This window comes from Sander lucioperca, chromosome 10, assembly GCF_008315115.2.
Source record: "Sander lucioperca isolate FBNREF2018 chromosome 10, SLUC_FBN_1.2, whole genome shotgun sequence".
NCBI classification, from domain to species: Eukaryota; Metazoa; Chordata; class Actinopteri; order Perciformes; family Percidae; genus Sander; species Sander lucioperca.
The window spans coordinates 34652091-34722868 of NC_050182.1; the positions used below are offsets into that span (position 1 = coordinate 34652091).

General features: G+C 39.1%; 6 protein-coding genes across 12 annotated transcripts; 2 read left to right on the top strand and 4 right to left on the bottom strand.

Moving 5' to 3' along the window:
• Positions 1 to 13090: 13090 nt before the first annotated feature.
• Positions 13091 to 23687, bottom strand: trmt11 (tRNA methyltransferase 11 homolog). 4 transcript variants are annotated; one of them, XM_036006317.1, is made up of 13 exons: positions 23668 to 23687; positions 22147 to 22212; positions 21785 to 21858; positions 21533 to 21614; positions 21327 to 21419; positions 21079 to 21213; positions 20594 to 20750; positions 20395 to 20475; positions 20018 to 20182; positions 19746 to 19818; positions 19338 to 19472; positions 15617 to 15737; positions 13091 to 13440 (listed from the first exon to the last, which is right to left on the bottom strand). In XM_036006317.1, exons 3-13 carry the CDS (start codon positions 21805 to 21807, stop codon positions 13300 to 13302), a joined length of 1206 nt encoding a protein of 401 aa, XP_035862210.1. In that variant the 5' UTR covers positions 21808 to 21858; positions 22147 to 22212; positions 23668 to 23687; the 3' UTR covers positions 13091 to 13299. The 4 variants fall into 4 exon arrangements, with proteins under 4 accessions (XP_035862210.1, XP_031134233.1, XP_035862209.1 ...); XM_031278373.2 differs by lacking the exon at positions 23668 to 23687 and adding an exon at positions 23175 to 23310; XM_036006316.1 differs by lacking the exon at positions 23668 to 23687 and adding an exon at positions 23079 to 23097.
• An 89-nt stretch (positions 23688 to 23776) lies between these two features.
• Positions 23777 to 26054, top strand: si:dkey-29b11.3 (actin-binding Rho-activating protein-like). Its single transcript, XM_031278355.2, has 2 exons — positions 23777 to 24002; positions 24392 to 26054. The coding sequence occupies exon 2, from the start codon at positions 24400 to 24402 to the stop codon at positions 24937 to 24939; it is 540 nt and encodes a 179-aa protein (XP_031134215.1). The 5' UTR covers positions 23777 to 24002; positions 24392 to 24399; the 3' UTR covers positions 24940 to 26054.
• A 302-nt stretch (positions 26055 to 26356) lies between these two features.
• On the bottom strand, positions 26357 to 30244 carry hint3 (histidine triad nucleotide binding protein 3). Its single transcript, XM_031278356.2, has 5 exons — positions 30030 to 30244; positions 29315 to 29432; positions 29018 to 29087; positions 28312 to 28438; positions 26357 to 27399 (listed from the first exon to the last, which is right to left on the bottom strand). Exons 1-5 carry the CDS (start codon positions 30159 to 30161, stop codon positions 27352 to 27354), a joined length of 495 nt encoding a protein of 164 aa, XP_031134216.1. The 5' UTR covers positions 30162 to 30244; the 3' UTR covers positions 26357 to 27351.
• Positions 30245 to 32381: 2137 nt separating this feature from the next.
• Positions 32382 to 36709, bottom strand: LOC116035344 (nuclear receptor coactivator 7). Of its 3 annotated transcripts, none has more exons than XM_031278381.2 (7): positions 36569 to 36709; positions 35423 to 35618; positions 34365 to 34517; positions 34066 to 34218; positions 33855 to 33950; positions 33524 to 33597; positions 32382 to 33292 (listed from the first exon to the last, which is right to left on the bottom strand). In XM_031278381.2, the coding sequence occupies exons 1-7, from the start codon at positions 36592 to 36594 to the stop codon at positions 33154 to 33156; spliced, it is 837 nt and encodes a 278-aa protein (XP_031134241.1). In that variant the 5' UTR covers positions 36595 to 36709; the 3' UTR covers positions 32382 to 33153. The 3 variants fall into 3 exon arrangements, with proteins under 3 accessions (XP_031134241.1, XP_031134240.1, XP_031134242.1); XM_031278380.2 differs by having other exon boundaries at positions 36482 to 36579; XM_031278382.2 differs by lacking the exons at positions 35423 to 35618; positions 36569 to 36709 and adding an exon at positions 34865 to 35377.
• Positions 36710 to 58557: 21848 nt separating this feature from the next.
• On the top strand, positions 58558 to 61240 carry LOC116035228 (zymogen granule membrane protein 16). Its single transcript, XM_031278205.2, has 5 exons — positions 58558 to 58656; positions 58811 to 58940; positions 59494 to 59593; positions 59755 to 59844; positions 60499 to 61240. The coding sequence occupies exons 1-5, from the start codon at positions 58608 to 58610 to the stop codon at positions 60631 to 60633; spliced, it is 504 nt and encodes a 167-aa protein (XP_031134065.1). The 5' UTR covers positions 58558 to 58607; the 3' UTR covers positions 60634 to 61240.
• Positions 61241 to 62371: 1131 nt separating this feature from the next.
• On the bottom strand, positions 62372 to 66923 carry cmtm8b (CKLF-like MARVEL transmembrane domain containing 8b). 2 transcript variants are annotated; one of them, XM_036006754.1, is made up of 4 exons: positions 66722 to 66923; positions 64126 to 64281; positions 63901 to 64020; positions 62372 to 62587 (listed from the first exon to the last, which is right to left on the bottom strand). In XM_036006754.1, exons 1-4 carry the CDS (start codon positions 66851 to 66853, stop codon positions 62504 to 62506), a joined length of 492 nt encoding a protein of 163 aa, XP_035862647.1. In that variant the 5' UTR covers positions 66854 to 66923; the 3' UTR covers positions 62372 to 62503. The 2 variants fall into 2 exon arrangements, with proteins under 2 accessions (XP_035862647.1, XP_031134066.1); XM_031278206.2 differs by having other exon boundaries at positions 64108 to 64281; positions 66722 to 66916.
• Between the last annotated feature and the right edge of the window lie 3855 nt (positions 66924 to 70778).

Genomic DNA, 70778 nt, shown 5'->3' on the forward strand with positions numbered 1-70778 from the left:
GTCCATTACCTCGTGGCTTCAAAGCTTTTGCTGTATGATAACAGTCACAGTGTGGATTTTAGAGGGTATTTTATGCCAATTACTGAAGCTATTTCACAAAGCCAACTTAGTTGCCAGGGTGGTCACAGGTGAAAATCAGAACTCACAATAATAGCATTTAATTTAGCTGTGTGCGTGAGATGGGTTTGATTGAACAGGGTTTTATCAAACGTTTTTCATCTTACAGGTAACTCCTACATTCTCATTTTTGAAAACACACTGTAGTCTATGATGGGGGTCCCTGCATGAACAGGACCACGATCCTCTGTGGCTGCTGCTCAAACTTTGCAACAGTTGAAGTGAACCCACTGCTCACCTGTTCAGGATTATCCAAGGTAATAGAGTTAATAGTCCATGTAGGACAAAAACACTTCTGCACATCTGTTTGCATCAACCTAACTAAATTATATGTAAGTTGCTTTTATGAGAATGAGCTGCTCTTCCACTCCCTGACCAGAACCTCACAGGTTTTAATTCCGAATTTCACACTCCACAAAGCAAGATGCAAGCGTAAACAAGGAGTATATGCATGTCGGCAATATTATGGATGAATAATGGGTACTTTTTTGAGTATTTTAAATCAGTAATTTTACTTTGCTACATTTCACACCTGTTCCAGAGTAAAAACAAAAAACACATGAAAAAGACCTGATAAACTGTGTGCGAATGGAACAAAACATAAGGAGCCAAACAGCAGCTGCAGCAGAGAAGAATTAGGTGCTGGTGTGTCCAACTTGCTACAACTTTGGTGATCGCTTAACTTTTTCCTCAAGTGCCATCATCAAGTCAAAAAAATCAGCCTGTCCAATATTTTGGTTTAGGAGCACATTTCTTGAAAACGTATGTATTTCCCATCAGCCTCAGCTGTACTTTTTGTTGATTGCTAAAAAGATGGTGAAAATTAGCTAATCATTATACCCACTTACAGTAGCATCAACATGTTAGCACTGTAACTGTGAGCATGTGGCGGTAGACTTTTTTTTCTTAAACATACCTATAGCCTTTTGGCTAATTCTGGCACATTTTACATTTTCATATGTATTATTAGTGTGCATTGTCCCTGTTAAATAAACCTGAAATAAATAAATTGAGTTTTCTTTTGTTTTTCAAAGGCACAATAAACAGAAAACAGAAAAGTACAAAAATGAAAGGATGTCCATCTCTCTACAAACAACTTCCTACAACTTAATGAAGATAAGACCGAAGTCCTTATTGTTGCTCCGGACACTACAGCTTCCAAGGTTATTCAGCTTTTGGGGTCCTTTTCTTCAGCGGTATAGTCCAAACTGAGAAATCTTGGTGTTATATTTGATCATAACTAGGGCTGTCAATTGATTAAAAAAATTAATCTAATTAATTACATACTCTGTGATTAATTAATCTAAATTAATCGCATACATAATTTTTGCACGGTGCCTTAACCGATACTTTTTAAGAAAGTTAAAAAGAAAAAAAAAGAAGGGTACTAAACAACAGTCGGCAACATTAAAGAAGGCTTGTTTATTGCTAAGGCCATATGGTCAAAATTAAATGATTTAATAATAATGTAATAACTATAACAATAACTTATTTCACTAGTAAATTGCTGTTGAATGAAAAAAACAACCACCAGATGGGAAAAGGGCATTTAACAACAACTTTGAATGCATCACGAGGCTGTAAGTTACCAGTTTCATTGAACGCACCGTCTGTGTTTTTCCGACAAAGGCAGCTGCAGATTGTTAGCTACATCCCGGTGTTGAATCCTCTACGGTGAAATACAGTCAGACTTTACACCGTTTAGCGTTAGCTGTCAGCATTGTAACCGTGTTTAATCCAGCTACTAGCTAGCGGTAGGCTAACGTTAGCTGCTGTTGAGTATAGTGTTAACTAGCGTCACGTGCAGCGATGTTTCTGTTGCCTGTAACGTTTGTTTCAGAGCATCCGAGAGAAGCGCAGACATATCAGTGGCACTGAAATGAGGCGCCGAAATCCGCGTTGCTATTCGGTCCGGTAGATACCGGTCGTTAAGGCACCGGTGCCGTATTAACACCGGATTTCGGTACCCAACCCTATTCAGGAAGAAGATTTTTATAAGTAAATGTTCCAATCAATAATCCAGGCAGCGCATTCTCGTCTCCCTCCTTCATTTTACAGTCCAATGGTGGCTAGAACAGCTCCGGGTCAAACTTCAATATGGAATGGATTTATCTGCGTTGTTTTTTTAACGCGTTATTTTTTCTCAGATTAATTAATCGAAATTAATGCGTTATTTTGACAGCCCTAATCATAACATGTATTTTGATCAACATATCAAATCACTGACCGGCACATGTTTCTTTCAATTAAGAAACATTGCCAAACTTAGAGCTGTTGTTTTGCATTCTGAGCTTGAGATGATCATTCATGGTTTTATATCATCCCTGCTTGATTACTGCAACTCCATTTTCACCTGTCCCAGAAGTCGTCCCAGGACTGTCTACAACTGCTCCAGAACTCTGCTGCAAGGCTGTTGACCAGGTCCAGCAGGATGTCGCACGTCACTCCAATTCTATACTCATTACATTGGCTTCCTATCAAGTTCAGGATCCAATTTAAAGTTCTTGTTCTGATTTATAAAGCTTTGCATGGTCAGGCACCTGTTTATATCTCGGACCTGCTCCATCCGTACACTATTAACGGGTCACTCAGGTCTTCTAACCAGGGATTACTGTAGGTCCCACGCACTCAATTAAAAACTAAAGGTGACCTTTCCTTTGAATCGGTGGCTCCAAATCTGTGGAACGCCCTTCCTATTTTCTTACATTCTGCAGTCTCTGTTGAAGCTTTTAAAAAACAGCTGAAGATGCACTTGTTTAAATTCACTTTTGACTCATGTTTGTAACTTTGGGTTTTAGGTTTTAATCTTTCAATTCTTTTTTCCTTGCTTATTTTCTGTTGGATCTTATTGTATTTTTACAAATGTTTATCATGTGAAGCACTTTGTGACTTTGTCTGTAAAAGGTGCTATATCAAATAAACTTATTATTATTATTATTATTATTATTATTATTACCACCTATATGGTATTATTGTAACGACGGAAGTATGTTAGTTTTTTGCATCTGTGCCTCTTTCACTTTCAAAAAATAGCTTTGACATATACAGAAATGTACTGTATATTCAAACAGATACACTATTGCAACAATTAAGTAGTATCCCTTTACTTGTGCATAGATGTTTAGCAATGATAGAAAAAAATATAAAAAATAATAGTTTGTCCAAATCTGCTAAATTTTGATTTGTTTAATGTCTACCACCATCACTATAATCTCAGCACAAACACTGTTTCCTTGCAGATGTTCTCCAACCCTTTCTGCCTGTTCCTACATCTGCCTTCTGCTGGGCATACCTTCTCAACATTTGTTTGGTGACATCTTAACAGTGGAAAAATGTGCCTCAGTTCTGGGAACATGGCAGTTGGTGGTGATGCCGTTGTGCAAGAGCATTCAGCTATAAAGAGCCAACCCAACAACGGTGCGTTTGGTTCTGCTTGCAGCCTCATAAAAGCGAAGAGCATCTAAAGCTCCCTCTTTGCATCCAAGCCTTAATTCATTCCTTATAATGTAACATTCCCCCCCCCACCACCACCACCACCACCACCACCACCTTGGGGAGTGCTGGCAGCAAATGAGACGTCACCTCCTCGCCTTCTACATGGCATGTCTGTTTTTTATTACAGGTTAAAAGTTTTTCCTCATTTTTTTCCCTCTGAGCTTTCATTACACAAATGGTTCTTTTTTGGAAACAAGTATATGATGATAAATGACCGTTGGAGGTGCACACAGTGTTATACTGCGGGCACATGTACCTTTGATGAGGGGTGGAGGGAGGGAGGAGAGGTAGGAAGCTGGTGAGGTGGAAGAGGGATGAAGTCCTATTTTTCTTCCTTAAAAATTAAGGTTTTCTCAAAACCATTTCAATTAGTCATCAAAAGCTAAATTGGTCAGTTTATTTGACTGAATGAGAGCACATTTCAAGAAAAATGACTTTAATGCTTATATAGTCAGAGAGGAATTTCACACCCAACTCCCTCCCGTTAATGCGACTGTGCTTCGCATGTGATGTTGGTCTAAATGTGTGGAGCAGTGTGGTGTAGAGTTGGACCGATTTGCTTTGTTGCTTGCATTTTTTCAGACAAACCTTAAATATCCGATAACTTGAAAGACAAAAAAAGAGTATGGCTGCCATCAAAAACCATTAAATCCGTTATGCCTCATGAAAGTACCAACCTTTTACAAAGCCTTTGTGTTGACCGCTCAGATCATATAGCCGCTTTTAAAACAGATGCAGCCGCTTCCCAGTATGGTGTGGACCACACTGGGAAACGCCACCAGTGGAAACAGCCACCAACACCTGCCAGTCATGCTCACCATGGCTGCAGGTTGGCAAGCCTCCAATCATCCTTTCTTAACAACAACTCTGTCTGGAAAGTTCTGATGAGGTGCTAAATGTCTCATAAAGGGTGATATAAATTCCTAAAATCAGGACATGACTCCTTCCATACTTCTTTAACAATGTCTTCATCATTTGCCAAGGAATGTGCCCAATTCTAACTGGCAACACAGATGGTCACTACACCCACTTAAATGTTTTTAAACAACTAAACCATCAACGGAATAGTTACTGAGGCTTTCTGAACCATTATACTCTTCAGTTCTGCCTCTCTGCAGGCTCATCGAGAGGTTGGTGAGTAAAAAGTCAAGTTTGTTATTTGTTCACGTAATGGCTATGGTCAACTGCATTGCCAGAATGGTCCACAAAGTACAACTGAGGAAAGCTAATCACCTCCCATTGTTGTTTGCACTGCTGGGTCCTCTGCTTGTGGTAGCCTACAGTATAAGGTAATAGGAGAGCTCAATGGTGGTCCAATTTCAAGATTACATAGATGGACTAAATTTGTTACTTCAGGCGTTTCACCCACTGACACACACACACATGTTCAAGCAAAAAGCAAAAAAAATATTTTATCATACGATCGCTCCGAGAAGCCGTCACAATGATGTGCTTTCAATCTGAACACCCGCCACCTGTTTTTGGAGCTTCATGATGTCTCTCTTAACATCCTGCTGTGTTGCTGGAATCCAGAACCATCTGGCTCAGTTCTCAGAGGAACCATCACAAACTTTGAAGTGTGGAGATGGCTGGAGCCTGCCTACAAAACTATAAGAGAACTCAAAATTAATGTCAGATAAAATGAGAGTGTACAGGTCAAACAAAACTCAAATTCTAAACTGATTTGGTCAAACAGAGTTTGCACAAAATGAAGTGTTTGTAGCCATATGGGAACAAGTTAGCAAGAGAAAAACAGATTTTTGAAGAATATTCAAAGAAAATGACCATTTAATTTCAAACTCAAAACTGCTTTAAACTGTAACACATTGCATATTGTGACAGTATTTTTAAAAGGATCATGGTGAAAGACCAGATGCCTGCAATGCATGGTCCATTGTGTGAAAAGATTTTTTTTTATATAAATCTGCTTTACATGTGGAAAACCCCTGCCACAAAGAATGACCATGTTACACCTTGATTCAAATCAAATCCAAATAAAACAGAGTGGTGGTTTTCAGACTACCGGGGATGGTTGCTGTTTTATGGCAAATGCTGAATCATTGCATGAGTCTGGCAGGTGGGAGTAAAAACGCATCAGAGGGGAAGGAAAACAAGAAGAGTGCAGATTTCAATGGGGGCAGTTGAGAGGAACATTTGCAAGCAAAGAGAGAGATGTTCTGGAAAGCCCCCATGATAAAAATTGTACAGATAGTCAAAATCACACACACATACACACACACACACACACACACACACAGGAATACAAACACAGTCATGGGTGTGCAGACACCTAAACACACTAACATGCTCCTGCATGCACACGCAGAAGCTTACACAAACACATTGTATTTATTTAGATACATAAAACCTCAAAATGTTCAACACAAAGCATGCAAGAATGAAATTAAACACAGCAAGTAAACAAATGAAACCACCTTCCCACCAGCCTCATATTACACACTATAGATTGTAACATGCCATCTACATCAAAGCCCTTTTTTTTGTTTCCAGGTGAATTAGTGAGTCAGGCTTTGTTCATAAGGTTTTCTGTTATTCCCCATCTCATCCACAAGTATCACCGAAGTGTGTAGAACCATGAACTAAAGGAAAATAGAAGAAAACATATGCATTTTATATGTACTAGATATCCCAGCAACCTGGCAGCCTAACAAGCAGGCCCTGAGCCACCAGCAGGGTCTTTTGCGGTCTGCAAATTGTTTATGGTGTTACGGCAGGAAGAGGTAGCAGAGCAACATTGTTTAAAAACAGTAAGAAAAAAAGAACAAAAATAAACTGCATTTCTTGTGGTTTGCATGAGAATGTTGAGTTTTTGTGTTACTGTAATCTGCCCGTAACAGTTAATTGTATATCAACCATTTGAAATGCCTCAAAAATCCTCTTCCTCCTGCCCTGTGCCTGTTGTTGCTTAGTGGGGAAAGTAAACATATTTTAAAACTTGAAGCTTGAAATGCCCGTTATAGATCTGTTTGAAAAGACTAATTATAGACAACTTAGAGAAATTTTACCAGCATTATAGTGTAGTTTTCCTTGCTGCCTTATGATATAAAACCATGTTTGTTACAGCTCTGGGCAGCTCTGAATGCTACATGGATGAAAGTCAGTGTTGGTCCTGGCCTGCGCCAAGCCAAAAAGCTGTAACAACAAGAACAAGCACTAACTCAAATCTACAGGGTTTATTTGGTTTGAGTTCCACACTGTCAGATACTGGCGAGGTCGTTTTTGGCCACACAGCACAGCAGAGAGGAAAATGAAGTTAGAAAGGTTCTTCATCCAAGCACCGTTATATGTGCTGGTTTATCAGATCAGTAAAACTGAATGGAAAAGAACATGATTACGTTGTCTAAATACTGACGACAAGTTTTTATGTAAGGTAGTGGTTATGAGGCTACACAGTGGCCTACTTTTTTTTTATTTAGAGAGCATGAAATATGGTTGAATACAGTATTCAGATTATTTTTCATTTTATTCTGCATGCATTCCCTGATGCAACTCCTTTCTGCATTCAGAATATTGTTTAGTAGTTCAACATTTGCTTTCTTTCCGAATAGTGTATTTCTCTCACCAGCGACTCTAACTCACTAATTAACACATTCTATGTTGTTTTGTTTAATCTGTACAAGAACGAAAATGTAAAAACGAGTCTTGTTGTAACTGTAAGGTTGTCAAGCAACCAGCAGAGACTCCAGGAAGTTACTGCGCCAACCACAAGAACTGTCCAGCACATTACCAGTCTGTAGCACCACAAACTGTTGTTTTAACATTTCGGTTTTTGTATCAAGTAAACAAACAAGATATAACATGTTGATTAGTGAGCTTAATAGACGCTGGGAGGTGGACCTTTGGACAAAGCCAGGCTTGCAGTTTTACACTGTTTCTAGTCTTTATGCTAAGCTAAGTTAGCTTCATTTAATGTACAGATGTGAGTGGTATTCATCTTCTCATCTAACTCTCTAAAAGGCAACAATTAAGCAAATTTTCCAAAATGTTGAACTTTTCCTTTAATGTCAAGTTTGATGACAGAACTCAAATATCACTGGGAATCACTAGACAGTTCAACGAGGAGGGACAGGTGTGAGTGTGGTAGCCAGGAGGCACCTCACAAATTCACCAAGCAGTCATAGGGGTGTGATAGTCTCCGCGGGTCCCAGAGGAGAAAACATTTGAGCATCATGCGTGTATCCTGGCCCTGACTAACGCACACCCCCATGGATAACACATTCCACTCAGCTAAACAGCCGTGAGAGCGGTCGGTGGGATCAGCAAAGTACATATCTACGCAGCCTTGTTCACGGACACACAACTGCCTGCAGTACACTGACACACACACAGACACACACACACACACACACACACACACACACACACACACACACATACAAACACAGAGCCCCTACACCTCAATCAAACCCTCTCAAGAGGCACTGAGGTGCATCACTGAAATTCAAACCCAGCACAGACCAGCACTCTTCACTGCTCAGAGGCAGAGCAGTTCATCCTGAAAGATGTAATTTCTCAGGGACAGGGAAGATGTGGGGGATGCAGGGGCTGTGAAAAGTGGGCTGAGGTGGGAGAAATAAAGAGGGGACTTCAGGAATAAAAAGAAATGGAGGAATGGGCATCTGTTGTGTGGAAGAAAAAGTTCTCTCAGGTCCAATTCAGTGGCTGGTTCAGATGAGTTTTATTTACTGCGCAGTGGAAACAGAAGTTCACAAGAAGCAGTAGGATTCTCTCTGGCCAGAATGAGTCTAATCTCTAATCTAACAAGGGTTTAACACAAGGTAACAGGAAACAACAGATTAAACAAAAGCTGAGAGGACATTCAACTCACAAATCTGTTTGAGTAGATTTGCCTAGACTCAATACTGTCAGCTTCAACATATCAAAATTAATTTTTGTTGGAGCCAACCTGGGCTCTAAAAAAAAGGTCTCACTCACAGTAACCAAAGTAAAATGCTTTGTTTTAACACTATAAGCTAGAGAAAGACAGACACTAAATGTTTTTTGATCAGGTAAAATACTAAGTACTTAATCAGTGAACAGGAAAGAGGATATTAGGAAAAATGAGACTAAAACTGTTAGGTAATTCATTTTCTTTTGCACATACAGTGTGAAAGACATAGGTCAATAATGCAGAAGGGAGGTTCTAGAAACTGCAAACTACTGTAGATACAGTATATCATGTAAACTAAAGCACAGAGGATATTGATATTTCCTTTGGTGGTGTTCTTCCTGTGTTTAGATATTTCCTTTGGCAGCTCCAGTTTCCTCCCACTTTGCAAATAGGCTACATAAAAGTCTGGTGAGACTGGAGACTCAAATTTGCTCATTAGTGTGAATGTCAGCGTGAGGGCCATGCCTTCAGTCCAATGCATGCTGGGTTAGGCTCCCAGTATCCCTTAACAGGAAGCTAACGAAAATGTATGAATGGATGAATAATGCCCTCACTACATCCTCAATGGTGTCATATATAAGGCCCAGTTAGAGGCATTAGTGCTTTATGATCCTTGCAAGAGTGGAAAAGGAAATATGTCACTACCACCATATTTGCCATGTGTGTGTGTGTGTGTGTGTGTGTGTGTGTGTGTGTGTGTGTGTGTGTGTGTGTGTGTGTGTGTACCCACTTGGCAATTAAGAGTCATTAAAAAAGGGCGTAAGGGAGCCATCCAGCGGTTTCTTGTTATTAATGAAGAACAGCACTGACAACTGCAAGAACCCACACATACACACAAACACTATAAACACAAAATAAAGCACATATGCACACATCCAAATACAACCTTTGACTGTTTGTCTTTGGCATTTGCTTCCTGCTGCTCTCTGCCACAAACACTGTTTTTCTTCTTTTTCTTTTCGGTCGTATTAAGTGTGATGACTCCATAAACACACTGAAATACATGCACACACAGACAAACATGTAATTTTACTAAATCAACATTGCATGTGTGAAGTGCTCTGGAGAACTTAAGGGTCATTCGCGAGAAAAATAACAGGAAAACATGGAGCTGCACAAACCACAAACTGGGATGTCTGGGGATTTGTTTAAAGTAAAGCCAAGTGGCTGTAGCTTAGTTTCCCTAAGCTTTACTCTCTGTGATAAAAACCTTGCATGATGATACAACAGTCAAATATGGTCATTGTAAATGGATAGGTGAAAAAGGATGAGGAAGTTGTGTGACAAGCCGTTCAGTCACCCCCTTTACTTCCTGGGCCAACAACCCTCACCACTTCCAGACGAGTATCTTTAAAGAGGATGTTGTGTGTTTGGAGCTGCTCTGCACTTTCTCAACCACAGCTCTATCACTTCAAAAGCTTAGCCCCTGAACTGTTTGTTTACAAGCTGAACAGCATTGATTGTATGGCAAACAGTCTGTAGGCTGGAGTACAGTACACACAGGAACTCTGGGGGACTCACTGTACTTTAAATGCCAAGTCTGCTCAAGGCTGTCATCTAGTGGCACTCAATTTAATGATGCTGGAAAAAGATGCACCAGATTTATATCGTTGATTATTTAAAAAAAAAAAAAAAAAATGGGAAAGCCTATAATCTCAAAATATTCTACTCTCCTCTCTTCTCTGACTGCTCGCTCTTCATTCCTCGTCTTCCTGTTCTACTTTACTCTGAGCATGGTTTGAGTTTCACACAGCTGTGTGAGGTGGGACTCCTGTGGTGATTTGTGGCATTATAATGGCTCTTGTTCTGCTGTGCTTCTCCTCCCAGACATAGAGATAACAGCTCTCACCTTACCTCGATCAACAACTGAGGAGCTGCGGTGGGCTTCCCGGGGTCGATGAGAGCAGCGGGGTGACCTGAGGGCGGGGGCGGCAAGGCGAGAATGGGGTCGAGAACTTGCAGGTGTCCAAACTCCCCTGGCTATGGACAGGTGTACTGCACCTGTGCCACATATGTTCAGACAGTCAATCACGTGTGTGTGTGTGTGTGTGTGTGTGTGTGTGTGAGTGAAGCTCAGACACTCCTGCATGCCAGCTGTGCGCTATGAAGTCTCTCTCTCTCTCTCGCCTTCACACACTTACCACCCTTCCTAAACAGCCCCACACACCCACACAGACAGACATGCGTGCTCACACACACACACACACACACACACACACACACACACACACACACACACACACACACACACACACACACAGCCTTCACATACAATCTCCCTGTGACAGACACCAGGTGCCCTACACACTTCTGTGTGAATGGATCAATGTGCTAGCCAGTGGTACGGGTCAATAATTATAACTTTCCATCAGATCTGATGGGAACATCTTGATAGATGGGGTTGCCTTCTTCTACAAGTGGTTAAAGGAATAGTTCAATATTTTGGGAAATTCTTGCAGTTAGTTGAGAAGATTGATACCACTTATGAAGAAGAGTGGTATTGATCCTCTCATCTCATTCTGGACAAGAAAGCGAATTATCTAATTTCCCAAAATGTCTTGTGCTTCAATCTGAAAACAAATGAGATGGACATTTAGCAACTTAAGCGATTTTGCAAAGTGCAGGGAATTTCACTGGTGCTCTTCTTAAAGGAGTTGTTTTTAAGGCTAGTGGTGGGTTTAGGTTAAAGTTATAAATTGGTTGTGTGTGTGTGTGTGTGTGTGTGTGTGTGTGTGTGTGTGTGTATGTGTGTGTGTCCTACGGTTCTGTACCAGCTGATTCAGCAGTCCAAAGGTCACTTTCAGACAGAGGGGAGTTTAATCAGGAGCCATTGTTCCAAAACAGCAGCGCTCTCCTCCTACAGGGAGTTCCCCTTTGAGGAAAAAGAGAGGTCTGTAGATGACAGAAGAGAGAGGAGGAAAGGGCAGAGGTGAGGCAGGTGAGGAGGTGAAGAGGAGGCTGGGAGAGCTGGTGGAGGTGAGGGAGAGAGTGAGAAAGAATTTGGGGGAAAGGATGAATGGAGGCGGAATAGAGCCTCTGTTGCTATACAGTAAATAGAACTTTATAAATGTTTAAAAAAACCCACACATATGCACATTTTTAAACAGAGTATAAAGAAAAAAGGGATTACGGGGAACAGAACAAGTAAGAATGGAGAATGAAGTAAAGACGGACCAAACCAATATTTAACTATTATTTACAGTTTAGGTCTCAAATTATTTTATTGCCACTAAATTACACCAGGAAACTGCTCTGCTGCAGTGAGCATCCAACATAAAACAAAACCAGATCTCACAAACAGAATTTCCACAATGTCTGGACAGCATTACGATTTGTAGAGAGGAACCCCCCCCCCCTATCTAATTTTAGTCTGCATCATTGGAGACTGAGGGCTCATGAGAACATGGTTTATCACTGTATTGTGGTGGAGAAAACACATAGCACTCCTCAAACACAGTAATAGAGGGACTGTGTTAAAACTACCATCTTCTGTTGTGGCAAACACATGGTCTTATTTACATGTGACAAGCAAAGAAATGCCAAGAGAGAGAAGAAGACCGATGTGATGAGTAGAGAACAGCGAAGTCTCTAACTGGCTTATGGAATCATTTGATTTTGCTTGATGATGATAGACAACAAAAGGGCACTGTGGGAACTGTAAACAACATGCACTGCAAACGATGGTGAGCCGGGTATCATGTAATCGTGCCTGGAACTCTCTCCCTGTGAAGCAGGGCAAATGTGGAAGTGTGGTGGAAAGGCAGAGGCCCAACTGATAAACACAGCAAAGGGGTAATGTACATAAAGGCCTGCTGTGTCGCTCTCAGAAGATGGATAATGAGCCAGGCTGCATGTAAACAAAATCTGCTGACTAACTGTAGTGGTGTGTGGTGAGGTGGGGACACCCTGTCATTTGGGCTCTTCCCTGCACACGGAGGCCTCTCTCGCCTAAACATGCTGCCTTTGTCTGAATAAAGCAGGATTGTGGCTCTAAATGCAGTTAGACATTCTGTTTATAGTGTTTAGGCTCTGCTACTAATTAGTATATTCCTTAAAAAAGTAAAAATAACAGAATCTGGAAATCCAAACATTCAATATAAAAGTAGTTATTGTAAGAGAATGAATGAATTGTGAATATAATTCAGTAAATAGGAGGAAGTAGAATGTATGTTACCTATGGAAGATTTTAAATGCCTTAAGAAAAACATGGGGAGTACTACTCAATAGCCTGTGAAAACATTCTAAGCGGCTTTGGCAGAGCTGTGTTTGAAAGACAGGTGTTCAGCAGGCATAGAGTAATGAAAGACATTGCATTATGGGGAGGTGAGGATCCACTGTTTTTGGCGTTTAACCTATATTTGTGACTAAAAGTCAGGATATCTCAGCCTCTGCTGCGTTGACTTTGATGATTTCTTCTTTCAACCTAATGGAAGTGTACGACGTAAATCACCTCTAATGTTTACACCACAAAAAATTACAAAAGCTGCGTTTACCGTTCAGGCAGTCAACGGTCTCGGTGTAGTAACTGTTTTGTAGTTTTAGTAGTCAGCACTCAGTTAAGGACACTTGTATTTTATCAATTTATTTGCAAAGCAATAAGTACAGGCATAAAAATAATCATAATTAAAATAGTGCGAAAGATTTTAAAAATTACAACTGTAACAAAAACCTGTGATCAGTTTGCTTCCCTCTTTGAGTCCATTGACAACCACGTTCTGATTCTTGTGTGCGGTTGTTTTCTGTATTCTATAAAGACACTCAGGCAATCGATTCGTTCACTCTCCATTGACAACAGTTTTGCTGTCCTCCTTGCCACACTTCTTGTTTTGTCCACTGAAATACTTCTCTCTGAAGGCGTTGTGCCCCTGGTAAGGGCTGAAGCGTGGGTCTGCTAGATGAGCCAGACTGTCTAATTCCTGTAAAGAGACAAAAGTAGAGGTTATTGTTTTTCCCAATTAGAAAAAAAGCTTCTTAAAGCATTTAGCCACATTATAACATAGTGGAATACATGCATTTATTTTTCACCCTCCACTGTTTTTGATAGTAAAAAGCAAGACTTTATCCAGCATCCTGATGCTTCTTGCTATTCAAACTACAAATTTTGTTAAATAATGTTGAGTTCAAAAGAATGGGACGAACGTATGACAACCCAAAATCATAATGCTGCAGCTACTGGTTATGCTCGAGTACACCCCGCCCCCCCCTTCACCAAAAGGACCATGTGTTGAGACTAAAAAAAATGGAGAACACTAAAACTAATACAGAGGTAATTGTGGATGTGAAAGTTGAAGCAGCTCTTCACTAAATGTCAGTATAATATCGATGAAGCAACTCCCACTAAATGTCAGTATAATATTGGCATCACAAGGTTTTCATACTTTTTCAATGTCTGCATGTAGGAACAAGACTGTGCTTGTGTATATTAATAATGTATATGAACTGTTATGAATCCCTTCAGTTAAACAGTTTGTCTTGGCTGTAAGGTAGCCGCTGGTCAACAGAGGGATGGAGGGATGAAGGGAGGAAGAGAGATGCTGGGAAGAGGAATAATGAGGTGAGTTGAGTTGGAAGTGATGACTCCAATGCAGGGCCTGTAATTTGTCAGCAACACCTCTTTTGCTTGCTGATGCTGCCAAGCAACTTGGAAACAGTTTCCATGACCACTCTGAGGGAACACTCCGGGTAACAAGACTGACAACGTAACCATGACCCGAAATTAATGGATAGAGGGGCATAACTACACACATCTGAAAACAGTGGAAATAACCAATCAATCTTTGCCAACAACCATACAGGTGGAGGGTTGTAAATGCATCATAGGCAAACCACCCACCCACACCCACCTGCTCACACACACACACACACACACACACACACACACACACACACACACACACACACACACACACACACACACACACACACACACACACACACACACACACACACACACACACACACAAAGCTGTGAACCCTGATGCATGAGTGCAGATAGGTGCGGATTGAGGCCTATTTGGAATAGAAAAACTCTGTGACCTGAGATAGATACCAGTCAGATAAGATCAAACAGCTGTGTGTTTGTGTGTGCGTGTCATACAGGGCCCTTTATGGGAGCAATTTGGGGTTTTGAAGTGGAATGGATGTCAGATCCAAAGATGGATTGTTTTCCATACGATGTGTGATTAAGCCATTTAGAGTTCCAGTATAAAAGAAATGAGCCAATCACAGCCAGATGGTGAGGATTTGCCCCAGGCAGACAGAGAGACACCATCACTTCCATTAGGATGACATGTAAAAAACATACACATATGCACAGAGTGCATACATTTACATGACACATACTTATGTGGTTATATATACAAACAATTATATAAACTACACACAGAAAACATGAAAGAACAGGCAGCACACATGCTCTCATTTTACATAAACCAAGTCATATCTGTGTTGCTGTGCATGCTCACACATAACAGTAAACAAATTCTGCAGCACACACAGGTTGGTACTGTGCACATATGTTGTCATAACTATGCAACCTTAATACATAACTTATTAAAGACGTTGCATTTCCAACCAAAGGATGAATAACATTAGATGATATGGTCAACTTTAAAGTCATACACACATCGGACGAAAAATCGGTTTTGAATCCTTATAATAAAATGTTTTTCTTTTCTGCACATTAACCAAACAACAACGCTAGAATACATGAACGCAGTTATGAAAATAAGAATGTAATGCAGAATTGCACAGTGTTCTTTAATGAAGCACCCAATAATTATAATTTTCTTCAAATAAGCAGCATAGCATCTCCAGATGTCCTCAAATCCTTTATAAGCTCAAACACAGGCCTTCATGAAAACAAGGTTGGCAACTAATTACTTTCATTGGTGATTATTCTGCCAATTCTTTCTCAATTAATCATTTTGTGTCAGAAAATAGTAGTTTTGTAATTTCCCAGAGCCTAAGGTGACTGATTGAATTAACCTGCTTTATCAAACTAACAGATGGACAAAAAACCAAGCATGTTCCAAGATATTCAGTTTACTTAAATATGACAAAGAAAAGCAAGTGGAAACAGTATGCACACACCTCAGGGTTCTTGATCTTCTCCATGGTGATCAGGCGCCGTGAGGTGTGGCTGGAGAGCGTCTGCTCACAATTACTGATGAGCCGGAGACATGGGTGGAGAGGTACCACCTCCTCACAGTACCTGAACAGGGGACACATACACACTCACAGTTACACATCAGTCTAAGTAAGGAGCAGAAAGACGGAAAAACAGCAGTAGAGCAATTCCAATTACACCTACAGAGCTAAATGAGAGGATTGTTTAAGGCATTAGTGAAAACAATGCACTTCCTATTCTGTCTGGAGTCCATAAAAAGACTGCTGGGACACAGACAGAAACTAATCCTGTTAAAATTACTACCTAACTGTGCCAACCATTCCAGTGTCTTTCCTTTCTCCCTCCATTGCTCTGTCTGTTTCTCTCTCACCAATCAAACCACTAAACATTTGACCAGCGCAGTGTAACCACGGCTGGTAAAGCTAAGGTAGCTCATTTTGTGCAAAGATGAAGATGGAAAAAGTGACTCTGACCTGACAGGTCGACTGCTGGCTCTGTCATCACTAGCCAGTCCAGGTTATGGCCTATTAACAGCGGATGATGTATGTGTTTGCATATATGTGTAGCACTTTCTCCTAACCACCATCACAGTAGCAACAGTCCTGACTCAAAACCAGATTTGCACGTCACTGTTTGTCTGCCCTGTTGCCATGGCCACATGCGGGCATCTGAGGCGATGGGATGTTTGGTCGTCCGGGTGACTAAGGGCGATGCAGCCATGTGATAATTCTCTACTGCCGATCAGGAGTTTTACATAAAACGTGATTTCAAATGCATCTAATACATTTTAAAACGATAGGTGTATTTGTCCCATAATATTTCAAAATCCATCCAATGTATGCTCTCAATTTCACATCATGCAAAATCTGATGCTGTGAAGCAGGGAACATTGGCCTCTAGTAGAAGAGCCGGTATCACTAAATGAGAAATTTGCCAAAATGTCCAGAAATTTACAGTGAAGTAAAGAATTATGACCTGAAAATGAAAACATGGCTCATTTATACTCATTTACAAGGATCCCCTTACTTCTGACAACAGAGGCACTTTATTTATTCTCTTCACTTGTTTATGTTGTAATTAGGTCACTTTATGGCTATGATGACTGATATGCCATCATCTGTCTTGATACTTTTTCTTTCTTCATTTATTTTTTTAAAAGGGAAGAGAGTTTAAGGGGTCTGACCTGGTCTAGACGCCGTCTTTTGCTGACAGGACTTTGTGTCACCTGTCATCACGCGCACGCACGCGCACACAGCCTCCCCATTCTCATGAAGCAGACACAAACACACAATCCCCACTGTTTCTACCACAGCCATGGACACAGATATGTGGGGGTGACAGAAACATGATATATCCCCTGTAGAGCCCCAGATTAGGCCCAGGAGACAGGCTACGTCTGGGTTTACACACCCAGACACACATATCCCAAAACACACATGCAATCATTGTACACAGAAACACACACACACACACACACGTCAGACTGCAGAGACAGATAGTTCACATATCTGACTTGCCTGACCTCAGACATTTATTTTGGCACAGCGATCTGACAGGCACAGAGTCAAGCACCGGTAGATGAGTAGCAAAGACAAATGTGTGAACATGATGACATACATGTATGGAAGTTCTCATTCACAAGACCACACGCATTCATGCATTATATATGGATGCACAGACACAGGGACAAACACACTTATGTTGCAAGTTGTGTGTGTAGTAGTGTACATTTGCTTGTTCTGTCTCTCACACACTCATCTTATCTCATCTCCTCCCCGGTCCTATAATCAGTGACCAGAAGGATTTCCAGCCCTGCAGGGTTTTTCTCCCCCAAACGTCCGTTGCTGCCGCTGTCTGCTGTGGTTCATACTTTTACAGTCAAACACCTGCACTTAGAGTCAGCAGTCAGCACTTCACTTTCTGCTAGTGCACACAACATTTAACAATGTGGTGTTCTTTGTTCCAGAAGATCTGTCATATACAGCAAACGTATAAAAGAGCTGTCGGTTGTGGTTTACTGTGACCCAGCTGTTTGGGCGGGAAAACCTTTACACACCTGTACACTACTCTGTATAAACACCATCATTCGCTCAGATGGAATGGGAAGGACAAGGTTTTATAGGAGCGGTAATGGAATAGCGCTACAGGGAAATGCTGGAAGGTAAAAAATTGTGGAAAAGCCCTTTGTGTGCCAGTTGACTGGACTCCAACTGAAAGAGCTACAAACACAACCCGGGTTTTAAAAGCATTTAGCAGCTCATTAACTAATCTGTCATTAATCAACTGATATTAAACAGACATTCACTACGGTCTGTGTTACATTTACACTTGGCCATCATTTACTTACAAATTGAATTAGATTTTGTAATTAGATTTTATAAAATGTAATCATGTTTACATTATAATCTGTCCTTTCCTAATGTTGTTTGGCTGTTAAAGAGACGCTATGCAGTTTTGGCCATTTGTTCGCTGTTTTCTCGCTTTTTGTTCGCAGGTTTCTCTATAGAGCTCCCCCTACAGCTTCAGAATAGATATTTGACAGCGCCTATGTTTACTTGTGTCTGACTCCTCGCTCGGTCAGTCTGCCGTTTCCTCTTTCTCTGTTCCTCCGACAATGCTTTCCTAACTTTCTGCTTCTTTGTTGCCGGCTCAGCCATGACGATAGTGTGAAAAACTCCATCGTTACCTTGTTAGCCGGTTCCTGAATGGGCGTATGTGTGCAGTGCCGTGAAGCAATTCGTTACATCGTGAGACCTGATATCATACGATACTTTCTGACGCTGAGGCCGGCGGCTAACCGGCCAAAAGTTGCAAGGGTGGATTTTCCACTCACAGGCGCTAGGGGGGAGCGAGACGACCACCATTGAACTCGAAAAAAGTCATATAACCATTCCAATGACTCCGAAGCTGTTCAGGTAAGATAAATTAAGCTAAAAAAAACTGCACAATTCCCCTTTAAGGAAAAGAATTAGGCCAACAATAGATTTAAATGTTGTAGATTGTACTCATGATCTGTGTTTGGTGACAGTGGTTTTAAAGTTTTTGAACCCTCATCTTGGTGTGAACTACAGTCAACTAAAACTAGATTATTTTATTAGCAAGAAATATTGTAATAACAGGATTACCAGTCAATGTAGATGTCCTGTTACTGCTAATTTATTGTTTGATGTAATTTGCTGTTTTGTTTTTAGCCTGTTATTTGTTCTTTTATGTGAAACTCTTTGTGCTTCTGTCTTGGTCGTGGACTCCCTTGTAAAAGGAGATTGTGAATCTCAATGGGAATATTGCTGTTAAAATAAAGGTTAATTTAAAAAAAAAAAAAAAACAAGACTGTATTGTGCAGTTCTGGTTTATGGTTTGAGCCTGCCCCCTATTGATACAAATTATTATTTGGAGAACAGCACCAGCAAGAGGAGTTTCCAATCCAAGCCTATGAGGACAAAGTAAACTCTAGTATCAAAATATAAATCTCCATGCACTGAAACCTGTTTTTAACAACAACAATAAATCGGGTCACAGACCGGGTTCGAATAACAGAAATGAGTGAGCTTTAAAGTGCTGGATGATACTGTGAGAAGCTAACGCTTCCTGAAATAGTGACTATCTGCCAGCAGCAGGCTCATCATTCTAAAAGACCTTTATATTATCAGCTAATGACACCGCACAAAAAGTATGTTTACTCACTCTGGTCTGTAGACAGGCAGCCAATAGACGAGCCTCCCGCCCAAGACCAGGTGGTGGGCAGAGAAATTTAGCAGATCTGTGAAGATGTCACTCAGGTGGTACGCCTGTGAGACAGGGACGTGAGACTCTGCATAGCTGGGCAGAAGAATCAAATGAACACAGACGGGTTTAGACCGGAGCAACGCACATAACATTTAACATAACAAACAAAACATTAATGATGTTCTCTAAAAGCATTTCCATTTTTCACAAGTCTTTCATTCATTTTTCAAGTGCACCGAATTGGGAAATTTACTGAGAACAAATAATCCCAGGCTACCCTTGCTGTGGTTAGTAACTGATATTGATGCCGTGATACAAATTAAGGTGAATTTTGTCATTAAGTCACAGAGTGTCTGGTGAACTTACAGGACATCAGGGGGTCTAGTAATGTCTTTGTGGGAGCCCGTTCTCCTTGTGGACTCACGGATACCGTACGGAGCTGACGTCAGAAGGGCACACGGGAACCACAAACAACAAAACAAAAGACTAAGTTTATCCCATTATGAGAGGACTGCAGCTGGAGCACATGCTTGCTGCAATACTGCTTCAGTGAAGAAAACACAAAAACACACACATTTATCACGTTTTCATACCCAAAGCGTTAATAGTGGTCTGCTAAGAATTAACTAAGGACCTACGATCAGTAATGATGGCATCAAACAGAGCAGCCTTCCTCCACACAGGCTTGGATGCATCAGACACCATTACGTCTACATACATCTCCTCTGTTCCATACTGCCGCAGGTTGGCTCTGATATTCTCATCAGGCCCTCGCCACTTCTGGTCTTTGCGGCTTGACCGACCTGAAAGACAAAGGCCCTTTTAGGAAATTTGGATAGCATCTGAAACTCAGAGCAGGATCCTGCCACTGTTGGTTCGGAACACAGAAATGACCTGAAGCAATATTTGCTAGCTTGAATTAAAACATAACTGAAGTACAAGACGATGACACAATCTTACAATATAAGAGACTGCAGGTGATGTGCCATGTAAGCTCTAAGTAGCCAAAACTTACCTCTGCCATGAATGGTGTTGTAATCAATATCCATTCCACAGACGTAGGCTCTAAAATGAGAACATGCTACCAACAGACTCCCTAAAACAGATCAAGAGACAAAGAACTTAAAAAACCACGGATTGACCTAGATTTCCCAAAGTGGGCATCTGTCTATAGCTATGTATGTGAGTGGGAGTCAGCAACAGGATTATCTCACCTGTGCCAACAAACGGGTCAAAGACGAGATCATTCTCATTGACTTTAGCGTGGTTGGCCATAATGAATGAGAGCCCAGCATCCATACTGGTGTTCCCTATGAAGTGTCTGTTCTTCACACTGTGGGAGCGAATCAGTTCACGCTGTCCATCTGCTATCTGGTGCAGGGGTGTAAAAAGATGAAGAGTCTTCAGTTGCAGATCAGCTCTTACTCTTACGGTTCTTTTAAATCAAGGCTGAAGACCTTTCTTTTTGATGTTGCCTTTCTTTAAATAATTGTTAATTTCTTATACTGCACTGTAACTTTTATTCTCGTATTTTATCAGTTTTTAATTTTTTCTAATTATTTTTTTAATCGTGTTTAACTGCTCTTTAAATGTTTTTATGTAAAGCACTTTGAATTGCCCTGTAATGAAAATGTGCTATACAAATAAAGCTGCCTTGCCTTACTAGTCAAATATAAGCAAGAAGTCAAATGTATCTCACCCATCGGCCAAAATAGATGTAGTTTGGATGCTCAGGGATGTCGTTGGGGTCTGTGCCGTAATCTTCCAACAAACAGAAGCAGTGCTGAGGGCTCTTCAGGCTCACAGCTCCTTCAAACGGAAGAAACTCCATAGCCTGGTGAGAGAATACTAATGACATTCTGTACATACAGTACATACAGGCAGATTCATTTACACACACAACACACACACACACACACACACACACACACACACCTAAATACTTACATCAATCCTTTTGATTCTGTCTGCAAACTCCAGAGTCTTGTTGAAAGTATAGACATTGATTCTGTAAGTTGAGTCTTTTTGCATGAATGGTGACTGTAGGGCAATGTGGAGGAAGAGCACAAACAGAAATTAAACATGTTAGCTTCAACTCATGTATGCTTCATATGAAAGTTTACCTAAAATGTCATTGCTGTAGCATCACGAACCATGTTCTCTGATGGGTAGTTCAAGAGGGATGTTCTAAGTTCACTGTGTGTTTTTCCGTGGCCCCAAAGTTCAAAAGCAGACCTGCAAGGATAATGCAACATGAACTACAGCTTCATCTCAGCCACTATAGTACAGCCATGGAAACAAGGCACAGATTAAGAGCGATGACAATATGTGCAGCATGTTAAGGTCATTCTATCACTAAAGGTGCACGGCCATCACTTACTTTGTGACAAAGCTAAAACACTTACTTTGCACAAACTGATCTGGACATGACACTGCAGACATCCTCCTCAGACAAACCATCCAGACACCAGAAAGGAGACTAGAGAGAAGAGGCAAGAAGACGAGTGACTGTGCAGAAATGGGAGTCTACAGGACAGAAACCTTCTCATGTGGCTGCTGTCAAATAATCAATCATCATAGTCAATCACTTTAAGATAGATATTCTTCATTATCCCTTTAGGGAAATTTGTTTTGGACTCCAAGCACACATACATAATACCTTGACAGTTCTATACAAAACAATACAGCACCAATTGTATCAGTCACAACAATAGATTGCACAGATGGGAAAATAAAGATTCAAAATACGTGCGTTTGATTTGCAAACCTTTTCTTTGAAGTTTCCACTCGGATGGAATGGTTTTCCTCTAAGAGCCAGCAAGGCCTTAATCTCCTGCAAGAATGAACATCATAAATACTCATATATGCATTACAGTCTAGTTTTTACAGTCTTGTTTTGAGCAGTATTCCTGTGTAAATTGAAAAATGAATGTGTATCATCAGTGAGGATCCCCTGTGGGGTTAAAGGACACCACAGGAGCACAGTGGAGTACATTTAAAAACAACTCAACATAGGGCTGGGCAATATATCAATATTATATCGATATCAAGATATGAGACTAGATATCGTCTTAGATTTAGAAAATCAAAATAGTGGGATATGGCATAAGGGTTTTGTTTTTCTGGTTTTAAAGGCTGAATTACAGTAAATTAATGTAATTTTCTTCACTTACCAGACTGTTCTAGCTGTTTTATTATTTGCCTTTACCCACTTAGCCATTATATCCACATTATTGATGATTATTTATCTAAAATCTAATTGTGAAAACATTTTGTTAAAGCAACAATTGTCAAGCCTACAATATCATCGCAATATCGACATCGAGGTATTTGGTCAGGAATATCGTGATATCTGATTTTCTCCATATCGCCCAGCTCTAACTCGACATGATTCTGATTATACAAGTGTGTATTACTGCGGTTTACGTCTAGCTATATGGAATATATATCCACTTGCCCAGGTGTGCGAACATGCATCTCGGTCCTATTGACGTAGTAAGATTTACAGATGGGTATGCATTTATGATTAGAGGCTAGAGAGTGAACTACCACTTTACCAACATGTCGATGAAGTGCTAATGTGTTATTATCATATAATAAATCATCGAGATATTCTCACGTGAAACCAAAGCCTTGCGCCGTGTTGACAGTTTAACTTAGCACATGTAGCGTTAGCTAACTAAAGTTAATGCAGCACACCGCGGGAGCAGGGACTCGTCTGCCAAATTCTGCTCTTTTCACGTACAACTAACAATAAGAGACACATATAAACTGAGAGTAGTTAATGAAGGTTACCGGCAACCTGAAGTCCAAATTATCTTGGGCAAGGTGTAACAGATACTGGAGGCATGATCGACTATTGGAGGTCGCCATATTTGTTGCAGATTCAAAATACGTCCGGTTTGAAACCGGGCTGTAGGAACAAAGTACCGCTTGGGGACCGAATGACCTTAAATGGAAAAGAATGAGGTTTTCTCTTTCATTTATGATACATTCAATTGTGCAAGGCGTTTGTTTTTTGTGCTTTTTTTATACGTCTACAGGCGACATAACACAATAAAAAATAAAAATCACTCATTTTTATTTGAATTCTTATGTGTGATATATGTGTGTATGTGTTTGTTGTGTTATGGTTATCTAAGCTACTGGATGCCTACAATTTCCTTCGGGATGAATAAAGTATCTATTTCCACTAGCTGCTGCTAGTTTAACATTGTATTTGGCGACCATGTCAAAATGTACCTGTATTGTAAACAATTTATGTCGCCTATAAGCAATTTATTATTACCCATGGGTGTATTTTGCGCTTATGTCCCAGGATAAACCCCTCTCCTCTCCGGCTGTAATCTCCTTTACTTCAGAGGCACTTGTCCTCGCCTCCCTCTCTGATCAGTGATTGGCTGTTCGGATCTTCTCTAGTAGGCCACTGGCCGAGACAGATGTCCATCAGAGCGGTTTTTTCCTTTGGACAGATAAGCATCCGCACTCTTGCTACTGTCAGCAGTGTTGCAGTATTGTTAAGTTGTTCTATAGTTACAGTGTAACCACCTGATTGTTTTTAGCACTTTGGCTACAATGAAACATTCTTGCAGGAGAAGTGAGGTTCGAGTCAGTGTGGGACATGTAAGTTGGATCATGTTTGATAATTGTTTACACCAAATGTCTGAAGGGCTGTAGGGCCTATAGACATAGGTCACTTTACAAAGCTGTGCGTTAACTTGTTCTAGTTATGATGATGACTGATATTGATTTTGTAAAATAATATGTTCACTTTTCTTTAGTTTTTATGAATTGTCAATTTAATTTGTTGCTCAGATTGTGGACTAAAACTGTCATCCGAAAAACCCAACAAATAGCCTACATAACAGGAAATCAATAATTAGGCGAAATATAATGTTTATCCTAAAACCTAGAGATTATTTTGATTATTTTAGTTATTTAAATAATAAAGTAATAAACACAGAAAAGTGCTATTTTATTCCTGTATTCCTATGTAATCTTCTCCTCAACAGAGACAGTGATGGGTTGGGACAGCCAGATCACCACCATCATGGAAACTGAAGATGACATTCTACATCCTGCTCAGTTTAGCGATGACACTGCAGCGTGCTTTGTTTCTGTAAAAGGCTTAAAGGAGAACTGGCAGAAGTGGTCTGACGAGCACCGGGAGCACCAGAAGCTCAACCCCTTCAGTCACGACACTAGGCCGTGTGTGGTGGTCCCTCAGAGGGGGCAGGACCACTATGGGAGACCCCTGCAGGGGTCCATGACGGAGCAACGGGGGAAGGATGCTCACACACATATCAGCAGAGAGGTTGAGGAGCTGTGTGAAGTGATAAGGAACATTGGAGAGCCAAGAGACAAAGATGGGGATGGAAGCGGCAGCAAAGGCAGAGATATCACCGTGGAATTTGGGAAACTGTTTGAGCATTATGTGACGATCTCTAATAAACTGGTGGGGATTCTTCTAAGGGCGAGGAAGCAGAGGCTGGTTGACTTTGAGGGGGAGATGCTGTGGCAGGGGAAGGATGACCATGCAGTTATCACTCTGTTGCAGTGATCAGAAACTTGGATTGGTGTTTATGCCATGATTCATGTTACATACACAGTGGCAAATATGGAGCTACTTTATGGCAGCACTCACTGTGGTATTCAGATAGCAGGGGGGCTGCAGTAATTGTGCCTTAGTCATGTAATGGCACTCTTGTTAAGAAAAAAAAAGATAGGTCTATCAGTGGATGATAATTCACAGTACCTTCCTGAGGAGTGCACATTAGGCTTACTAATGCATTTTCTCCTCATGCTAAAAAAACACACAATGTACTAAAACTGTTTATAAAGTGCAGACAGTGCAAGATACATGCAGGGGCTAGAAAAAGTCATGTAAAAACCTGAAACGAATGCAGTGACATAGTTAATCACAATAGCAAACGTTACAAAATTTGGGTCATAGCAGGTGAAATGCCAATTAGCAGCATTTGTCAGAAAGCAAAGTGATTATCAGCATGTTGGCACATGAGTTTTCAAAGCATTTAACAGCACTTAAAAAAGGCCAAACTGGTTGTACCTAAAATGCAGATGCATCAGAATCAATCAAATGATTAAATAGCAAATAACAACAAAATTCATATGTCAAAGTGAATGAAATCATGATAGGATATGCACAATTAAAAGTAAAACACAAATAAAGAGAAACATTGGTCATACTGTATGTTAAAACAGATATAAGACAAATATACTTTCTGTATGGGGGGGTTTAACCTAATATATGTTCATAGGGTAACTTAGTTACTTCAAAAACAGTACATTTTCATGTATTCACATATACTACACATTTACCGTGTTGCTAAAATAGGATCTTAGCTGAACAAATCCTTCCCTATATTTCCTTGCTAGCTTTTTAATGTGGGGAAAGTGGTGGAGTGAGCAGCTGAAATGAAGTCAGAGTGGTTAATGAGTCTGAAGCAAATCCAAAGAGAACATGAGGCTGCCTGTGACAGACAATATGGTGCTATAGGATGAACTTGATCTGACTTGGCTTGGGTACTTCGGAGCATGTATTTATTACAAGTCTGCTTTGTAATTAGAGAACCTTGTTACAGTTGAAACTTTGTATACCTGCAACACACTGAGATAGATGTACAATAAACTACAAATGCTGCTTTAATGAAATGAGAACTCCACAGTACACTCTGCACTGACTGATAATATATGCCATAATATCCGCTGCTATTAAAACTAATGGCCATGCAAAATAAATTAATGTTTTTTTTAGCATAAGGCAGAAGTAGATTGATCAATTAGCAAGTACTGCTTATGGTATTATAATAAAGAAAGAAAAGTAACAGCGTCCTGCATGTTATTGTGTTACTGTGGATGCTTTGTGAACTGTAAGCACTGACTGGAGTAGTTAAACTAATGACTGGGAGAAAAGTGTAAACTGATATCTAGGACTCACTATAGTAGGAACACACCGAGGAGCAGCAATGTATTATTTATTCCAAGTTAAATTAATTCTTAAAGTGCATACACTTGTGTACAGTACATACAGTTTGGTTTTCTGTCTTTACATTCCTTAATATACAGTAGTATCGTATGGCATATTCACTTCATGCACAATACCGTTAGTTCATCTTATATATCTTAACACAATCCTAGGACATTGTATCAAATCAAACGTGAGATGAGCATGTATAAACAGATACCTGGCTATATTTTAGTGTTTGTTGAGATCATTTAGCATACTTTACAGTGTTAGAGGATCACTTAGCTGCTTCCACTGTAAAGGAGCCTTGTAAATAGTTAATAATACTCTGGGCTTTGACCCACTTCACCAAGGCCACAAAATTATGAGATAACTCAACATAGCTGAGGAACCTTCGTTACACAACTATCCAACGTTTTACGTCAAAATGTGAATTAGACAAATTAATTTGTCTTACTTATACTTTTTTTCTCAATTACACATGAATAAAATCTGATTTTCAAAGCATTAAGCATGCCAGGAAATAAAACAGCTTATAATTATATTGGCTATCTATTGTTGTACTCACCTTTCCATTCAGTAAAAAGAAATAACGCCTTCAACATTTTCTTTGGCGATTACCAGATGAAAACAGGGGAATCACACCGTATGCTACTTGGTCCATAAAGTAAATGCATTTTTTTATGGCGGATTAATTGAGATTTAATAAACTCCTTCTGTAAAAAAACATTTAAAAAATCATTTGTGTGACATGTCGCAAGTAGCAAGAAAAAAGATTTGGCTTCATTCAAGCCTTCAGTTTGCTTCCAGTCTGAAAAGTGGTCTCTGGTTACAAACGTCACCAGTTTAAAATAATGTCATTAGCTCTGACCAAACAGACAGCAACTTTATGTGAGAGTGTATCATCCAACATGACATCTGCAAGAAGGTGGATGTTTCAGTCACATCAAAGTCAAGTACTGTCAGAACTGGATCCAAAGCGAGGGATTAGTTGGTCTCTCCCTTAGAGTTAAGAAGCTCAATCAGCTGGTCTGCCTGGAAAACATGAACAAATGTGGACAGGATGGAAATTAGATTTAAAACTCCACTTGCATAAACTAAAGTATGGTGGCACCACAGGGTTGTTGTCACTAATTACTAAACTAAATAGCATAATATAGTAAAGTCATTTACATTTATAATAACAGCTTTTAGAAATGTAAACCCCTTGTGCAACAGTGGGGAAGAGCCTGGCTTTCATTTCAAATGAAGTGTAAGTTTCAGTTTCAAGTTTTATTAGTCATGTGTAGGTTAATACAGGGTCAAGGGTACAATGAAATGTATTTAATGAGAGAACAGGTCAGCTCAGCAATAAAAGCACTAGCTGCCACAATAAGACCACTAGTCATATAAAAGATAAAATTACAATAATAAGATATGACAATAAGATGTAAGATTAGCTGGGATGACATCAATAGAATATAGCACTAAATACATATATGAAAATGAGGATTGGGTGTAAAAGTGACATGTTTATCCAACAGTTAATATAAGCCAATAAATCACTACATTTTTTTATACACACATCGATACTTTTGAACTTTGTGCAGAGAAAGTGAACACACTCTATTGCATCGGTTACTGGTTGAGACGCCTGAAACTACTAATTTCAGAATGAGAAAAATAACAATAAAAAACAAAGTGGGGTGGGTCATTCATCAATTACTAAATCACTAGCTCAACAGTCCTTACACATTTAAACCACGCTGCCTGCATGAGAGACACTTTATGAAGAAAACACATTTTCACGTGGTAAGATGACAGTCAACCTATTTTGCTTAAATGTAGCCTGATGGTGCACACACTTGAGATTGAGAAGCAATTATTTTATCTTTACTAATCCTTAATTTATATACCATTGCGTGTTTAGTATTGGAGCACAGAATAAATAATGATGAGGAGGCTTACCGTAATAAACCAATAAGAGTTGAGCCTGTAGAAGAGGCGGGACATGAAGCCAATTTGACTGGCAGGTGCCAGGACATGAAGGTGTAGGTGTGTGACAGAACAGAATGGGGGCCAGTGGAAACCGAACCTGCAGACAAGGGAAAGGGAATCAATGCACACAGGCACCATGGTTTAAGATATGATAAGCGTTTTCTAAATTGTTACGTCAACAAAGCAACATACAGTATATGTTAGCAAAGCGTAATGATCAGTCAGTAAGAATTATACATCAGTCTACATATCAATAACAATTTCCATTAGATTAAGTACTACTGTTCTCTAGGTAAAGACAGTTCATAGTTTACATTGTTGAACTGATACTGTGATGATGTGTACTGATGAGTATGTTAAAATCAGCTCCTGGCATCACTGTGGATTGTTTGCTTGTTCTTCTGTCTAGACGGGCATGCTGTAGTATTGATTATTAGTATTGGTTGTTCTTAAAGGGGGACAATTCACCTCGAAATAATTTGTCAGTCACTATTTCTTAACAGAAAACCTGAACTGGGTCTTTACCTGAGGTTTATGTCATCGAGTGACAAAAGTTGTTTCACTAAAAATGTTTGGGGATGTTCCTTTTGTGGTAGTCACGTCGTAGCACTTACATTCCTGAGTCACTAGTGTGAAGAGCTGTGAACCAGAAAATGTACCACTGAATGTAGTTCACCTGACATCGCTGAGGTCTGTTACGTTGTTTTTCTGGAGGATCTCCTTCCCTGTCTCGACCATCCGCTTCACTGGTTATGACAACAAAAGCAAAAACACATGTAATTTGCCATTACAAATAAGCCAACTATATTTTATTCAGCTGCAGAGTAGTTAACACCAGTCCACATGATCGGTTAGCAATGACCTGTCAGTGCAATTGAATTTAGCAGCAACATGCAGTAATCTATACAATTATTTTCAAAGTGCAACCGTTTCAACAAGCATCGGTAAATACGGTGTGTAGTTTAAACCTTACCCAAAGGCACATGCTCCTTGCTGAGTGTTTTACAATTCCCTACGTGTTTGGTTGGGACGACCAGGTAATGGTGGGGAGCTCCAGGTTTAATGTCTCTAAAACATGAGATCTCCTCGTCCTGCAGCGCAGATAAATGAGCAAGTCAGCAAATACAAATGAATAAATCAGCTGGAAGGAAAGAAAGGGTAGAATGGTGGGGACTGTGGTGTTAAGTGCAACTTATTTTTTTTAACTACATGTTAGTTAGCTTTGTTGTTAGTTTAAAAAAATCACCAAGTCACCTAGCGAAAGTCTCTTTTCAGCTCTTTATCGTCTCTCCCAAAGCTGTGGTTTCCAAACTGGAAGCTCCAGTGAGTGTGTCTTTGAGGGGATCCCATAAAATGTATTTATTTAGAGTCCTTATATGTGAAAACGTTTGAGTGCTGAGGTACACCCTGCAATAGACCAGCATAAAACTACAAACTAGCGTAGTTAGTGGCTAGTTAAGCACTCAATAAACATGTGGTAGTTCAATTACTGCACACAACTTACATAGTCTTAAAGAAAATTAAACAATAAATCTAGCCCAATATTCAAAAAGCCACTAACGCTATGTGTTACAGAACCATACTGCAGTACCGTTACGCTGCTTCTTAACCCAGCTGTTTAACAAGAAAGCATGCTAAAGCTAGCTAGCTTAGCACTTCGTATTGTTTAAACATTGCAATATTCTTACACAGTGAAGAAGCTCCGTGCCCATTTCATTGTTTACGATCTTGCAGAAAATACATTTCTTTTCATATCCTTCAGCTGGCACGCTGCTGGTTTTGGAAACCTGATCAGGTTGTGTAGCCTCGACTCCTGCCATTGTTGTACAATGAACTGTCAAAGGTAAGACCTGCACAGTCGATTACAGAGGTCGACGAGCTCACAAGGGGAAACCGAAAGATTGTCGATCCACCGTTCTCTTAAGTGTCCACAGCAGTGCCGTTTTTTGACGCGAGGAGTCGCCAGTGATGGCGAAAGCTTCGTGAAGCATGAAGATTTGCAGCAAATTGGTTCATTTCTCGAGGCTTTACTGTAAATGCACACAAAGCCACCTGTTGGTCCTGTTGGTCAGTGTAAGTAAAAGTAGTCAAACAGGCAATGACTGCCAACAATGAAAAAAATATCTATTTTGATGTAATCCATTTATAGCACACCAATTCGGGTCTATTCTGATAAACATATGATTGTATACCAATTCATGTGTCTTGTGAGTATGCAAAACCGTAACTTAAAAAGTTGTTTATTAACCAAATCTTTGTCCTAATTCCAAGATTAAATCCACAAGACCTCATGCCTAATTAGCTGCTAACAGAGAGGATTTGTTTGTGATCATTGATTTGTAGGATATTTGTATATTTACTCATTACTGCTGATGGTACAGATGCAACCGTGATTATACTTCCCTGCAGATTTTCAAATAACTTTTCAACCCACCTGACTGCTGATAAATTCTCAAATTGACCACCTGGTAGCCTATGTTGGCTACAACTATTTAGATAAAGAAACATTAAAGTATGTCCAAGGTAGCAGATATTTCACTCATGGGGCTCTGCGGTCCATATGTCCAGCCCAAAAAAGGGGTGAGACAAATTATAGAAAAACATGAATACTGTATGCCTTCATACTTGAATTATCAAATAAACTGATCTCATATTGCATGTGTGTATTCCGTTTGCTTAATTTCCCATATTTAGAAATAAAACTATACTCTGCCACTCAGTCAAACTTCTCATTTTCACCATACCAAAATAATTTAGGATTTTAGTTCTGCATTCAAAGTTGCACGCACGTTATTATAGTGTATGAACGAGCTATCAAATAGCCTAAGAAAAGTGAGATGCACCTCCGGTAAACTTCCTGGACAAACAAGCACGTAAACTGTTCCTGAGAATGCCTTAATAGACGGGCTCTGGCTGTTCTCAAGTACACCCATATGGTGGGTGGTCGTTCCGGGATTTCAAGCCCCGGGACCATAATGGCGGCTCGTTTGGAAACTTATTTTACGAAAATAGTTCACCGAAATGTGTTTCTGAAAAATATTTGAGCGAGAAAACAACTATGCAGTTGCTAGATCTGTCTTTATTTTAAATGGACAACAGTCAGTTTAAAAGATTTTCGGGAGTTTCAAGAGGTGGCGATGCTGGATGCCCCTGATTCGCATTTCCTGGATGCATTTCACCGCTCCTTATGGGAAACCAGCAGGATGTTTTGAATGTTTTTGGGGAAGCCTGGAAATGACGTTCCCTGTGGACACATTCTACAGAATGGACACGCAGCTAAGAGAAGAAGCTGCCCCCAGAGAGTATGGCTCTGGTTTAACCATAGACTGTTAATATATACAGTCTATGGGTTTAACATATATTTGGTAACTCATTTAACCTGTTTTTAAAAATGTTCTACCTCTATTTTCTGGCATGATGGACCTTCACATTCAGTTTATCAGTGTACATTAACTGCTTAGAATTTGTCTTCCCTACATTTTAATTCACAATTTTGTCACATTGTAATGAGGGTTGCTGACTCTGTGGATATGACTGTTTCTTAACAGCCATATGCTAAATAAATCAAATCAAACTCTCCAAGTTGTGTTACTTGAAACTATTTTGTTCTTGTTGGGAATTAAAATAAATCCTACTTTGTTAAGTAAAAATATTCTGCTGTCAAACATACATTTAAGTTGCTTCACTATATCTAATGTGGTCTTTTTGTGGCCTACATTATGCTCACAAATGAACGCAAATATTATAAAAATGAATACTTGATTAGATTTGGTATCAGCAAATCATATCGACAGAATACACACTTTTTAGTTTCCGTTGTTGTCGCCTGTGCTACCTGCAGCAGACTGATTTGCACACAAACATTAAAATGTGAAATAAACTATACAAACAAATGTTGCTTTTCTGTTTAGATTGTCTTAAAATACATTTCGATAAATTGATAATAAAAGTATGTAAAAAATGTTCCTATATTGTCTATTCATGCAAATATGCAGGCAGGCGTCCCACTTTCCAAAAACAATCACACATCACAGACGATACGTTTTTATAGTGCAACCTAATGCTTTTATTTTTCAACCTGAGTGGTTAGGTCTTCATCTGCAGCAGTAGTTTTCAAATGGAGAACAACATTAAAGCCAGACATCTCGTTAGAAAAAAAACAAGTACAATTAGAGTCCATTTAGGACATTGTGCGTACTATCATGTTACTATTGTGCGTACTATCATGTTTTTACAATAAATTAATTGTTTAACCTTTTAGTTTATATGGCCCCTTATGTGCCAAGTATGTTTCATAAACCTTACACACACTGTAAACACATTTTAAATTTCACAAACATGTGGCTGTTAGACAGAAAAAGATTTTTTTTCCTTAAATTCTGAATGCGCTTACAGTCATTAAACACTTTTTTATTCAACAGTGTTTCTGTGAACTTTGTATTATAATGCTCCCCACAAGAAAGGGAGGGCATGGAGGGCTTAAAGCATCAGATGCCAGTGACTGACTCATCTTAGCACGGGGCTATTGATGAATAGCCGGTAGTTTAAAGCAGCAGGACCCTGAATTACAGGATTTCATCTGGCCACTTGTCTTGAACAGGCACAGATCACACCAGCATAAACCGAAAGTCCGGCACGAGAACCAAAAGACTTTTACTTCTGTATGTGGGCTAATCTGAGCCAGGTGCCCAGATGACAGCACCTGCTCTTTCAGGTTTTGTACAGTAGTGGCCAAAACCACATGTACACCTTGAAATTTTGGAAGTTCTGTAACTCCAGTCAGGACAGTGGGGTCTTTTCAGATGTTGTCCCCTAAGTTCCCACAGTCCAGACTTCGAGGTCTTTTATAATGAAGTCTTCCTGTGTGGAGAGCGACGCATTGCGGAATGTGGGACAGGAGAAGCTTGAACCATGGTACAGATCAGCATCCAGCCACAGGCCAAATCCGCCCCTACAGACCAAGAAAAAAAAAAACACTTTAATGTCAAATCTTTTAAAAGCTGTTAATGTTTTATGCTTTGAGATACCAGGTGCTGTAATCTCGGATATGTCACAGTTAAAGTTATTATTTTATGATCTTGCTTTTATTTCTTTATAACACCAACAGACCTATTCTTTTCTTTCTTTTTTTAAGTGTGTATGTCTATATTTCATAGGGGCAGTCAACAACCACATAACTTACCCCCCTCCACCAATCTGCAGAGATTCCAAGTTGCCGCTCACAAAGTAGGAGTTCTCGCCACTCCACCTGTATATCTGGGAAAATGCCAAATAAAAGACTTAAGGCACTTGTACTCAAACCCATTGCACAAGTTTCAAAATATGTCACATGCACATGCAAAATGTATTTTTGATCCTTTTCTGAAAGTTATTTCTTTCCAGAGATTGTGTTTAGTTTCTTAGCTAAAGAATAACTGTTAAATGATTGCAAACTTTACTTGTACTATAAATACAGCAGTTCTCAGACTAGCTGGTAGATAAGTTTCTAACCACACAGGAAACTCCACTCTTACCTGGAAGTCAGGGTTGAAGCTGAACAGAAAGGTTTCCCCTGTGCCATAGCAGTATTTACTGACTTTGAATGGATCAGAAGAAAATGCCCCAAATACCTGAAAAGACCAAGACATTGGGTCATTAAAGGAGTACTCACAGATACACTATTAACCAGGGTATCAGTCATTTGTTTAATTAAAAGCATTGGAGAGTTAAGATAAAGATGCCAACCTTATTATGCATGTCTTTGATAACCAGCAGCACAGGGCTGTCCAGGCTTGCCATATTCCTGTAGATAGTCTTCAGACTGCTCCCATGGATGGCTGTGCTGTAGACCAGTTGCCAAGGATAGCCCTGGGTCCTTGCTGGCATGTGAGCAGCAAGCTGTTGGAAAAAAGAGATGTTAATCAAAAGATGTCATACTGAAAGATATAAAAGTAATTATCACAACAAAACGAGTTGATGGCTGTAAATCATTGCTAAATCACTTACTCAGATTTTTTTTTGCAATGTTGTCGGGTATAACTTACTTTCTCCAGGTGTTGGTCACCCAGCAGCTGGCTGCAGTCACACAGGACAGGGAGAGCACCTTCAGCTTCCTCCTGGTACTCGGGCTCCTCTGCCTCAGAGTCCACCGAGCTACACAGACTCTGGCGCCGCTTGGAGTCCTTCAGTGTGATGATCTGGAGGAGGACACAAGATGAGACAAAATGAGACTTTCCCCTACAGTACATACAGAAACTTGTGGTTGAACGACTCATTTACAGACAGTGCACACGTAAATTCTAAAGGGTAAATATTTTATTCCAACAGTAGATGCAGTAGATGCAGGTAAGTTTAACACAACTTCATTGACAGTAAATTCACAACTGGATTGCTGAATTCATAACTGGAATTACTGGATCGCAAGCTGTCTAGGAAGGATGGATAATGATGACATTTTTTTTTTTTTACCCCAGGGTAAAGTATATTTTACCCCATAAATACAGCACATCTCCTAACATAATAACATGCAGTATAGTGGTCCTACCTCAACATACGGCTCCACAAAGTCACTGGCAAAATAAAACACCTTGAAATTGTCTGAGAGCAGCTTCATTCTTCCTGATTTCTCTGTCAAGCTCTGCGCTCTGCGCTCTGCAGTACCACATGTACCACATCCATCCCTTGTGTTGCATCTGGGCTATATATACTTTGTAAATGCTATTGGTTTGCAACTTAAGTGGAGAGGCTTCTCATTGGTTAGCTCTGATACGTAACAGTTTCTTTTCTCTCAAACAGGAAAGTGAAGCGCGGCTCTGGGAAAATGGGAGGGAGATTGAGATAGGAAGGATGTCCATATATAGAGACTGGGATTTCCCACAACCTCTGGGATAACTGCCAGGCACGTTGGTGCCTCAGTTACTGTAAACCAGGGATACTTGGTGGTTTTTATATACCAATGCATTTACAAATGTTAAAAAAAATGTTTAACTGTAGAGGTTTATTGTCCTGCCCTGATGTTATCCTGCAGTTAAAGAGCCACAGAGGGCTTTTATTTAATCTTTAACCGTGTGTGTGTGTGTGTGTGTTTTCATGCAAACCTTACCTCCCAGTTTTTAGCAGTGGGGTCGACAGGTTTACTGAGGAGCTTGTTGATCACAGCCACCTTGTTCTTCTTCACTACCAGATAGCGCTTCTGATGTTTCTCTCTGATGAAGAAACGGGGCTGGTGGTGCTTTTTGTTGCCCTTAGTGTAGATTTCTGGGGACCACTGTACAAAGAAGGTGTAGAGGTGGTCGACCCTGTTGAAGCAAAATGAAAATTCTTTTATGAATAGACAATCACCGTTTACCTGAACAGATTTATTCAGGTGGCCTGCTAAGGCTAAAATGAGTAGTTTTTTAATATGAAAAGCAAAGGGCTTATAACATCAATCACCACTTTGAGGTTACAAATAATTCAACTAAAGCAGAATCACTGTGTGTTACATAATCTTAACTGCATTTCAGTAAATCAATCCTTGACTTCTTCTACTGAGCATGTAATTTCACTGCAACTGTAAAGCATTAATGACCCAACCTTTCCCATAAGAAAAAAACAAATTGAAAGTTGAGCAAATGCCACTCACAAGACTATTATCTTTTAAATCGTGCCTGGACATGATTCATAGGAAGGTGAAGCATTCTTTAAATGATTTAAGCATTAATCATGCTGGGCTGGGGATATCCGAGGTGAGGACAGAGTGAAAATTAAGAAGCCCTTTTTTTGGAGTTATTTTTTAAGATGGATTCTGCCACCTACAGGTTTCCAAAAGAGAGCCACTTCTGAGCAATTCATTACTGAAATCCAGAAAATCCATTTAATATTGAAAGAAGTAGCAATTATTTTATATAAACCTACTTTTAATCCCTCTTTCTCTTCCTGCCAATCTACACTGCAACAACCACTTTCTACCATGGGATGACTGGAATAACTCCCTGTTTCTTCCTTTGCACACGTAGTAATACATACACCACCAAGAACTCTAATCACTATACCTTTGCAAAAGGGTTACATCGTATGCATGACCTCGAATAAACTTTTAAAATCATGTTGCAATTAAAGCTTTTGCGATTCTAAGCTCACATTTTCTTGCTTAAATGTTAAAACAAGCAAATCAAAATACCGTGTGATTAAACTCCAGATAACATCACCATATTCAGGACCCAGCATAACAATGTTCACAGCTCTCTTGATGATTCATTTAACTTACTCTCCAACACTGTAGGCAACTCCCATGGCTGATTGAAGATGAGGGTAAACTGGGAAAAGGAGAAAGAGAGAGTAGATGGTTTGGAGGTTCAGTGCTGAAGAAGCGTGTCCACTGTCCCTGTCCAGAGTCTCAGCCCCCTGAGTATTTTATACTTCACTGAGATAAGCCCCTTTCATCATTAACCCTCCCTTTCTCCCTAAACAGCTTTACATGTATTTGACATGAGGATTTCACAATGGTCCTGAAAGCCAGAGTTAGTGAATCATTAACGTGACCTGCTCAGTCTCTCTGTCCTAAATCTGGCTGGAGTTCAGTTACTGTGTCAAGGTAGTGGATCGGTGACTGAATGAGGTGGCTTGACATAAAGTTAAAGGCCTCCGTCTGTCTGAGTGTCAGATTGTCTTTTCATTGTGCCTTCCTGCCTTTGTTTCTGTCTCTCAGTCTTACCAGATGTCTGACCTCTCTTTCCATCTCCTCAGAGATTAAAAGTAAACTAATTACATTTCCAGTTAAGTCAATTCTGAGGAACTGTAATTGTACTTTACTTGAGTATCTGCAACCCAACTACATTTCAGGGGGAAATATTGCAGTTTTTTTTTTTTTTTTAACTCTGATACATTCATCTTATTGATATAATATGTAATATTCCTGCAATAAAATGTCTATAAACAACTATACTTGTATTATATATATATTAGTTGTGTACTTACACTATCCCAAATTTTTCCAACAAGCCAGAGAAATCTGTAACTTCAATCAATGACACGGAGTGTGTCGTTTGGTAGCCTGTCAATGGTGTCATATATAACCTTTGACCCCTGGTCTACATGTCTTCTGCAGTTTCCAGGCATTGAGTTAAGCTAACCGGCTGTGGCCGGTATACCTTGGTAATGATCGTCTCTTTTACTCTTGACAAGAAAGCCAATGTGCATTTCCCTAAATGTCAAACTATACCTTTACAGTATATATAAATATTGTATTTTACATTGTGGTATTGGTACTTTTACTTCTGCTTCTCATCATCACATTCATCCCTCTCACTTTCTCTTTCTTTTCTCTCTTGCAGCCTGTTTCAGGTTTTCCTTGAACAATATAAAAGGGGAAGTGTTTAACGATTTGTTCTTTTAAAATGACAATTCTAAAAGAAGGAAACGTGCATAACGATGGGTACATAACATTTGGAAGGTTTTGGGTCTATGCACCATCAGAAAGTTTTGATGATAAATGGTTTGACGGGGTTGTGTTGTCCTAATTTGGTAGCAGAGAACTGCTATTCATGTTTATGATGTGTGTTGTATATATGCGTGTGTCTGAGTTGTTGTTGGCTTTTTTTCCCACATATTGAGTTTGAGTGCACGCAATCACACAGAAAGTTACAGATGTAATCTATCTCCCTGCAACAATCATTAGAGGCCGTTATTTTAACAGGCCCCACTCCCACTCTATAAGGATTATTGTAACAGGCTCAAGACATCAAATCAAGATTTAATCAAAGAAGCACCATGTAGTGATTACTGATTGCAGTGTTGACCATTGATATATGATCTATACAAGCCATTCAGACTTGATTAATTTATGTTGAGTATTATCTCTCTACACTAATGCTCAAACAGAATCACAGAGTTGTCTGTTTCTTCTATCTGCAGTCATTAGGATTAACTGAGTAAACACAAATAAACTCAATGGGCCAGATCATCTGAACATGCTGAGCTGTTGAAGCAATAAAGCTGCTTTGTGGTTGTTATTTCCAAATATCGTCACTTGTTCGACTAGATTTTGTTACAGTCTTGGGCAAGTACAACATATTTATATGTGTGTGTGTGTGTGTGTGTGTGTGTGTGTGCGTGGTGAAACAAGGAACAGCATCAATGAAAATGACATTCAAAAACTATCAGCCATTCGTACACTCAAGGGACTCTGTGTCATTCATTCGTGTTGTGAATAAGAATGTCTAGACTAAAGTCTTCATTATTCATCCCCCCCCCAACACACACACACACACACACACACACACACACACACACTCACTCACTCACTCACTCACTCACTCACTCACTCACTCACTCACTCACTCACACACACTTGTTTATCGGTGTTTTAAGCCCCCAACGTCGCACTAGGATTAGGCAATGGTTAGGGTTAGGGTTAAGGTTAGGGTTAGGTGCCTTGAAGTCAACGGTCGCAGCGCTGCCTGGAAGGAGACGTTGGGGGTTAAAACACCATCGAGCCACACACTCACACACACACACTGGTCTGACATACCCTCCCACACAGACATACAGAGACATACACACACACACACACACACACACACACACACACACACACACAGAGCACTTCCTAGTACCCTCACTATAGCATATGCTGACACACACTAATGAATACGCTGTGCAATGGGCTATATCCCTGCGGATGTCTACTATCAGTATTATACTGCACCATACAAAGATTGCATACATATTACTATTCCTCATAGCCCTAACCAAAATACCATCAGATCCTAAGTTTTGGTGTTTTTGTACTGTCCCTCTTATTAAACAGTCCAGTTGCTGAAGGAACAGAAGACTTGGTAATCTAGCTGTTCTTATTTTCCTCTGCAGAATCCTTCCATTGTCCTGACAACTTAGTTGGAACCTGTTGAGCAGACGGTGAGTAGGGTCATTGAGGATGCGCTCAGCCTTATTCAGAATAAGGTCCTTACACAACGGAACAGCTGACATCTGGTCACACCCAGTGACCCTACACGCCATACTGATCATGAGCTGCAGCCTATGGGATGTTGCGCATGTTTCCCAACACACAAATCAGGCCAAAGAACAGGATGCACTGTAGAAACAGCTTTATAAAACAGTTGCAAAACATAACAATCCAAATTAGAACTGAACAGTATCTGTAAGAAAAACATTTGCTGTTGCAGTTTTTTGACCTTCGCAGTGTTGTACAGCCTACATCAAACTTCAGCTTGTCATCAATCTCTATCCGAGTCTCTCTATTAGAGTCAGCGGTAATGTCGCCCTGTCTACCGACTGGACTGTATTTAGCTAAATTACAAATTGATAATGGTTCCAGTGCTCAAACGCATGTTTGTAAAAGATATCAGGTCAGGAGATTACAACAGGGACACTCTGGGGTCAACAATCTTTCACAAGAGAAGTAGCAGGGAGGAGATCAATTTGAGTCGCACAAAAGATCATTAAGTAAACACAGGCACACAGATAAACACAGTTAAAATACAGATATATAAACGCGTATGTGCAGACACGCATGTGCCCACACTCATATGCACACCTGATGCATGTCAGTCCTATGTGCACACATTCTATGTGCAGAAGAACTCTCACTATTACTTACTGACCCATTCAAGTCTGCGCAGAAAAAAATACAGCTGACATTTTTCTCAAATTTATAATTTAATTCTTAATTTGATGAGATTATGTTAAGAGTTCCTCTGCATTGCTGCTCTGGGAGTGTTTTGTTCTCATCTTGAGTCTGTCTGAAGCACTGTTAGTAAAAAGGATGTTTAGCATTGAGAGAGACATTTGTTGCTCGGTATTTTTAATTTCTATCTTCATTTTATGTCTTTTGCAAAATCAGCCCACTGGCTTCCATGACAGCAGAAGTCTCTGGTTTGGCTCCCGCTAAAAAAATGTTTTGAAAGTGCAACAACTGTGCTGTATTTCTTGTCATCAAAGCAAGCAAGAAAATGTTTTGTCACCGAAACCTGCAACTGCACTTTTAGAAGATGAAAATATTGGACAATTATACAGATGGATGTGTGATTGCAGTTGTAATTTTCTGTTTAGATTTTTGCTTTCACATAGCTTTTTCACATAGGTTTATGCCCTGCAGTGCCCTGCTACGTCCTGCTATGCCCTGCTACACCCTGTAACGCCCTGCTATGCCCTGCTACACCCTGTAACGCCCTGCTATGCCCTGCTACACCCTGTAACGCCTTGCAGTGCCCTGCTACACCCTGTAACGCCCTGCTATGCCCTGCTACACCCTGTAACGCCCTGCAGTGCCCTGCTACACCCTGTAACGCCCTGCTATGCCCTGCTACACCCTGTAACGCCCTGCAGTGCCCTGCTACACCCTGTAACGCCCTGCAGTGCCCTGCTACGCCATGAATTACTATAACTACTATTTCTAGTCATAGTTCCATTATCTTTATTGTGACTATTATTGCCACTGTTCATCACACCCCCAACCGGCACCGTCAAACACTGCCTACCAAGAGCCTGGGTCTGTCTGAGGTTTCTCCTTGAAAGGAAGTGTTCCTCACCACCCAAGGTTTCTTCCTAAAAACGAGTTTTTCCTCGCCACTGTCGCACTAAATGCTTGCTCTTGGGGGAATTACTAGAATTGTTGGGACTTTATAAATTATAGAGTGTGGTCTACACCTACTCTATCTGTAAAGTGTCTTGAGATAACTCTTGTTATGATTTGATACTATAAATAAAATTGAATTGAAAATTGAATTGAATAGCTGGGCATGTGATTTTGGATTTGTTGTTGAAAAAATTACAAACAATAAACATTCCACATTACCACATTTTGATGCAAACTACACATATACAATCAGACTAAACTGTTTGTTTGAGTACAGCACAAATATTTTTTTAAACTTTAAAGTTCACTTGTTGAGACACGATTGTGAGACAAAGTGACCAGGGGATTAGGAGGTAATGGTCTATTGAGATATGTGGCAAAATTATTCCACTATGACTGCAAACAACTGTGTTGATTAAGAGGTCCCTGTATGAATGCACACAGACCATCAGATATTGTTTGGGTTTTGTCTCAGAGGCCGTGAATCTTTTGGAAATGATGATACACACACACACACACACACACACACACACACACACACACACACACACACACACACACACACACACGCACACACACATGCACACACAACACGCCTTTGTCATTTTCTTGGCAGCAGGTTATTTGTTGCAGAGCCGTTGGTGCCTCACCTCTCCTCCAATTACTGTAAATCCTCTCTGCCGCTGCACACTTTCATATAAACATGGGAAAAACCTCTATTAGCCAGCATGCTCATTGCCCTGGGTTCAGTACACAATACATATACACAGACAAACACAAACACACAGGGACACAGACACAGTAACGAGGTGTACGTACACAAACAAACATCACTCTGCTGGCTGGTATATTAGTTCTTATTTACTCCTGCAAGCGTTTGGAGCCTGGAATGTAAATGCATTTGATGATTTGTCGAGTTGCAGATGCCAGCTGGGCCACTTGTTAGCCTAGAGTTGCATGTGTATGTGCCTCGGCAACAATCTCTGCAACAGTTGTGCACGAGTAAGCTGAAAGAGTATGTTGACTTTTCAGAAATCCGTAGCCAGGGTGACTATCAATGGTAAATAAATCCAAAGATTGATGCCATTGTTTTGTTTGATTTAAGATGCCTCATAGGTCAATATGTGCTTTTGTTAAGACCATCGTTTTACCACAAACATTTAACATAAATCTGGTTTTGGTTTGAACAATATCGAAACCTATTTACTGTAAAAGATAACGACCTTTTTATGACAGTGAGATTACTACTCCCACATTGGCAACCTATTCAAATGAAATTGGCCCTTCGGTGCAATGCAACTCATCAAGCTGTTACTTGTTTGATTCTGGTAGTTGTAGATAATGTCACAATGCCAAATTGTGCAATACAAAAGCCCAAAGTGAAACCTTTACGTCAATGTTTTATTCTAAAACAGGCACGTGCACAAATAGACATCCAAAGGGGCTTGAGCACCTGCCCTTTTTCCTCCTCTGCTCAGTTTTTTTCTTTCTTTTTTTTTCTTAATGAATATAGCCTATATATATATATATATATATATATATATATATATATATATATATATATATATCTGAAGCCAAGAAAATGACAAAGGCGTGTTGTGTGTGCATGTGTGTGTGCGTGTGTGTGTGTGTGTGTGTGTGTGTGTGTGTGTGTGTGTGTGTGTGTGTGTGTGTGTGTGTTTGTATACACACATCATTTCCAAAAGATTCACGGCCTCTGAGACAAAACCCAAACAATATCTGATGGTCTGTGTGCATTCATACAGGGACCTCTTAATCAACACAGTTGTTTGCAGTCATAGTGGAATATATATATATATATATATATATATATATATATATATATTCCTTTGCACACAGCTTCCCTGTCAAACAAATGTATTTATTTAATTAAAAAATGAAAGTATCAGATCGGGAGATGAGACTTTGTCGAGCCCTCTCTCTCTCTCTCTCTCTCTCTCTCTCTCTCTCTCTCTCTCTCTCTCTGTCTCTCTCTCTCTTTCTCTCTCTATCTGCGATGCGTCTCCTTGTCAGCAGTGCGTGCCGCACACACACACACACACACACACACACACACACACACACACACACACACACACACACAGAGAGGCAGGAGGGCAGGCAGAGAGACAGCAGTCCCTTCCAGCTCCTACCCCAGAAAGTTTTTCTTGGCTTGTGTGGAGGTGAGTGGTGATGAACAAAAGACTAAGCAGCCAGTGCCTCGAGTTTACAGCTAATTAGTCGGAAGACAAAACAAATAGTAAACCTCTGTCTTACTAACATGCATGAGCTACTAGCTAATGTAATAAGTTAGCTAAGGTTCAGCCGAGGCATCATGGCCCTACAGACTAATGTACTGTACTAAATGGAGGCACTCCAGGTGAACAGCTACAGTAAAATATGTGTCTAATAACGTCATCACAATCGCCACATTATCATTTCATGATATGCAAATTAGGCATTAACTAATTCAAATGCAGTAATTTGCATTCATTTGACAAGGTACTGCAGGTCAACAGGATAAACAAAATAACAAAACATATTAGCACAGAACTTCCCCAGTTAATGAGTTAAGAGTCTTTCCCCTTAAATGTTAGGTTTAAATATGTAGATTCATTTAGAAGATATTTACAGATGCAGCCTAAATCAAATACCATCTAAATATGTATTTTGGAAGTTTTATTCCCATAGAGTTAAAGAAGACATGGAAGCAAAATTGACCAAAACATGAAAAAAGTGTCCTGCATTAAACAGTAACTTCATTATTTGGATCGTGGGCTCCTCATCTAATAATAACAGTGTTTCTTCATTATTGGTGCAGTGATTTTTCCTGTAAAATTAACAAAATTGCAGCAACAGCCTTCTTCAGTTTAGTGTGAAGATTTTTGTTGAGATTTTTTATAAAAAAAAGATTTTTTGAAGTGTTATTTATTTCAATAGCACCAAAATTTAATGAAATTAAAATGATTTATTGCCATTTGCAAAATAAACAAATTCTTAGTGAAACGATGTCCCTCTCCTTGGTGCTGTCACTTATTCTAAATATATACTTGAAACTAGTAGCATAGAAAACAGTTTCTTTGCTGTTTGTGATTAACCTGGTGAATACTAAAAAGTCTCTGTGTGAACTGATTATTTTGTTGAGTATATATTAAAACTATTAAACAATTGTGTAAGGGAAATAAGATAAATCGGTAAGGTAGTCAGAGTTGTCTTAATATATTTAGTGTTTTGTTTCATTTCATATAAATAATTATTTATTAACTATTAGGCCTTTATTTTTCCTTGAGCCCCTGCCGCCCAAAATGTCTGTGCACGTCCCTGTTCTAAAATGTATTTTACCAGCATGAAGCTTTATTGCTGAGGAAACTATCTTCAAACCTACAGTACTACTGTACTATAGATCAGTCTGTGCAGCTGTAGAATTTAGTGAGCCACCTGGGAAGCCAAAATCACTCAGTATTAACAGAGCTTGTCTAAATGATTAAAAATTGTATTTAGTTTGTTGAATGCATCTTGTGCTGTGGGAGATATTACTGACTACTTACTCCTCTCAACAAGGAAGACATGGGAGGCAAATGGGTTGTAGAATTTGACTGTGATACAACATAGCCAACACCAAGCTTCAAATTCTACTGATTGCAGTTTACTGTAAAAGGACTGGGTGTTGTAACAACGACTAGCCTGGAAATCCAGACCCAAATCTGAAAGATTAAAGGTCTGGCATTGAGTAATGAAAATGGCCCAATTCGAGGGGCGGCACCAAGCATGCATTTGAAAATCTCACTGCACGCAATTGGATAACACTACGACCAATGTTTACTGACTGATTCCGGACTTCGACGTCGCAGCGCTGTCGTCATCTGTTTAGCTCGCCTCTGGCCCGCCTATATCAGATACACCGATATGATTGGTACAGCTCGTCTCCAGGGGCATAGTTAATGAGCATCATTACTCATTGCCAGAGTGACTCGCTGAGCAAAGGGTAACAACAGACACCAATGTCTGCTAAATACGATCATTGCTTTGTCATTGTAGGAGTAGACATGTTTAACGTTTACCTTTGTGGTTTGGTTGAAGAGCTGTAGCTATTCAGAGATGCAGTGAAAATAAGAAAACAGAAAGTTTGTCTGTGGCTAATGTTTTTTCCAACTGCGGATGTAACATCGGTGTGAAAAGATGAATTAATGTTGCTTTTGAATCATTTGCTTCGAATGAGTTAAAACACTTGAATGTACCATGTTTTCACCACTACTCAGTGGGGCAACATCTTCGCGTTTTCTAAAAATCTCAGAATCTTTTAGGTTTTTAAAATACCTTCAACTTTGTCTCATGAAGCTTTGGTTATACTCATGCATGACACCGTGCCGCCGGCCTCCGTAGATGGCGCGCGCGCTACCAGCATGCACGGAGACGTTTATGCTCAACGCATTGGTTGTTGCAGTATTCTCCGAAACACCAGAGGGCGTACAAACAAAATAATCTGTGAATAAGCAAGACGTACTAGAGAAGAAGAGCGGAAGTTAAGGAAAGCAGGCTGCCAGGCAACAGTAGTAAACACATCCATGATAAAACCTGGCGTACTGCGAAACATTACATTTATCTACTCTAATCATTAACGTTCATTTCCAAATCAAAATGACTGTCTGCCTGTAACACTGTTAAGAACACTCTTTTCATGAAGCCATTTCTTTAGCTTTGACAAAACGATCTCTCATGTTTTTCCACACTCTCCAGCTACATGTTTTTTCTTTTCCCAGTGTGGTGGCTCTCTCTGAACACATACTGTATGTAAGGCCATTTGACACCCTGTGGTCTTCCCAGCTGACCATGCTGAACTGAGTTACAAAAAATCAGAGGTGCACAACAACTTGCGGAGCTTTGGCGCTGGAAACGGCAGCTGTTGTGATAGTGGTAGTGGTAGTATTTCTACTACAATGCTATTACCTGAAGAAATCTAATATAATCGAGTAAATGATCTTCTTTTGGCCTAATATTCAATTCAGAGTATTGAAGACCACATTTACTTGGCATTGTTTGGGATCCTTTGCAATTAGAGTACCCCAGATTGTATTATGGCATTTTGACTCAAATGTATCAGATTTGTCAGCTAAACATTCATTCTGTGAAGTCTACTCCAGCATAGTATAGCAAATTTAGGTTTCCGGATTAGTAATGCTGATGACACCAAATTCTTACCTTACCTTATGTAGTCTTGTATTGCCAGACCTATCTCCACAGCGCTGTGGAGTATGGTCTGGCTACACCACACTTACATTCTAGAAAAGGAGAAAAAAATGCTTGTTTGTATTTCTGTAAACCAATCACAATCATGAGCGGTGCTTAGCTCCGTACGCAGCAACAGTCGATAAAGTTGACTATTCACACAACACAGGAATAGCTGGATACATTGTTAAACTGTTGTCTTACCAGTGTATCAACGTTTAGACTTCGTCCACAGCAATCCTTTCCAATTGTTTCCGAAACGTTGGCATTTGCAGAATGGCTCTCGATCACATCACATTTTTCTGGTGATCCGTATACGATAGCGAACTGGCCAGCAGCAATGTTATCGTCCGTGTAATTATCTTACTCTGCTTAATAAGCTTTTTCCACAACCGTTGGGCAAACATGCTTGCACGTCCCGGTTAGATAGTAAATGCCGTAAACCTATAGTATCCTTTGTAAATCTTTAAAATCATTCAACAAAAGAACCAAGCAGGCCTGCCTTGTTGCATGATCCAAAATTCAAATGTTGACGTAAAACCATGTCTCGCACTGTATTTAATAAAATGTATCTAAAGAAAAATCTTTGCTTCCTTTCCTTTTACTTTCCCTAGGAAAATGTACACATAAGCGCTTCTGGTCTGCGGGCCATAAATCGTTTTATCTGATTTTGCGGAGAATCGGACCCAGGGACAGGCATTAAGAATAACTATATAGAAGTAGCCTTCTTCTCGCTGATGGTCGCTTTTTCTAATGCAGGTCATAAAACCCTAAATATGTTGTTTTTGAGCCTTTGCTTTAATCATATTTTTAGAGTGACATGAACACATGTTGAACCCTGCAAGGCATTGATTTCCGACTATCCAAAAGTCCATAAGGGGTTATTGCTTAAGTCACGAAGTGTATGCATGTGTGTGTGTGTGTGTGTGTGTGTGTGCGCGCACACGCGCATGCGTGCATGTGTGCGTGCATGCGTGCCTGCTTAGATTTTATCTGTAGTGTGTACAGTATTTATACTCAAGCTATGCAGTATGTGTGGGTGCACATTGCATGCAAGCCCACAGTGTACATGTCTAAATGCAATAAAACAGGACTGAAACATTTGCAAAATCAATTTAGAAACCATGGCCAAGGCAGAGTTCACACAAAGGTTACAGGTGAAAGTGTATCAGCTTGGGTGTCCTGCAAGATCAGTTTTACATGTGAATTGTATTGTACAAACCTGTAATTTTAACTATTATATTAGTTATAGACATATTGTTGAATGTGATTATTGTAACAACAACAAAAACTAATGTTACTTGTCTATGGCCCTTGCTTTCAAAGGCATTATTGTGCATTTAGTTGTGGAGTGGAAATTGACTTCAATATTCCACTTATTCCACTTGTTGATATGAAGTATGTATGTTAAAGTGTCTTTATTTTATTCACTCCCTTCAGTTCAATACCTTTTCGCTTGTGCATAGTCATAGACTTTTGGCTCATGCCAACTGGGAAGTATTAGTGCTCAAAGCCAGATTAAAGCAATTATGTTTTGTTCAGGGTTTTTTGTCTGCATGCTGAGAAATCTCAGAGCTCACAAAAACTGGTTTGGACCAGATAAGGCACTGCTAACCCTGTTATACAAGAAAATACACTTGCAATTCAAAGTGGTAGCATACAGTACCTATACCATTAGAATTGTTAACCTACATCAACATATATGGCATCAATATTCTTTCTCTCTGAATTATGTTTAATTTTCGTTTCCTTCTCTCTCAACCGTTTACAACCACTTAAACTGCTTACCTAGCACTTTGTTCCCAGAGACATTCAACTTTTAATGCCATTTAGTGACACTCTGGTGCAACGATGTATAGCAGCATGTAGTAAAGGACAGATTTAGGCCTGACGGCGGTGTAATAGCTCCAACTCTGCTATGTCAACCAGGGTTAATCATTGAAGTTTTTGAGAGAGTAAGGTTTCCAGTGACCCACTTTCAGAACAAGATGCATTGTGGAACACAGAGACACAAGACCACAACAGAGCACTTCTTGACATGTTCAAGAAGAAGCCACGATGGGACTTCCTCTGTCACTGGGGCCTTGATTCAAGGGAAATTTAAGTGGGTAAGTGGTAAAAGGAGGGTTTAAGGAAATGTGCGTAATTTCTAACTGCATCCTGCTGTACCTTCCGTTGTAGAATTAAAGCTGAACCTGTTATCATGTTTCCAAATTTGGAAACGGTCAAAAGAGAAAAACGTTTACCCACAGCTGATGTTGATTTAAGATTCCATGCCAAACCATATTACTTGTTTTTATTATGATGGTAATCAAAGATCATTTTAACAATGGGCTAAATTTACCAAGAAGCCCTTCTTGTAATCTCATTTTTAGCCACACTTGCTCTATAGATGATGGTTTGTCGGTCAATCCACCACTGTAAAATTTCAATCTCAACTGGATGGATTGCCGTGAAGTTTGGTACAAACACTCATGGCGCCCAGAGGATTAATTGTTATAACTTTGGCGACCCGTTTTTAACTAGCTCCACCATCAGTTTAAAATGTTAATTTGTCCAATACTTTGGTTTACTACTGTGCATGCCTGTATCAGCTTCAGCTTCAGCTTGGCTTTCAGTGCTTGTTACCAACTGTTAGCATGCTAACTAATCTAAAAAAAGTAAACATGGTAAACAGTACCTGCTAAATATCAATATCCTAGAATGTGAGCTATGATAATGACTTCTGCTTCATTTAGCTCAAAGCAAAGCTATGAGACTGCCCTCTCCTAAAAAAAAGTCAGATTAACAGTCAGTGTACAGTGTTATATAAATAAATATGTTGACATAAATATATAACTTTTAAGATAAAGTACAGATGAAACACTCTTTGCCTACTTTATTCACCCAATGAAGCAGAGATTAAACAATCAGTACAATAATAATGTAGAAAGAAAGTGGATTGTTTTTTTTTTGGTGGTAGCAGCTGCCTAATAGGGTGGGTGTGTTTTTCTGTAATTTGTTTGGAAAAAGAGTAGGAGGAGAGGGAAATCTGACAATCCTCCTCTTCAATATGCAGGTTAGTATGACATTTTTACCTTGACACGTACGCACTGTATTTTAAGAAACTTTGTAAATTAATCATCACTGTTTGGGTCTCTGTGTGTGGGTGGGACCCATACCCTCTACATCCTCGGAATAGTTTATAGTTTATAATTGTGTAATATCTTTGCTATTTTTTTTCCATCTGACAGATGAAAAAATGTCCCTAACTATGTTTATTCATCCAAATTTGATTTCACACATGAAGGTAAAAGTCAGTGTTTTCAGTGATCAGCCAGCTCTGCTGTTGTGTGAGTGTCAGTGACTTGTTTCTACTCTACACACAAAGACAATGCTTTAGTTAGCAGAGGCATGTACAGGGTGCGAACTACGGGGGAGCTAGGGGGAACTCAGCTCCCCTTAATACGACATGGTCTCTCCTGAAAACGTGATTTGTAAAATTTTGGGGGGTCTCTAAAAATATTGACAATGTGTCATTTTGACGTGCAATTTCAGTTTTGTATAATGTGATCATCGTGGATTATTATGTGTAAAATTGCAAAAATATCATTCATTCATGCATGACCGTGATCTAATTCACTTCAATAAAGATAAATATAGATGCTATTCTTGTCATAAGAAATAAGGTGGAGCTGCGGTGCAAATTCAACTCATGTTTAGTACATGTTAACTCAAAGATTCGCAGAAAAAATATTAAAGTTGGAGGCCATTAATCGGCGCGCAAAGTCCTTGAAATCCATTTTGCAGTTAGCATCATATAGCCATGGCAAAAAGAAAACAAAGCAGTTTAATTAATTTTGGTTTTACTAAGAAATTGTGTAGTGATGACATTAATAGCAACTGATTCACCTGTTGCAAGCCTGTTAGCACACCTCCCGCCGGGGTGACAACGCAAGAATAAGCTGAAGAAATAATGTCCTCTCTGGCTGAAGATGGTGGTGGTAACAGCTCGTCAGAGGCCGGTCACGATCCTAACCCCTCTTGCTCCTCTCTCCCATTAAATTGGAACAGCCAGCAGTGGAGAGACTGGAAGAGCCGATATACATGGCTGTTTGTTAATGATGGAAGCTTGGGGTGCATCGCTTAGGCCTAATTGAACGGAGGAATTATGGTATTCTTCGGTAGCCTGAGTAACTTTAACCGTTGTTCATGTGAAATCTCAGACAGCCTGATGCTTTGTTTATAGACTATTTGTGGATGGCTGTTTACTCTTTGACCTATCTATTCCTGTCGATAACGTATAATAGGGTAAATCCTTTATAGTGCATACACTTGTAGCTATTATGTATCTTTGTACCAAAAAAAAAGTGGGCTCCCCCAAAGGCCATGGTATAGTTCGAACACTGGGCATGTATTCAGGTTGTATAGTAGGCCTGATGAAGCTTGTCAGTATGGTCACATCATTGTTGATCTAGTCAGAAATATTCTTGCATTGCAAGTTCAAGAAGATGGGCCATCCCATCTTTTCAGTAGTAAACTCTATATTCCAGAGCTCTAAGGCGCTGCACATGGGTTTGTTTCTATGACAACGGCATTAAGGTTAGCTAGGTAAGCCCGAGGTAGGGAGTGAGCAGCCGGGATGGCAAGTGACGGTGATGCCCAAAGCTCTCCGCGGGGTAGCGGCAGCGCCCTGAGGACAGACCACAGTTTAGTTTTTCGTTTATTTTTCTTTGGACTCAAGTTGACTGGTCTTCTTTCTCTGTCTGTTGTTCCACCATTGTGAGTCAGCAGTAATGAAATGTAGGTGCCCAGCCCGATTAACGTACCATTTCTTTGTATCTTTCCTTGTCGGAAGTTCTCAATTTCCAAGTACAATTGAACGCAGCTTAACCGGCACTGTCAAGCTCCACCTTGGCAGATGGGAAGAGACCAACCAATGTTTCATTCATAAAATAGTGATGCCGTGGTGGCAGGAAAAATGAGGATGATAGCAGTTAGCAGCTGACCTGATGACAGCAAGGGTCACAGGTTAAGAGGTCCCGGAGGTTTGGCCTACTAAGTAGCCTACCTACAATTTTAAGCGAGAACAAAAATATATAGTTTTTATACAGACTTTTGTATACATTATATATTCTAGTGTATTATCATAATCTGTTTAACATGCAAATATTTTTTTTTTACCTCAACATCAAACCAGATAAAGACTTGCGCACCCCCTGTGATCTTTGCCGCCCCCCTGAGGGGTCAGACCCCGGACCCCAGGTTGGGAACCACTGATGTAAACCACTCCACTGCAGCAAAACATGATGGACCAACAGCTGTGCATGCAGTCAACTGATCTTCAGAAGCTCAATGAGGGCATCTACTGGAGAGAAGCAAAAGAGCAAAAGAAAAACCCTGATCAGTAATTATAGTATTATGGAGAATATTTATTACCTACTAATCAAATGTAAAACTTGTATGTCGTTGTATTGTGTTTCCTTTAAGATCATTTTTGGTTTTAAATTATTATTATTTTTTTTTTTTTAATTCATAATTTTTGTTTGAACTGTCTGCGAGTTTGTTAAATGTATTATGAAACAAATCTAATCTCAGAAAGGAAGGAGGGAGGGAGAGAGGGAGGTGCTTCTCTGTTTGGATTTTTTCTTGTCAAATATTTTTTTGAAGTTTTTCCTCCAAACCCCAAAACAAAAAAAAACAAAGAGAAAGCAGCAGGAAGATGTCCATGACATACCCCCTTATCCTTACATAACCTTGCCCCCAATCAGCCAAAAGTGTAAGACTAAAATCAAAATAATAATACAAATAAATAACAATTAGTAATACCATTATTGTCACATGCCATATAAACAAAGGATTATAATATTAAAATAAGTTTATAAGACTAAAAACAAAAGAATACAAAAATAACAATTAGTAATACCATTATTGTCACATGCCATATAAACAAGGGATTATAATATTAAAATAAGTTTATAATAGTGGTTTTTTTTCTCATTATAATGTAAAAGGCTACCCAAAACCTGCATAAAACCTTTCTTTGTCTCTTTTTCTCTCACTCTTCCAGTCATGTGGAAAATGTGTGGTTATCACATAACGGCCCCACAGTGTTAATAAGGTCTAAGATGTTGTAGCTTTACTTCTTTGGGTTTGTAGTTCAGGATGGGAAATGTCTTTACATAAAACACACACACACACACACACACACACACACACACACACACTCTAACGTACTTGACAGCCTCTGACAGCTGAACAATAGCAGTTGTAATGGCCTGTGAGTTTGAAACTGCACCAGGAAAATAAAAACGTCAATTCCAGTTCAGCAACATTGTTTCCACCACACTTACGGGAAAGGTAGTCTATTGCATTTGTGGTTCACTAACGTAAACCAGTTTGTAAACTCCATCTCTCTTTAATGTTATCTGTGTCTCATAATTTACTACCTCATTATGCTATTTCAAATGAGTATAGCTGTTACATAAGTGTGTCTGTGCCTCTTAAACCTGTGTAACATTATTTTTCATACAGTTTGGGTGACTGAAATAGAGTTCAAAGTTCATTCCTGACCTGGGAAAAGTAGATGGCAAGTCAATTTCACCTCAAGGTCCATTGTAAGTAGCTGTTCTGGATCTTTCGAAAACAATCTTTATTAGCAGATAACGTTTACCCAGATGTCATGGAAATGTAAATGCTCAAGATCCAATTACTTCTGAACACTTTAAGGACTTCTCATTCATGTTGACATAAAGTTGAGTGTTGAAGTTATTTCCTGACCTTGAAGCATGCAGATAAAGATCATGTGATATGTTTGAAAGCTTAAGAACAGCTACTAAATGGACTAAATGGAGGTGTTTTGTCAACACATCTTTTACATCAATGCTCTTCACCATTAGGTTTTGTAGTCACCCACACATAGTTTTGAATTTTAAATCAAAAACATGATATTTTACCAAATGTACCATCAGCCACTTTTCAGTCTCGGCCTCAATCTACTTTTGTTTTTATTAGTTTTGTTTGTCAAATTGCACTCAAATATTACCGTTTACAAATAAAATCAAAGAAAGAAAGAAAGTTATTGTGTCCTACGTGGCTCTCAGTTCAACAGGCTACATCAAGTATCAATCACAGGCAATAGAATTATTATTATTGTTAAAAAATAAAAACAAATGAATCAACTAAAATAATTCAAGGTGCAATGGTCCACTATAGAAACACATGTGCAGCATTGTACATGTATGTATTGCCCTTAATAACAGACTTCATTTAAAACACATTTGAAATGTTATCAGCCTTTTCTAATTATCTCAACAACTGCCATAATATATTAATCAAACGTCTAACAACAATATAAACAGCAGTTTTCATTCAGCAATATAACAGTAATAATGTCACATGAATAATTATAAAAAAAAATAATGGTCACAACTTTAAATATTAACTAATAACTGAACAGCAATATGCACCTGTTGTATTTTAATGCAGGCTGATAACAATAAGGTAAAAGCACTGCTGAGTGATATGATCAGAAAACGCCCCAGGCTAAATTGAGCCAGGATAACTGGGAAATCCCGGCTTAATCCCTTATCTTGGTTTTGTGAAATAGCCCTCACGTGATTCTTTGTAGTAGTAGAAATGATTGGAAGGTATTTGGAAATTTAACAGAAATTGCAATTGAAGAGATCCTCTTTTAAAAAAACAATGAGACGTTATAAATTAAGATGGCTGTAAATTAGTCTTCTAATCAATTTATGTACTTTTTAATATTTTATACATTTTATTTATATTACTAATAGTAGTAGTAGTAGTAGTGGTAGCATTGTCTTTTTATTGTTTGGTAAAGTCCAAAAGCAGGAAGTTTTGTTGTTGAGAAGTGTGTGACTTAAGCTACGTGTAAGAAATGCTATTCCAGTAGAACCAGTTCAAAAAATGTGCTGTAAAACTTTCCACTCATGTTCAGGGCATCATTTCCTCATCTCAGAGCGATAAGTTCAATCAGAGGACGTTTAAACTTAGTCAATTCCATTATTTGAAGAATGAACTCTATAAGTCTACGTTCTGTCATATCACTCCAATCTTAGCATCACTGCACTGGTTGCCCATTAAGTTTAGAATACATTTTGAAATTGTATTAATTACATACAAGGCCACCCATGGTCTTGCTCCAGATTACATTAAAGAGCTTTTAACCCCTTATAGCCCAGCCAAGCTCCTACGATCAGCTGATCAAAATATTTTAGCTATTCCACCAACCAGACTGAAAACTAAGGGTGCGTTTTCAGCTTTGGCCTCGGCTTTGGAACAGCCTTCCTCTCAGTGTGAGATTGGCTGACTCCACTGCAGCTTTTAAACGCCTCCTTAAAAATATTTTTTATAAGATGGCCTACAATTGACTATGTCTTCTCTTCCATTCTCGCAACACTGCATATTTCCTCTTTCTGCTACCTTAATGGTTTTATTTGCATCTTTATTTTATTTTTATTTAATCTTTATTTAACCAGGTAGGCCATTGAGAACAGGTTCTCATTTGCAACAGTGACCTGGCCAAGAAAAGCATAGGCGTGCAAGACAACAAATAGTTTCACATTCAATACAAGTAGTTTCACATTCAATAAAGTACAAGAACACAGAATACAATATGCTACATAAAGTGCAGAATAAGTGGGAAATTACAAATGCTGGCACGTAGTGAGGTGCAAGTAAGTTGATGGATATGCAACATACATTAACAGAGAGTCTTGTATGGGGTGGGATAAGGGTTTTGAGTTTCAGGGTTTTTTGTAGTTCATTCCAGTCATTTGCAGCTGAGGTCAAAGGAGTGTGGGCTTTTGGAGTGACCAATCTTGCTGTCATTACGTATTTCAAATATGCTTGATTTTGTTTTTATTATTATTGTAGTGCTTTTGTTATTGATATCCTATCCTGCACTTTCACTGTTTTATAAAGTGCTCGTACAAATTTTTGTATGTTGAAGGGGGTAGAGGGGCTTACATGGGTATCTGATTCCAAATTTATATCCTGTAAATCTTTTAATCTGGAAAGCACTTTGGGCTTAATGCTTGAAAAATGCTATATAAATACAATTATTATTATTAGTAGTAGCAGTAGCAGTAGTAGTATATTTCAGTGACCCAAACTAAATCGAAAATAATTTTTCACAGGTTTAAAAAAGAACAGACACACTTATGTACCAGCTCTACTCAATTGAAATTTTTATCAGCTTTTTACTATCTTAAAATATGTGATCCGTGACCAACCACTTCCACTGGCTAAACATACAAAATGTAGCCTCCCCATCATTTTTCTCATAGTAGAATAGCCAGATAAAAGTATCAAACCACCTGTTAAAAGGCACCAGAATACAGGAAATAAAATCTACTCTAAAAGGTTTCAGGGAGGACCCCCAGAACCCCCCTCAACATTTGTCCCACCAACATTTTCAATGCTTCCTACACACATGCCTCACATGCTATTGTACGTGGTAGTTGGTGTAATGGAACAAGTTTTTATATTAGTAGTATTTTTATAGTCTTCCTAACTGCCCAAATATCCCCCCAAACAATAGGCCTCTTACTTCAACAGGCAAATTAAGCTATATTAAATTTCAATTTCATAAATAGCTAATTTTCTCTGTTGCCATCTTAATAAGGAAGAATGGTGCCACTTACATATGCTTAGACATCAGGGAAGCAATTCCTTTCTTAATTCCTGTCAGTTGAAAGTAACCTGCATTATTCCTTCGTATTTCCTTTAAATGGCACGTTGATCATTAGTGGGGAAAATTGGAGGCAGTGAATGAATTTGGACACTAGTTTATTTAATATTGAAAACAAAACATCCATGCTCTTCACCATTAAGTTTTGTAGTCACCCGCACAGAGTTTTGAATTTTAAATCAAAAACATGATATTTTACCAAATGTACCATCAGCCACTTTTCAATCTCGGAGTCAATTTACCTTTGCTTTTATTAGTTTGGTTTGTCAAATTGCACTCAAATATTACCGTTTACAAATAAAAAGAAAGAAAGAAAGTTATTGTGCCCTACGTGGCTCTCAGTTCAACAGGCTACATCAAGTATCAAGTATCACAGGCAAAGAAATGTCTTATCTTATCTTGGAAAAACTGCTGTAAACGGTAATGTGCAACATAATTTTTACACTCAGCTACAACAACTAACTACTGCCTTTATTGTTGTTAATGAATTTGTTTTATTATTATTATTACTAATAGTAGTAGTAGTAGTAGTAGTAGTAGTGGTAGCATTGTCTTTTTATTGTTTGGTAAAGTCCAAAAGCAGGAAGTTTTGTTGTTGAGAAGTGTGTGACTTAAGCTACGTGTAAGAAATGCTATTCCAGTAGAACCAGTTCAAACAATGTGCTGTAGAACTTTCCACTCATGTTCAAGGCATCATTTCCTCATCTCAGAGCGATAAGTTCAATCAGAGGACGTTTAAACTTAGTCAATTCCATTATTTGCTAATTCAGCAATGCTTCGCCTTTCTGAGAATATAGTTCCCAGTTTATATATGGTTAGAAGATGGCTGTGTCTCATGTGGCCTTGTTATTTGTACACGCTGTGACTATACAAATCACAACATGTAAATAGGAACATGTTGGCGTTATTTTGTTACTTATTCAGTGCAGTAGGCTAGTTGGAACCGATTACCTTCAGGATCCGTGCTAGGCTAAGCTACTGGTGGAACCGTCGGACAGAGTTACAACATGCACGGAGATGAGAAGGGTGTGTATGGACTTATCTAACTCTGGGGGTTACGGTGAATAAGCTAAAGTCCCAATAAGTCGGCGTGTTCCTTTAAGGTGCTGAGAAGTAATTGAAATTTGTACATTCACATTTTCATGACAACTAAGTAAACTCTTTCTGTTAATAAAGATTGATTGACTTGCATAACTTTTCAAAATCAAGAATGAGCTCTATAAGTCTACGTTCTGTCATATCACTCCAATCTTAGCATCACTGCACTGGTTGCCCATTAAGTTTAGAATACATTTTGAAATTGTATTAATTACATACAAGGCCACCCATGGTCTTGCTCCAGATTACATTAAGGAGCTTTTAACCCCTTATAGCCCAGCCAAGCTCCTACGATCAGCTGATCAAAATATTTTAGCTATTCCACCAACCAGACTGAAAACTAAGGATGCGTTTTCAGCTTTGGCCTCGGCTTTGGAATAGCCTTCCTCTCAGTGTGAGATTGGCTGACTCCACTGCAGCTTTTAAACGCCTCCTTATAAATAATTTTTATAAGATGGCCTACACTTGACTATGTCTTCTCTTCCATTCTCGCAACACTGCATATTTCCTCTTTCTGCTACCTTAATGGTTTTATTTGCATCTTTATTTATTTTATTTTTATTTAACCTTTATTTAACCAGGTAGGCCGTTGAGAACAGGTTCTCATTTGCAACAGTGACCTGGCCAAGAAAAGCATAGGCGTGCAAGACAACAAATAGTTTCACATTCAATACAAGTAGTTTCACATTCAATAAAGTACAAGAACACAGAATACAAAAAGTGGGAGCAGAGCATTGGGTCCGCTCTGTTTATATACAGTATTTGCGGACGTAGTTGAAGCCTGAGCGGTACGCAAAGGCGGGAAAGAAAATCTTCACGACTGCGCATGCGCGAAGGGATAAACCCAATAAGATGGCTTAGAGGGCGAAGCCTATACAAAATAGAACTGGCTTAGGTCAGTAGAGCACAAATGTAATAGATATGACTGCATTTCCTGTATGTTTGGTTCGCAAACTATGTTGATGAACGGAAAATGATGGACTTAAATGATTTTCTTCCTGGTTACTCTAAATGCCGACTATTGTTCAGCTGTCAGAGGTTGTCAAGTAAAAATCTAAGTTGGGTGTGTGTGTGCGTGTGTGTGTGTGTGTGTGTGTGTGTGTGTGTGTGTGTGTGTGTGTGTGTGTGTGTGTGTGTGTGTGTGTGTGTGTGTATGCGTGGGAGCAGGATGAGGGAGGAGGGTATACATACTGTTTATAAAGTGCCAGTGTCACAGTGTCAGCTCATCCTGCAGGAGATCTACACATCCACAGGTGAGTTTGAACGGCTGCATCGGCTGGTTTTAACTACGTGGGTCTTAATTCTCTTTTACCATTTTATTAGTGTCTTACTGTGGTTACAGCCACTAGTTGTTTAAATTCTACTGCTTTTTATAATTATTTGCACTGGCTTTAGGTCATGTACTTAAGATCTATTGTAGATAGTGCTTAGAAAGAAATTTGGTAGATGAAGATTTGTGAGCTAATGAATTCTGATCAAAGTTCTGTCCCTCCTTCAACCTGAGTCGAGGTCTATTTAGCCAGTATAACTGAAAACACGTGTGGGTGTTCAGAGGCTTTAAAACAAATGCCAGATTGGTTTTGTGTCTAAAGGTATGTTAATAATTATTTGATGATGATGATGATGCTGATGTTTGATGAATGGGTTTCTGATTCCAGCGTTGTGCTCTGAACCCCTTCACACACAACAATGTTTTCCCTCCTGTTCTTTGCTGTGTTCTGCGCCAGCTGCCTGGCTGGTAAGATTTGAATCCATCTGTTTAGTCCTTTTTATACCAATTGTAAACTTTTAACACAAACATGTAGCTTCTAAATGGTTAGGTCAAGTTGACTCAATACACAGTAGCTTCCTCTTGTTCATTATCACATAATAACTTAGTTTGACCTCTCCAGCTCCGACGATTCACAGGTCCTTCTCTCCTGATGTTGGACCTGGTACTGGCACTGCCTTCGCCACAGGAGGAGGAGACCAAAGGATCACAGCCATCAGGATCTGGGAGAGAAGCGGCGCTTACATCTCTGGGTCAGTATTTTGTCTGAGCAGACGTGTAATTATTCCAGATTTATATTTGATCTCGGCCGGCCCTTGAGCTGCACAGAGCCTGTAACCAGTGCATTTAGTCACTGACAGTGGTAATAACTGTTCACTTAGTAGCTCCTTGTTCAAAAACAGGGTGGCTAGAACATTTGACAAAAAAATTGTTGTATGTTAGCTTTTTTATGTGTAATTTGGGAGATACTGTAAAATGTATCTGATTAAATAAGCTATACCTATTAAATGCTGTTATATTATTTTCAGTTATTATTTGGAACGGTGTTTTGTTTTTTTTAGGTCCAAGGGAGGGTCCATTAGAAGTATAATAAAGCTGGGGAGGGCATCAAGAGGTTCAACTACCCTTCAAAGCCCAATAATTAGCTTTCTATGCATTTTGCTCCACTGTCTACTTCTTCTTGCTGTTATTATTACAACATCCAGCTACTGTGCATTATGACTGTACATTATGTTTTCTACCTGATCAATCTTCTCATTAAGTGCCCTCATATTTGTTCTCTCTCTCCTGTGTCTGTCCTTGCAGTATCCAGCTACGCTTCGGTTTCATTTGGGCTGAAAGGGTTGGTGTTGAAGTTGGAATTGTGCAACAGCTGGATCTGTTTGATGGAGAGAGCTTTGTTCAGGTCAGAGATTCCATTGATACTAAATTATTAGTCTGATATAGATATTCATCTATCATTATATGAAATACAAATTATATGTTTACTCATCGAGAACCAACCACATGTACCAACTGTGTTAATTAATGTTGTAATGTTAATGTGCTCACCTTGTCATGTTTCAGGTCTCTGGCAAATTCCACAGCGACTACATCTATCAGCTGACATTTGTGACCTCCAGAGGGCGTTTTCTGATGGTCGGCCAGCCAATAACGGTAATAAGCTTTTTCATTTTCTTTTTGTGACAATTATTCAGTGTCCCCTGTGACTATATATACCATTATATATCATTAGATTTACTCATGCATTCATTTGAAGGCATAATATGGAGAGATGGATTGATTATGTCATGCCAATAAAGCAAATTGAAATTGGGAGAGAGAGAGAGGGAGAGAGAGAGAGAGAGAAAGAGAGAGAGAGAGAGAGAGAGAGAGAGAGAGGGAGAGAGGGAGAGAGAGAGAGAGAGAGAGAGAGAGAGAGAGAGAGAGAGAGAGAGAGAGAGAGAAAAGCAGTGGTGGAGCGAGCTAAAGAATGAATGAAGAGAAGCAGCGCTGATAAAGCAGTGAATCAGAGGAATAAAATGTTATTTTCTAAACGTTTGACTGGGGTCATGTTTTATGACACAAATAGACACACAGTGATTTTCTGTCAATCGACTAATTGAATAATCGACTAATCGCTTCTGCTGTACTTGTTTAAACTGTTGGGTGCGTTAATCTTTATTAAAATGGACTGTTTGATTAACAAAAAAAAACATATTTTTGAAGCTCTTCATATGTTTTGTGTGTAAACACATTTTTTTAATTTGTAAAGTAATTAAAGCTGTCATAAAAATGTAGTAAAAAGTAACTTTTGATGCTGTTTTACAGAACTCCTTCAACTTGTACCCCACCTACTCGGATGAAGAGCTCAGACTGCTGAGTGGCCGCTTCAATGGTGCAGGGATTACTTCACTGGCAGCTCACTGGGGAGTGTTTCAAGGCAACAGCTCTTACATACAATAATGAACAACTGAGTAACTGATTAATCATAGAATAGTGATAAATAATTGTAAACTGGGAATGATCAACATAAATATTTTCATTAAGAAATTATTAAATTAACACACGTGATTGAACATGTACTAGATAGACAATACTTTTTCATGTATCAAATGAAGGGGCTTTAATAAAAAGCATTTTGCCCATCTACAGCATTGAAGGAAACAAATCAGTGACTTATTGCACTAATGAATCTACATGTTTTTGAGGAATAGTAACTGTACGTATTACAAGATTATACAAATGCAAATGACAATTTGATTTGATTTTGTGATAATGGTTGTAGAAATGTTCAATCTGAGCCATAATAAATTCTGTTGCATGCAACATCCTCTTTTGTATTTCATATTAGTTATGGGTGTGACTTTTTTCCTTTCGTGACCTTTTTGGCTATCATGCAAAATTAATAAACAAACAAAATAAAAGTAACTTGGTTGTAGGCCAGTCGCGTTTTGGTGGGACTCGGTGACAGCCAATGAAGTTGCAGCATTATTAATGCTGTTCAAGGTGCTGAACCAGCTGAGTTTTCCAATGATTATGTGGACGCAGGTTCATGTTGGGGCAAAGCCTGTGATACATTATCAAAGATAAAGAGCTATTTATGATTCAAGTAGTCTGACTTCCACTTTGTTGTTCAGTTTTAGTTCCAATTATCAATCGAATTTTGTGGCAAAGGTAAGTGCTCATTTTTTTATCTTTTAAGTTATGTATACTTTAAAATAAATAACTCAAAGGCCCTGAACTCTAAGGCAGTGTATAGTCTATATCCACGCCGTTCCTCCGCCCGGATTGCTCCGGTGCTCCGGTCCCTCTTTTCGGCCGGATATCCGTTACCTTCCGCTTTCTTTGTGTTGTAATTTTAAACTCCGGTGGATTTATGAGGACTATGGTTAACTGCTCCTCAGATCTCTGCAGGGTAAATCCAGACAGCTAGCTAGACTATCTGTCCAATCTGAGTTTTCCGTTGCAAAAACTTTTGAATGTACACATTCCACTAAAACAAGTTCCTTCACAAGTCTATTTTGCAGAGGCGCTGTGGCTCCGTCCAGTGCTTAGCGGCGCCCAGGACGATTGTGATTGGTTTAAAGAAATTCCAATAAACCAGAACACGTTTTTCTCCCTTCCGGGAATGCTGTGTGGACTAGCCAGACCCTCCTCCGCAGCGCTGTGGAGGAAGGTCTGGCAATGTGAGACTAGTGTAAGGATAACAACAGAATTTGCAAATGGCAATGTGATTTTTATTTCTGCATAATTTTAATGGTTGTAGAAATGTTCAATCTGAACCATATTAAATACTGTTTCTGCGACAAGGTACGAGTTTGACGTTTTTTTTCTCAGGACCTTGTGGCTATTATGCAAAATTAATAAAACAACTTTCGTTCTTATTTGTGTGTCCTGTTTTTTCCAACACCAGGGACCAACTTCATTTAGATTTACATGAAACAAAAAGTTACTGGGTGCAGGACTGTAGACGGCTGACTGCTCATTCATGTGTGTGATGCTACAGTACATGCAACCTCAAACATGCTGAAAATATTTTTTGCCTGTACATTTTAACTCAGATTCCACTGTTTTGTGGACTGACTTGTGTCCTCACTAATTGCAACGTTACTATGGTTTATTTACACAAAAGCTTGAGAGCATAATCCCCTCTATTTTATGTGTTCCTGCTAGACAAGTGAAATGCAAGGTATTCATTCATGATCATATTAACAGTTTCCTTACAAGTTTAAATTTGACTCTAGCCTTGTCCTGCTCTGAAGTTAGGTCTCCATCACGCCCATTCCTCAGAGAAAGTCTGAACATTGTTGTCTTCAAACAGCAAGTAATGAGACTATTGTTCTTGTGTGGTTTTCCAGGCCCAGTAGCTCAGGTAACTGCTTCCTGCATAGCACAGTGTGGTCAGAAATGCAAAGAACTGAGAAGCGTGAAAGGTGGAGAAAAGTTATGGGAAAATAGAGAGGGACAGGGAGACAAAGAGGAGTTGACTAAAAAGCATAATTCACTCTAAACTGAAAAAATCATTCATTATCTACTCACGCCAAGTTACTGAACTACTGAAATGTTAGTGTCCACATAATATTAGTTAATATAAGACATCTTGGGTTCTATGTGTAAAGCTTTCCCATTTGTAGTTGCTGTACTTCATTACTTTATTTAATTGGTTTATTGTATTTTCAAGTGTTAATGTGTCAATATCATCAATTTAGTATTGCTGCTGTCAGTAACATTAATTCCATCACAACATGCCATAGACTCAGTTTATAGTCCCACAGCAATCCCTGGCCTTATGGTACGATACTATAAAAGGGATTTCAGTGAGTTCCACACCATGAGGTATACATATTTCAAATTTGGGGAAAAGAGAGCACTGATCATTTGGTGTCAACAGATACCCTGACTTGATGAATCAAAGCCAATACCAGGAGATAAAAAAGTTGGATCAGTGAAAAACAAGTTGATAAGTTTGGATTTGCACATCTTCTTCATTCTTTTATCTGTGAAATCATATTTGATATTTTTTATGCTAAATGATTAATATCGTTTTCTCTCCACGCTACCAGGAATGTAGTTCTGGTGGCCAAATACTATGAAAATTTGCAAATTTTAAATGCTAAAAGTATTTTCCACTGATCAATGTCACAAAGAATACTGCTCAGCCTGTAAAACAGTATCATAATGTTTTCTAAGGGGAGCTGTCCACAATTTGAAAGATAAGTCTGATGATGTGATAGTCAGTGAAATCATCTATTAAATATGCTATTCAGTTGCATTATGGAAAATGTAGTATCCAGTGGTTTTGGAGATACACCAATACTAGAAACTGAAAGTTAGGATATATTGGCCTCTGCTGCTTCATTGGTAAGTTTTTATAAAAGACAAATGTATCCTGTGTGTACCTCTACGAGTTTAAGTGTATTCAGTTTAAAAAATATGAGAATCAGCTATGTGTATTTGTAATTATTTGTTGAATGTGGACTTCTCGGGTCATTATTCCCACAAAACAATACCGAGGACAATACCAAATCCTAGATTACACTGCACATGTGTTTGTTATATATTCCTCAATTTCTTTTTTTTAAACTCACAGAAGCAGCCTACACTTTAGTTGTTTTTTCTGACACTGGGCTGTTTTTGTCTTCTGTGTGTAATGTGGATACAAACTTCAGTGATGTTTTTGACATACATATACTATACTGTAACAGATCAAATTGAAAGGAGTGTTCTTACTGCAGATGCTGCCCAGCAGTTGTAGTTATGTCGCCCCCTAATGGCCTGGTTGACTGAGAGAGCGTCTACTACTGATGTCACCAGATACACAGCTGCAGCACTACAGTTCAAACATAGCGACTAGAAGGAAGAAGACACAAACAGATAAATAGAGAAAACCGATAATTGAGACAAAGCTGTGTGTGTGTGTTTGTGTGTGTGTGTTACCAGTGTAGTCCAGGGAACCTGTGGTATCCTGTTGTGGGTCCCAGTGAGGTAGATTAAAAACAGGAAAACTGTCAGAACCCAGCACAAGATGGCAACAAACATCACCCAGCAGAGAGCAGACAGATGAAAATACTCTGTACCCCCTACCAGAATCCACACCAACATACCAAACATCTACAGGAGAGGAGAGGAGAGAAATATTCATTTCATCATCTTCTTTCTACTGACATAATACATTTAGGTCAAAGCTTCAAACCCCTCATTTATTTCACAAGATAAATATTTTGAAGCCATGAAAACGAGATGGATATGGGACATAAAATGTAGCATTTTGAGGAAGTTGATGGGCAACTTTGCCAATAGAAAATTGAAATAAATCAGACTTGGATGAAGGTACTAGGACAGCACTCCAATTGATAATTTTTATATTGCCTCACAAAAGAAATAACAAAATGATCAATTGGAGTGCTGTCCTAGTACCTTCATTCCTTAATGTCCAGTATCCAGCACCCAGCCTTTAAAGTTTTCTAAGTTTCTATGTACGTTGAGCACATCCAGTCCTATTTTTTTATATATATATATATATAAAAATCAAACGTACCATAACAAAAAGTAGTGCTTCATAGCTCTTTTCTATATAAAAGCCTACTGTGTCAATCATTTGTTGTTCCATGAGTCATTTCTAAATTCCAAACACCCAACATGCCCCAAACTCACTCAAAATGTTGTGGTGAGTAGCTAAATCTCGTTCCTGCCAACACTTTTCTAAACCCACCCTTCCTGTCTCATAAAAAAAAAAAAAAATCTCCTGGAGAAAAAAATCTTCCTGTTGGATGTTTGGCTTCACAGGAAGTAAACATTTTCTGGTGTGAAACATAACTAACGAGGGTTGGTTACTTTTCAAATAAAATCTTTTATAATATCAATTTTACATCACAATCTGACATGTTTTAGTGCACCTGTCACATTCATTTCACCCAAAAGCCAGAATTTGCAGCGTCATTCAGAATGTCATTGAATGTTTGTTTTTGTTGCATCAGTATCTAATGATTTGAAGTTATACTATAATAGATTGTATGATGCCAGAATAAGTTTCTATAATTCTCTGAATAAACAGCTTTAAAGTGTGTCTGCAATTATATTTTAACTTTTTTTTTGTTAAACTTTTTTTGTTAAACGTAGTCATTTGCAGCCTCTGCATGGCAGCCAGCCAGACGATATTTACAGAAAGGCTGTCCTGACTCTTTGCCTCAGTTGATTTGGAAAGGAAGAGACACAATAAGGGAAGGGAAGGAGGAGGAGTTGATTTGCTTGGTATGTTTTGGGTTAACTTCCTATTTTCTTAGAAACATTGTTCTACGGTTTTATAGTTTTTCTGTAACTCTATTAAATACAGTCAAGGGAATACAACAAAAACCCATTTATGCTATTATTACTACTCGTAATTCTCGTGAATTTTAGACTCATTTTATAGAAAAGGAAAGTAATTAATGCATCTATTTGTGTGTGTGTGTGTGTGTGTGTGTGTGTGTGTGTGTGTGTGTGTGTGTGTGAGAGAGAGAGAGAGAGAGAGAGACATACTTTTGTTCTCTCTTGTAATGTCTCTCATAAACATCAAACTTATTGCCACTTCCTGACAATGACTATTCAATATATAATCAGTTGTTCCAACTTATTCTCATATGATCTGTTGCGATTGTGACATTTTCAGAACTGCTGAGCATTTTCTAATGATACAGTCTTCAAACACTGAACATCTTAAAATCCATATCTGCCCTACAAAGCAAAAAGGCAGTAACTACGCAGAGTGCAGAACTGAGAAAAATGACTTTAAAGTTATCCTGTCATCCAGCTAAGTAGTTGTAGGTAGATTACTGGACATGTGGCTGTTTTTGTTACTTTATATTAGCTTATTCTTTGTACATATCAATCCTCATATTTAATTTGATATTTTACCCCTATTTTGCAGTTACTGTATTCTTGCTTTGTATTACTTACCAAAAACGTGGCACCATATCAAGGAAAAAGGCAGTAACTACAGATTCTCCAAAAACTATTTTGCCACAACTTGGGCTCTGGGTGTGTTAGATACACTGTATTTGAAATAATTGGAACCATTTGTTTTCCTGAACATGGATATACCAAAACCAAAACTAATTTGACCATTTTAGGTTAATATTTTCCACCCGGAAGCTGTTCTGGTGCTGAAAAGGCTGCTTAAAGTCTCACATTGCTAAGCTGTTATTAAGTTATCCTGTCATCCAGCTAAGTAGTTGTAGGTAGATTATTGGACATGTGGCTGTTTTTGTTACTTTATATTAGCTTATTCTTTACATTTTTTTTTTTTATTCTTTGTACATATCAATCCTCATATTTAATTTGATATTTTACCCCTATTTTGCAGTTACTGTACTCATGCTTTGTTTCACTAGGGCTTTTTGCAGTTACTGTACAAACGACTACCATTTTTCTCCAAAATGACACACATTTGAGACAAGATGTTTTGTCACATAACAAAGGATGCCTTGAATGTCATGAAAATGATAATAACTCATTTTTGACCAAAAATGCAGTTACTGCCTTTTTGTTTTGTAGGGCAGATATTCACACTTACTATCTCAGCCAGGAGGAGTATTCCTTTGGCAGTTGTGGTGAAGTGCTGGTCGAAGGCCAAGGTGGAGGTGGAGATGTTGCATTCTGGTACTGAGGGACTCCTGCGGCCCGACACCACAGCCGCTCTCTCCATGGTGCACTGACGCACACAGTCTGTGTGCTCTCAGTCGGGTTGTCGCTGTGGCAGAGGAAGTTGTGTTCCTCTCCCGGAATCCAACAAGGACAACCCTCTATGAAGAGTTTAATCACAAATACTGTATATCAGCTCACATATATTAACGGTAATTGCATAAGCAAACATTTGAGTTGTGTCTTGTCTTATTCACCTTAATTAAAAAATCACTGACACAAGAAAAAACTTTTTTTTTTTCTTCTGTTGGGTATAAAAAAAGTGTAAGAAGTAAGTATTGTTCTATCCCTGCTTTTTCATTATTCTTGAACTGACAGAGGTGACAATAAATAGGAGAAAAATTGAGATGACAGTCCCTTCAGAGGGATTCACAGCTCAAGGCAAGAAAAGGAGCACTGTGTGAAATCTACTTCAGCATAATGCCCGTTCTGCTACTGATGATAAATGATGCTGATAGGCAAGAGGAGTCTGTATGAGGGAACAAAGAAGCACGACTCAGACTTTTGCATGTTTTAGACCCCTAACAACAATTAATACTTATTTAGGTTGATATGCTACATTCCAGGCTGCCATTGCAATGCCATGAAAATCAATTTGCAGTCTTGCTTGAGTTATGTAATGCACCACAAAGAACAATTTATTTTTGTGGTGCATTTAAGAAAGCTGTGTCATCATTAAAAAAAAAAAAGAAACCCAGAAGACAAACAGGAACAGACAAAAGGTAATTTGACTTATAATCAGGGGTGGAAGTAGTTATATACAGTCTATGGGTGGAAGCAACGAATTACATGTACTTACTGTAACAAAGTTGTTTATTGTTATTGAAAGTAAATGAGACAAATCAGCAGCTGCAGCAGATAAGAAGCTTATTGTGTGTCTGTTCACCTTTCTGTCTGTCTGCCTGTAAAACAATGCAATATAACGAAGAATTACATTTAAGGGTTAAGGTTAGTATTATTATAGCTCAACATGTTTGCTTTGAGGAGCATTGTAGTATGACAGGTTATAGTGGGTCAGAGAGGCTGAGTGGACTGGTTATAGTGGCTCAGAGAGGCTGAGTGGACTAGTGGAGTTGACTTTTGATTGGGAATCAACCTGTAGCAGGTTGAGGAGGACTTCGCAGTGCACAAGACTCCCACAAAGCTGTTGTTGCAAATAGGTGAGTACAACAACACACTTGCTGGGGTTATTGTAACTCTGTCTAGTAAACGGTCGACGTTACTAGACAACATAGCGTTGTGTGCATGTGTGCACACAAGCATCCTTGAAGACACTAGCAGGGAACATGATCAATTCCCCCTGAACATTCACCCTCATACCTGCATTACCATTACCAATAATGTGACTTTGACATGAAAATAAGGGCAACAACTATACACTGTGATGCATTACGTAGGCTATCTAAAGTTTTAATTTGCAAAGTCACCAGTTTGAAAATCAATTTAAAGATCACCTCTGTGTTATTGACATGTGGTCTGCCTTGAACCATAATTTGTCTAATATGCTTATTCAATAAAGAGATTTTTTTTAAAGTTGCATCTACTGTAGTCCTTTCACCTATTACCTAATTACCATATCCAGAGTCTATGAATATGCAAATATTGTTCCTTTCAGATGCAACTTCACTGAAAAGTCTATTCTCAGTATGTGCACTGGCAGGTTTAAGTTTCCACATCACACTTAGTTGCATATGGGACCATGATTGGCTCCAAACTACTTGTGATGTCACAATATCTAGGTAATAAGTACACGTGTGTTAAAGTGGACTCGAAGATGAGCAAAGACAAACTTTACCCCTTTGGCAGATGAATGTGAAAACAGTTAAGCTCAAACATCCGGTAAAGTAACAAAACACATTTTTGAGTGGAGGGGGACTCTAAGGAGGAAATCATGCTAAAACCTTGTTGCTGCATTAAGTCATTTCTGACCACTAAGTGAGAAGAAAGATTTTTGGCCTAATTAAAAAAAAAAGTGTGCCTGTGCTGCAGTACAGTCATAAAGGCAGTTGGTAGCTTTGAGCACTGGGGGGCAGTAGGTACACATGGGCAAACAGCAAACCTCTCTATAGAGGAAAAACCAGAGTACATGAACAAAAGATGCAAGGTTGAGGCCAATAAGACGCACTGGGCGGGTTACTTGTCGCCACTGTGGGCGTGTTAATTGTTGTTTTCATTCATTTATTCTTAATTTCTGCTGCTAATAAGGAGAAGCCAACACTACGGTCATGATAACATGGCTGATTCAACTGATTACTGCAATGCTTACTCCCTACAGAAGCAGGTGTGCATCAGGCCTGCCAGAAACTTGGATGACTGAATGCTTCATTTTGCTGTGGCTAATGCATGGACATTTATAACTGTGCTGACGGTGGTCTTTTTCCTCATAACAGAAAAGAGTAGAAAAGATAAGAATATGGAATAGAAGTATACATTTATAAACTAAAAGAAACATTTATTTTATATTATTTTACATTTGAAATTAATTGGTGCGGTTATACGTTCCTCGGCTCTGGCAGCAGTTCTAGATGCAACTCTGGACAGAAGTGACAAAGAACTAGGTGGTTATATTAACTCAGCATTATAACAAATGGCATGGGCGCCAGCAAGATGTTTGATTAACAAACAAATAGACCAATAACCATCACATTATAGTAAGATGCTTTGTGGTGTTCTGCTGCAGTCAAAAGCCTGGGCCATGCATTATCTGACTGGGTATTTTACATAATTTATCTTATGCTACTCAATGGACTAATTCTGCCCTGCTGAGCACATTCTGCTCCGTGCAGCAATATCCACTGCAGCAATATATACTCTGCATTACTCTCTGTCTCTCTCTCTCTCTCTCTCTCTCTCTCTCTCTCTCTCTCTCTCTCTCTCTCTCTCTCTCTCTCTCTCTCTCTCTCTCTCTCTCTCTGTCTCTCTCTCTCTCTCTCTCTCTCCATTAGGGGTGGGAATCTCTTGGCACCTCACGATTCGATTCCGATTCACAGGCCAACGATTTGATTCTAAACCAATTATCGATGCATCTTGATGCAACAATTTTTTTATGTACATTTCCATGCGTGATTTTTAAAAATATACATATAAATCTGAGTTTGCTACTCAGAGTTTGCTAATCACTTCCTAGACAAAACTGCTAGACAAAGCTTAGATTTTGATGTATACAGTATTTGTCACACACAAGTTTTAATGAAATGTTTTATCTACTGAGGTTTTTATTTTGTAGTCATTCCATGCTTAAGCCTTAAACATGCTTGTGGAAGTCACCTTCTCTCCCAGTAATCTTCCATGTCAGAGGCTCAGTCATGTTTAAAGGTGGAGATTGGCTTCTTAGAACATGAAACATGAGGTGGTCAGATGTAATGTGATAAAGTAGATGAACAGCCTATGTGTTTTGCCTAATTATAAGTAATTATATTATAATATAATTAATTATTTTATGTATGTCTTATTAGATCAACTATTATCATCAACTTATCAGAATTGAGCATCGAATCGTTCTAGAGAGAATCGCAATGCATCTAAGAATCAATTATTTTTTCCACCCCTACTATCTATCTATCTATCTATCTATCTATCTATCTATCTATCTATCTATCTATCTATCTATCCATTTACTCAACCAACAGGCCAGGTCTTGTCTTCCTTGTGCTGGCCAGTGGCTACACATGTAGCCAATACAATAAAAAAAAATTGTCGATTTCTGTTTATGGGAATGGCAGCTTGCACCCAGAGACATTAGTCTTTCTTTGAGGCCAATAGATTTTCTATATGAGTTGTCTAACAGCTAATTATCACAGCAGGACTGGGGTCATTTCACTTTCATTCAATTCATTAAAAGAGAAACACAATCTCAATGTCATTTTATTAATGTCAAAGCACATTCTTAATTATTTTGTGACAGATTGGACGTGACCACCTTCAGAAAG

Bases quoted from the DNA above. Each gene is read 5' to 3' on its own strand.
- LOC116035228 (XM_031278205.2), top strand. From the start codon at position 58,608: ATGTTTTCCCTCCTGTTCTTTGCTGTGTTCTGCGCCAGCTGCCTGGCT. The intron at 58,657-58,810 runs GTAAGATTTGAA...TGACCTCTCCAG, and splicing joins CTGCGCCAGCTGCCTGGCTG to CTCCGACGATTCACAGGTCC. The intron at 59,845-60,498 runs GTAATAAGCTTT...GCTGTTTTACAG, and splicing joins TGGTCGGCCAGCCAATAACG to AACTCCTTCAACTTGTACCC.
- trmt11 (XM_031278373.2), bottom strand. From the start codon at position 23,252: ATGGCGACCTCCAATAGTCGATCATGCCTCCAGTATCTGTTACACCTT. The intron at 21,214-21,326 runs GTAAGTATTTAG...TTCTCTCACCAG, and splicing joins ACAGAATCAAAAGGATTGAT to GCTATGGAGTTTCTTCCGTT. The intron at 20,476-20,593 runs GTGAGATAATCC...GATCTGTTTTAG, and splicing joins TGACCCGTTTGTTGGCACAG to GGAGTCTGTTGGTAGCATGT.
- si:dkey-29b11.3 (XM_031278355.2), top strand. From the start codon at position 24,400: ATGGGTTGGGACAGCCAGATCACCACCATCATGGAAACTGAAGATGAC.
- LOC116035344 (XM_031278380.2), bottom strand. From the start codon at position 36,528: ATGCTGGGTCCTGAATATGGTGATGTTATCTGGAGTTTAATCACACG. The intron at 34,219-34,364 runs GTAAGTTATACC...TTTTTCCAACAG, and splicing joins GTGACCAACACCTGGAGAAA to CTTGCTGCTCACATGCCAGC. The intron at 33,293-33,523 runs GTAAGTTATGTG...CTTGGTCTGTAG, and splicing joins CTGCAGATTGGTGGAGGGGG to GGGCGGATTTGGCCTGTGGC.
- hint3 (XM_031278356.2), bottom strand. From the start codon at position 30,161: ATGGCAGGAGTCGAGGCTACACAACCTGATCAGGTTTCCAAAACCAGC. The intron at 29,433-30,029 runs GTAAGAATATTG...TCTGCGCTGCAG, and splicing joins GCACGGAGCTTCTTCACTGT to GACGAGGAGATCTCATGTTT. The intron at 29,088-29,314 runs GTAAGGTTTAAA...TGTCATAACCAG, and splicing joins CAAGGAGCATGTGCCTTTGG to TGAAGCGGATGGTCGAGACA.
- cmtm8b (XM_031278206.2), bottom strand. From the start codon at position 66,853: ATGGAGAGAGCGGCTGTGGTGTCGGGCCGCAGGAGTCCCTCAGTACCA. The intron at 64,282-66,721 runs GTAAGTGTGAAT...CCTCTCCTGTAG, and splicing joins TACTCCTCCTGGCTGAGATA to ATGTTTGGTATGTTGGTGTG. The intron at 64,021-64,107 runs GTAACACACACA...TCTTCCTTCTAG, and splicing joins AGGTTCCCTGGACTACACTG to TCGCTATGTTTGAACTGTAG.